Source organism: Echeneis naucrates, chromosome 19, assembly GCF_900963305.1.
Source record: "Echeneis naucrates chromosome 19, fEcheNa1.1, whole genome shotgun sequence".
Classification (NCBI taxonomy): Eukaryota; Metazoa; Chordata; class Actinopteri; order Carangiformes; family Echeneidae; genus Echeneis; species Echeneis naucrates.
The window spans coordinates 12,673,225-12,745,313 of NC_042529.1; the positions used below are offsets into that span (position 1 = coordinate 12,673,225).

The following is a 72,089-nucleotide window of genomic DNA, read 5'->3' on the forward strand; positions in this document are numbered from 1 at the left end:
CAGGAAAGTAAACAGCTGTTGATGCAAACGCCACTCCAAGTAATTGCACAAAAAAAAAAAACAAAACAAAAAAAACAAACAAACGGAAACAAACAAAACAAAAGGATTTTAGATTCCTGTATTTTTGCTAAGTCTCTCCTCTCTGAAGACACAGGCTCAAAATATCCTCTTGTCCAACAGAGAAAGGTGAGAAAAACAGTTGAGGTGAAGGGGGGCTGCAGAGCCACACGAGGCCTTATTCTGGGACAGACAAGCTCCCACATGCAATGTCTCTGCTCACAACATGATATTCTGACAACGCTGAGCAAGTAAGTCTTTCACCTGGCAACAATGCCGGTGCTTTTCACGCACAATATCAACAATAATCCTGTTTCGTTACGCAAGAAACCAAGTCAAAATGATTTGTGGGAAATGTTTATGTCCATAGCTCACGAAGGACGTCTTTCCCCTTATTCCCACAATTCTGAATGGCACGTGCATGTGTGTGCATGTACTTTTGTGCATTCAGTAGAAACATGTTTGATTTGATTTTAGCTTGTTGCTCGCTAAAGTTACCTAGTCAAGTAACACGTGCCTTTGACTGCTCAGCTGAAGTGTGGGCGCTGCAGTCAGCTGCAAAGCAGGCTGTTACCTTATGAAATACAACATGACAGAAATAGACTAGGCTTAAATATGGCACCTTGATGGAGCACAGCTCTGTGGATGCTGGGGCCAGGGAGTCATGGAGTTGTTGTTGGGGAGACGGAGGGGCTCGGACGAAACCTTGATTTAGCGAGACAGAGGGGACAAGGGCTCCTCGACTATGGTGCACACTACCGGTGAACATCAAACAAGCTACCTCAAAAAATGTCAGCGTTTAACAACTAGATTTTTTTCTGACCTGTGCGTTTATATTTGTTCATTACATTAATATATTCACTGACTTTATGTATTTCTTGACTTTACTGTAATTGAATTGTGGATTTGTTTTTACGTTTGTGAAGCACTTTGTAAATATATTTTTTGAAGGGTGCTAAATAAATAAAGCTTATTATTATTATTATTATTATTATTATTATTATTATTATTATTATTGTTGTTATTATTGTTATCATATTATTAGTGCTTAGTGCTTGAAAGAAATTCTTCCAGTGACATCCTCTTCAAATATATTCATACTATGTACAATTAAAAAAACCTATATAATAAAATAGCTATAAAATACTCAAGATTAGAATTAGCAGCGGTTTAATTAGCTAAGTCTGTGAGCTCAGACTGACTCTATTTAATATCATTTACAAGATACAAAGCTGTCGTAACCTCAAAAAACAACTAGACTCACTATTTCTCAAACTCCCCACTTTCTCCTTTTATGGAATCCCATAGGTCATCCTTCGCATGTGACCTCATCCAGTCGACTTCCTGTTACTCACAAAGGCTAAGAAGTCAACAAAATGCCCCCCTCGTTCAATCTCACAGCAGCGACAGCTGCATCTGACCCTAAAACTGGACGCCTCAGTCACACACCACAATCACAACAAAGCCTCAGAAAGGGAGCTGAAGCAGCTTAATGGAATCAGAGACTGTCATACGAATTTGGAGAAGCGTGATGCAATGGGCTATAACAGAGAGCTTGTTTCCCTGGGGGACAAAGGAAAAGCGAGTTCGTAGTTACATTTTGTCCCACAATTTGTGGCAAACAGGTAAGCACCCTCCCCACAGACCTGATTCATTGTCAGCACCAAGAATCGACTGATCGATAACCCTTCGCCGCTCACATGAAGGCCCTTTGTCATCAAAGGTGGCCAACACTAAACACTGAAGGGCCCATGTGGGAACCTATCAGCCCTCACTGCTTGGATACAAAAATAACCAATGACAGTGTCCATTTCATGCTCTGCCTTGCCCTGCCACTCGACACCCACTGGTTATTCCAATGTGGGCTCACTAGCTGCGTACTCTGTTGCTGCTCAGTTTGGCCACACCGATTTGTGCGTCTATTTTGATCTCCTGATCTCCCTTTCAGGAGCCTGACCACACCAGTGTTTGAACATGGATCTTAGGACCTGACTCGCTTTGGTAAGTTTTTTTTTTTTCTTTGTTTCTTCAACTTCATCAGAAAAAAAAAAAAAAAAGGTTTGCGTACCACGAGTGACAACAACTAACTTCACTTTATTTGCAGCAGGGAATACACACGGCACTGGATTCTTGGGTTTTCTATGTTGAGGATTTGTGTTTGATACCAGAGTCAAGATAAGATGCTTCCACTCAGCGCGACAGACTCATCACCAAGGTGAGGTGTGACTATAATGGCATGAAAAGTGTTGATGGCTGGCGCAACTACCATAAGATAAAATTTTAATATGGCGCTCAAATGCTGATGTTCAAACAGACCTGGAACCGAAATGTTTATCTCAAATTATAGGTGTCAAACTGCACAACCAGAGTCATATTGTTTTTAGCATTTACACGCACATTTGTGAATGATAATGAAAAAAAAAACAAAAAAAAAAACAAACAAAAAAAGTGACATTCCATTGATCGAGCCTTTATACAGTATGTTTAACTGGGGTACTTCATTCCTTGGGTATAAATATACGAACAGATGCTGGGAAAGTACCGTGGTTGCTAACTGATCTGGCGTTATGATAGCTGGAAGATGGTTGGCATCCAAAGTCTATTGGAAAGCAAAAGCTTACTGTAAATTAACCTCAACATACAGTGTCACTAGGATCTCACACTTTTAGCTCTTTGGCGATAGTAATAATTATTGACGTGACAATATGACAGCAATTGTTATGATTATTCTAGCTTTGGTTGTTTGTTTTTCTTCGCGTCGTCAGTGGCAGGTGCAGAGAGGAGTGCTTGCCTAGCAAACCAAATCGTCGTTATTCGCACATATTATCAAACACACCACTGAATCATCAAATGTCTAAATTTATATGTGTCTCAATTGACTCCCTCTGCTTATAAGGGGAGTCGTGGTTGTGTGGCTACATGAAGAGCTGAGTTATATGCCAGTAGCTGTGCTCCCAGGTCAGCGCATATAAATGGGTTAATGAGCTATTCTAAGACCTCACCCAGATACCTAAAGTAAGCTACAGTAGAGCAGCTGGTGCTGAGGCGCACAGTGAATGATGTGATGATTTACTTGCATTTCCTGCACTCTGGTGTGAACCCTCAGACGTGCATACGGGTCAACAGCTTTTGCAGATTAGCTGCCTGTATACCGAGTTACCGGCTATCAGTTATTTTACTATCTGAAATTATTCTATGGGGAAAAAAAAACAAAAACAAAGAAGAAGCTCTGATTACATTTAAGGGCGTTTGAGGTGAAATGTGGGGCTTTCTTTTGACGTGCACGACGGAAAAATTTGTCTTTCCTAATATTGTGCCTATATATGGAGCAGCGGTTGTTCTCATGGCTACAAACAGTAAGCTTAGTGCTCACAACTTACAGTGTTAAAAATAACCAAGTGCATGGTATGAAGTGTTTGTCTGCTGCCTGCATAGCGAGAGCATGGCTGAAGCCAGCACAAGTCCTGTGTATGGAGGTCATCAGCGGAGCTCCAGTTCAAACCATTTATAGTAATCACAAATCAGTAAAATTACCTTTTACAAATGTTCAGATTATCATTCATTAAAAAGTGCAGATAAGTTAAAAATCACAACCTTTAAACGCTGTCATTTTCTTTTAGGAAGCTTGCGTATCCCATCCTGACATCGACTTGAGCAGGAAGAAAGCCAAGGGACCCACGGAGCTGCGGTGCAAGTGGCAGAAGCAAGACAGGTGATGCTCAAAACAGAAAGAGATTGGTTCACATCATGAGCTGTGTGGAAAAGCGACACGTGGGCCATCGGACGGGGAGCATGCTCCACCATCGTTTCCCCAATGGCTTCACCGACTTGTTTATGGATGAGACGGATCGGGAGGTCAGCATTCTCACAGATCGAGCCTTCCGAAGTCTCTGCGTTGGAGATGACGCGGTTTACAATGACGAGTTCTTGTATGGATACTCACCTTTCAGCTGCCACAAACCGTTGGTGGGGGATCCCCACAAAAAGACTCATCGTAAGGACTCTAAAAAGCAAGGACAAAACAAAAATGACAAAAACCATGCCCAGCCATGGCAACAGCAGCAACAGAAGAAAATATCCCACATGTCGTCGTTCCTCAAGGCTCTAAGTGCCACAGAGCAAAGCTGTGAGGGGATGTTAATCAAAAATGGAGGCATGGCGGACTCTAATGGGGAATCTTGGGATAAATCGGCACTTCGCAGCATCCAAAGAGAGCTATCGGAGTTCTCCTCTGGTTATCACACCAATCTCACAGATGGACATTACAACAATCATCGACGTCACTCGTCAAACAAAACTGGCAAAGACGGCGCCCTTCCCTCAGGGAAATCCTCAAAGATAAAAAATGGGAAGTCCACCGTTAAATTAAGGAAACTTAACATCAAAAACTTTTTTCTCCATAGTGAGTTTAGCCCTTTTCAAACATGGAGAGATTTTAACCGATTCCCTTTCAGCCAAGAGGAGACCGTCACGTCCATTCTCCCCACAGATAATATCCCTAAATGGTATGACCTGCCGTTTTACAAGGAGCTGACAGAGGCGCACAGAAAAGAGACTCTACACACAGAGGAGACACAGTCATGCCAGAAAGTGGAGCCCCCTCCTCCAACTGCTCCGAAACCCATGCCTCCCCCTCCTCCACCGAAGCTCCTGCCAAAGCCCTCAGCCACTCCAGCTGAGAAGAAAAGCTCGTCGGATGGAGGGGAGGCTGTTGCTGCCCCCTGGAGGCGCAATAGGTCCCGGACAACAAGTGCTGTTCCAGTCAATCAGCCCGGGATACAGAGTCAGGAAAATTATTCAAAGATTGTGGAAGAAAGTCTTTTGTCAGTTAAAAAGGAAGCCAGGTCTGTGGAAGTGAAAGCTATTGAAGAAGTCAGTTCTTTGGCCTCTACTCCATTCAGTATCTGCCAGCTGATGACTCCCCTCATTCCCTCCAGACAACCAACAGAAACATCAGAAATCCTCCAAGGAGTCCTCTCACCCTCTGCTCTTGACTTTCCACTCAGACCACTCTCTGAGACCAAAGTGACCCCTGAACCTCCAGTGAAGCGGGACAGTTACAAATCGCTTGCTTCCAGCATCCTCTTCAACCTTAAAGATAACAGGAAAAGGGTTAAAAGCCGTTACAGTCCACCGAATTTCAAAACTTTAGAATTGCCAGAGTGTGACATCCATTCTCCGCAGTCAGATCATTTCAAAGATTCACAGGCTGGCTCTGAGAGCAATGCGTCAGGTCTAAGCACTCCTGCCATTTTCAAAGATGCTCTAACAGTTTGCAGTCCTAATCAGGACTCTGTTGATACCCCAGTGGCTGCGTTTACAAAGCAGGATACTGGCACGCCACTATCAGATGATTATTTGTTATCTAATCTGCTGCAGACCAAAAGGGAGGCTGCGGGTGGTGAGGATACTCTCATATCTCCCTTCATTAACTCCAAAAAGAATAAGAGTCCCTTGGCTAAAAGGCAAAACTATCCATCTTTGAATTTGTACAAGAAAGCCAGTCCTGTTGACAGCGATATGAAATATCTTCAAGTCCCTCTGAGCAACGGTGGTCCTGTGCACGTAGACCGACCAACTGAGACAAATGAACTTTCCCCACTAACACTGAACAAAGATATCTCCCCAAAACCTCGGCCAACAAACACAGGGCTTTCACCACGTACTTTAACCAGCAACAAAGATGGTTCACCCCCAACTTCACTGCACGCAATTGAGAATGAGAGGTTGTCGTCAAATATATTCGTCGGGGAGAGACATTCGAATTTATCAGACAAAGCAAAACGGCCAGGGAAATCCACAAAGGAAAACGTATCAGGAGTGCAATCTGCCTCTAAACAAAAAGATAGTGGTCAGACTATGAGCACAATGGATGTGATCCGAGCGGCGAGGGAGGCAATTAATGCAGCAAAAACTAAAGCTCTATCTGACGCTCAGTCAGAGAGCAGAGAGAATCCAATTTTAAAAATAGAGGAAATAAATGATAAAGAAACAGCTGAGGTGACCAAGTCAATGGAAACGTTTAATAGCAAAAGAGAGACTGAGTCAACGCCGGTTGCTAAAACTTGTGCTGTCAAGAAAGAGCCTCCCCCAGTTCCCAAGAGAAACTTTGCCAAAGCTGACATTGAATTTTCTCTTGACAAACAGCAAATATATAATCCAGATGAATCCACTAATGTCGAGTCCAGGGATGCTAAACTAGATTTAGAAAACGAATCCGTCTCAAAAGAAGGGAAGAGCAAGCGTATATTCTCGGCCCGACAGAACCATTATATAAAACATCAGAGATATGCAGTGACAGATGATGAACCAAGAGAGGAATGTGAGGAAGGTAACCTGAAAGTGAATATGAGAACGGAGGTGGGTGAGGAGACAATGTCAGTCAGAGAAATAAAAGATAATGACAATATAGTGAATGATTTACCTGCTTTGAAAGAGTTGGAGAGGACCAGCTTTGGTGACCGTACTCTTGAGAATGCGATGAACAAACTGGGGGTTATTAACATAGACGAGGAGGCCAGGGCTAACACTGATTTGATTTCACGGGAGCTTCGGAGTATAAAGAAGGGAATGATGTCTATGAGAGGAAACACATCGGCTAAGAGAGAACTGTTTACAAAGATAGAAAAGGAACAGTCAAAGCAGGGCGTTTTCACAAAACTAGACGGTAATGTCAGAGTAAACAAAGCACTTATAAATGACAACTATGACAAAGCCAAAATGGCACTTGAAGAGATCATCTCAGAGAGGGAGAAAAGAAGGAATACAGTGACAGAGCAGGATGCAAATCCGGCATTAGATGAGAACGCCGGCGATCAAAGTTACGCAACGAGGGCACAGCAATGTAAACAGGCTATAATGGAGGGCAACGAAAAGCACAACGGCGTCACTTCTGCAATAAAACAGAGAGAGCTGAAAGAGAGGTTAGGCGATTTGAGAGATCACAATCAGATGAGGCAGATTCTATCCCAAACTGAACCCAGACTTGGTGAGCCTCACAGGATAGGTGGTAGGACAGCTCTACCAGGCATGGACAAGCTTAGGAACAAGCAAACAACAGCTAAACATGTGGATGACACGCTAAATGATGATTGCAGCCAAGAGTCAGCAGCGTTCAATTTTAGACATGAGGCATTCAAGGACAGCGGAGGAAATCTGATTAATGAAACTGAAAGCAAAACCTTTGATGCACCACCAGTCCCACCTCGAAGCAAAAAGGGGGGCAATATAACAGATGGAAGCGCCACTAAAGAAGTAGATGAAACAGCTGGAGGTCTTTTTAACAAAGATGGGAAATATGAAAACAGTGAGGTGCACTTAAATGCGATGAGGAGCACAGGAAAACAGGAAGCAGACATTCAGCTGCAAAGAACTGAAACCACATCTGACAGAGAGAAGCGGGATGTGGCAGATAATGCACATTTCAGGGGCGATGAAAATGCAATAAATAACTTGAATAAAAACGCAATCTGCATAAGTGACATCCCATGTGAAAACAGTAAAGCTATGGTCCAGGAAACGTGCAAGATAAAGCGAAAGGCACCTTTAAGACCAGACAATTTAGTCAAAACAGATGAAAATATAACTAAGAATCTTGTGACAGAAGCTGAAACGGACAACATAAATGGACCTACTCAGGAAATAAATGTAGAGACAGAGCCCAGAAACATAATATCACCCTTACTACTGGTAAATGGCGTTAACGTCCCTCAGAGCCCACCTGATCAAGCCAGCTTGTCCTCTAAATCCTCCTACTTCTCTGCGGAGAGTGCACTTCATAGGAACACTGAGACCGAGTCAAATGTTTACCACTCTTTGGAGAACTTGGTGGTAGAGGTGGAGCAGGCCGATGAAGAATGTAATGTCTCACGGAACATGAAAAAGGATCTGGACAAAACTGAGGTGGACTACTATTCTTTAAGTGATCATGAATTTGAGCTAGAGGTTGGAAAGAGACCGATAACATCTCCTGAGAAGGAAAAGGAAGTGCCAAGCAATGACAGCGAAGAAAGAGAAAATACCACTGCAGGCAAAAGTGGAGCCGCTGATGAAAATAATCAGACAACCTTATCACCTGCTAACACCTTTTCGCCAACTTTGGGCATTCCTGCCTTATTTAAAGTCAAAGACAACACTTTCAGCGCTAAATTGAAGAAGACTGTACAACCGTGGTCACCCAGAGGGAGTCTGAGTGGTTCAGAAAGGGGAGAAGAGGAGCTGCATCCAAGAAAGGAAGTGCTCCCACCGGCTACTGAAACTATCAGCAACAGTGGCACTTTAATTGCAGCAGAAATCTTTAAACCAAAAGAGATTTTATCCAAACATACTCCTCCCCTGCTGCTCTCTCCTTTAAACGTACAGAATCAATCCGAAAACCTAAAGAAACCCCAAGTTGGACAATTCCTCACTCTCCCACAGGAGGATGACAGATTTTCTGGCGTGAGTCCATCATCTGAAGGCGTGGAGAGCTTAACAACCAGCACAGCTGACACAGCTGACGAGATGGGAATGAAAGCGGGAGTGCCGGCAGAACGGGAACCGTCAAATGTTCCCAGCGAGCACTCGGGATCCAACTGCAGTGGTAATGAACACCAAATGGTGCTTCCCAAACCGCCAGCTGTCTTACCCAAGTCAGAGAAGGCTGTTCTCAAAGCCATAAAGCTGACAAATAGAAGAATAAAGAAGGAGGAGGCCCAGAAGTCTCCTCACAAATCGTCTCAAAGCAGCAGCAAACACAGAACTGACAGACACAAAGGTGAAAAATCGGAGCAAAAAGGCAGCAGCAGCAGTAGGAGCAGTAAGAGCAGAGAAGAAAAGCAAGGTGGTCACCATCAGAGTGAAAATCATCCCAGCAATGAGCTGCTGATCCATGAAAGTAGAGGCCGCACCGGTGAAAACCACCTTCATGAGAGAGCGGAAAAGAACCACAACAGCCGGAGACAGAGCCGGGATTCTGAGGATGGCAAGAACCAGACAGAAGAAGCACCACCTAGCGTGGCGACGGAAAGGCAAGGCCGCAGCGGTGAGAGGCAAACTCGCAACAGGTCACATAAAAGACATTACAGCACGGACAGAGTGATCAGTACCGTTCCTGTGTACAAAGCTCACGTAGGCGAGAGGCCGCTCCAGCGTTCGCAAAGCATCGATAGGTGTTTAGGAGAGAGAGTGGAACGCAGACTTAGTGCCGACACTTCAGAGGGCGACAAGTCCCATCCCAGGACCCAGCGCATCGAAAAATCCATAATGGACGAGCTCCAGCAGAGAGGCCGAGCCAGAGACAAGGCGAGCAGAGACAACCCGCTGAGAAGGAGCCACAGCATTGATGCACCTCACCCCTCCACCTTATCCCGCCAGTCAAGCCACACCAGTCAGCTTTCCCGCCAGTCCAGCCTTGAGCACACCATTGTCACGCAATCCTTCCCTATGACCCAACGCAAGCTCCTGCAGGATCCAGACTCGGGGCAGTACTTCTTTGTCGACATGCCCGTACAAGTGAAGACAAAGACCTTCTTCGATCCGGAAACTGGAAGCTACGTGCAGCTTCCAGTCAAACCGCCAGAGGGTGCAATTCCTCAGGCGTCCCCCATAGACGTCTTGACCCCACCGCTGGTCGTTTACCACGGTTTTGTCCCAGTGCCTCTGTCGCCGATGGCCCAGAAGGCCACAGTCCAAGCTTCTCACATGGAACCAGAAGAGTTTGAGAAGAGATGCTTGGAAAGGTCAAGACAGATGCAAAATAAGGAGGGGCATCCGTATTTGGAGCCCGTCTACGGTCAACACGACCAAATGATAGGGGAGTTCATTGGCACCGAGGAGCTGGACTGTCCGAGCTGATGGGCCCTGAAGTTCAAAAGGAAAAATCCACCCCATGTGCTGTTGTATCGCCCCGGAGATGTGTTTCAAGCAATCAAATATATTCTGCTTATTTATTTCCTACATTTAAGTAAGCAGGCGTGCTTATTCCATCTGCATTTGACTGTTGATGTTGGTACAAGATGGCAACTGAGATAAAAAAAAAAACCAAAATGAAACACACTGAAAGAAACAAAATGGATCCGGAAATGCGAAGTACATCACCAACAGCTGCTTGGTTTTTAACACCGTTAAAGTATTTCTCTCAGTGCAGACATTTGATCCTTGTTTTGCTTTACTTGCCTTAAACGTTCATGAGACACAGGAGCTGTGTGGGCGCTCTGAAGCATATGAGGCCTCCATTGTGTGTAAAAAGAGGAATGAGTTTGATTTGAGTGTGAACTGAGAGGAGATGATGATGAATTTACGAATGAATGATAGTCGCTGTTCTTTTTTTTTTGAATGTGGGTTTGAGAAAAGATAATGTGCAATTTGGGGACATGGATGATCCATGTACATAATGTATTTAAACTGAGGGCAAGCTTGAATGTAAATGTGAAATATTTATTGTAAATGCAGCATTTGTTGTTTTCAACTAAAGCGATATTCAGGTCTCTACTACTTTTCAGGTATTTTGGCTTTTTGTTTGATTACTTGTGGAATATGTTTGCCTTGAGATTCTTGTTTGTACCAGTTTCCAGTCACTTAAGATATAATTGGAAATACATGAAAAAAAAAAAAAAGAATTGAAATAATTCTGTTTATTTACTGATTAGTGATTTCAGCACAATAAAATTTTGGAATATTTTGCATGCTGAAGTTGAAATTGCAATCAGATGAATATGTTTGATACAACACGAAGTTCATTTATACTGTCAAAAAGCTTGAATTGGCTTCTCGGCAGAAGTCGCAAAGAGGAATTGGCTTTGCAAGTGAGTTGCATTGGCATTTTTCTATACTAGAATAAGGCAGGGCTGTATTGTGTCTGTGATCCATTCCAATAAAAATCAACTGTTTTTACAGACTTGAGTTGGAGTTGTGTTACTGATTTTACTTGACTGTTTAAAGCAAACATTCAAACAAATGTAATCTCTTGTTGTTTTTTTTTTTTTTTTTTAAGTTATGATGACCACAATTTGTATAATTGGTTACTCAAAAGTTCAATTGCATCACAGCAAAATATTTTTGAAGATGAAACTTGTTGGTGGGCAATGAAATGGAATTTGGACAGTTCGTCTGTTTTCAACCAGACCATCCTGCCATCTGTTGGTCATATCAGACAACATACACAGGAATGAAGAAGATGACAAAGTCTGTGAGCGCCTCGACCTTACTTCTATCTCTATCCATTGTGTAGTTGCCCCACTTTAGATTTGGAGTGTTTCCTGAATAAAGTGCTCTTCTAATCTACATTTAGATTGTTTAGGGCGTAAAATTAGTTCACATCTTCAATCGTTGTGCTACATTTTCATAAACTGCTGGCAGAGTATTGATTACTGACGACTAAATCTTAACGCCTTTCACAGAGGTCGGAGTTGATGTAAACAAAATATTGAAAATCGATCTAATCAACTCAAATCAAGAGACTTCTACACTTGTCAGCTCACTATATTTGGGTTTTGGTGAGGTCGGGCAGAGAAAAAAAAAAACAAACAAACATTGAAAGACTACTTTGGGCGTGGGGTTGGTGGTGATGGCTATCATTCACCATTTTATCAAACTTCAAAGTCCAAACAATGAAGTTGCTAAAATAAGCATCATAATCAACAGATTAATAAATGGGGAAGTATTATTTTATTGCGGCCGGATGTTTAAATCCAAATACTTACAACCCAGGAAGTTGAATAGCTAAATAGGATCTTGCTTGCTCCGCAGGCAATGTAAATCAATTCCAAGGGGCTTTTGGAAGGCCCTGAATTGGGTACACGAGGCTTAATCTGTGAATTTACATAACTCCTCCTCTCAATCTGTAGCCGTACTGATCAGTGACTCAACACAGAGTCTAATCTGAGGATCATTGAAATCATATCGTATTTTTGGCTTACTATCAATGAAACAGTGGGGCCGCTGATTAACGATTGAGGAATAGTTGTTTTATATCTCAAAATAATACAATATTTAAACATATGCACAAAAATACAGTGTTTTCATTTCATTGTCCCAGTGGTAGAGCGCACAGCCAGTCAGTGGCAGCCGCAGCTTAATGCCACCATGTCGTCGTACTGCTTCAAAACCACGTTCTCTTCATCATCAAAGTATAACAAGCTGATGGACTGGAGTCTGTCGGGCACACAGCAGGGCCCTCCCACTTCATTGCTGGAGAGCTTGAGTGCGTGCATGATGGAGCGCACCGTGGCGTGGTTGGTCGCCCTGAGGCTGCCCCCCAGCGGGAAAGGACAGGAGCCTTTGCAGTGGTAGGCGTTGTATCCCCGGGGAGAGATGATCCACCCCGACCAGCCGATCTCCTCGAAGTCGACGAAGAGGGGAACCCGCTGGCAGGACTGGGGCTGGCCTTGGGGTGAGACACCTGGAGATGCGCGTCGCCTCCTGCCGTGCTGTTCGTGGCCCTCAGCTGCTGCTGCTGCAGGCTGAGCTTGCCCTGAGAAAAGGAGAAAATGATCACACTGGGTTACAAGTTTATCATATTTTTTCTTTTTTTGTTTGTTTTGGCATCTTAAATATTCATAATTGAGCTCAATTAACTGTCTTCAAAAACAATTCAACTTTTAAAAACCTTTAAAACACTAAACAAGGATGCATTTGATGGATGAGTATAATCTGGATTTGGTCAAATTCAAAAGAATTTACAGGTTTTGAGCTGATCCTGCGACTGAATTGCTTTCCACCCTTTTCCTAAATAGAAACATGCTTGTTAATTTTTCCTGACAGCATATTCACATAGATAAAAAAAAAAGCTTTGTGAATGATGTAAAAAAGCAAAAATCAATCAAACAACTAAATTAATAAAACTGAGAGATGACATTAGAACGTTAACACAGTGCAATGTATAAATTGTGTTCAGTGTTCCCTGGTGGACAAAATGTAACTTAACTAATAAGCTGTACTGTAGTTTTGAAGTGAATCCTGCAAATATTTGTGCGAATAAAGTCCAGCAGTGCCAATCCACCGGCCACGACGTGAGCACTGTTGTATATATGTCATATAAATGTATGTATTATGTCGATTCATTGTGATGAAAGCAGCCTTACCGAGGTATGACTGGTTCGATGCTCCTGTCCTCCCATCATCCGAGAATATCACCAGGTAGGAGTTTGTGTCTGTCGGCTCCGGGTTCTGCTTGTATAAGGACTCCATCCAGCTACCAGAGGGAAGAGTGCTCACCACCAGGATGCCGTTGTTCTCCTGGCTGTTACCGATCCACTTGGACACCTGACATCCGAAACAGGATCCAGTGGGTTATACGTCAGAAATATTTCAGAGCTTTTGCTGTTGTGTCACACGAAAGACAAATATCGAGAATGTTACCGTCTGGGTCATGTTGAAGACCTCCCACCCCTGGGTGAAGAGAGGCACCAGTCTGGATGTGATGAGGTTTCCTCGCCAAGGCTTCACTCTGCTGTCCAGCACCTCGTACACGTCCACCTAGACCAGACACACCACCAACCAACATCCAGGTTAAATTATCTCATTTTTAAATGAATCACCAAAACACAGCTGAGAACAATGAGGCAGATCTTCAGTCATTGCTGTTGTTTTGCCTTTTTGCTCAGAGAATGAAAATGAAACCCAGAACAACAACAACAAAAAAAAAATAAAAAAAATAAAATAAACAAAACAAACAAACAAAAAAAACAAAACAAAAAAAAAAAAAAAACTAGTTTAACACACTGAGATTCTTTACCTTGTAGAAATGAGGCCGGTGCGTCTTTCCCAAGTAAAACTTTTGCTTCTTTCTGAACCAACGGAACTCCGCCTTGATCATTCTCTCCTCTCTGCCGAAAGACGACAGGTTGAAGAAGTGAAACCTCTCTCCAGCATGGCCTGCGGGCGGAGGAAATACCAGACACATCTTTGGTGACACGATAAAAATGATCAGTACATGAAGTCTTCATGTCTATCAGTTAAACAGGCCAGTGGCTGCGCGTAATTGCGCGCTCGGATAACATTTACGCGTTCCGATTTCCCGGCATTCACAGCCACTATAGAAAAAAAAAAAAAGGTTTGACCCCTAAATAATTCAATTAACCATATTTTTAAAATTTCAGGGTGCCTTCTCACAGAGGGGTTTGCATCTCTCGATCGATCCTCTCGTCAAAGCTTTTGCTCACCTTTATCCTCAAAGCTCCGCACAATGTTGCCCTCAAGGATCTCCTTCTGGCTTTTTGGGGTCCCGTCCGTGACCGTCACAGAGTTAAAGAGATCCAACATGAACTGAGGAGCCTTCTTGCGAGGGGCCACCGCGGGCCCTCGGGGTGAATCCTTCAAGTGGAACTGCGCGTCCGGCTCCTCGCCCGCGTCCGAAACGTCCCGCGGGACGGCGAGCAGGGCGACGCATCTCAGCTGGAGGGCGAGGCAGAGGCAGAGGCAGAGACTCGGAGCTCCTGCTGTCATTTTTAGCGAGAGCGGACTGAGCTCTGCACCTGTAGGGACGGCGGGTGATAAGGGCGAGCTGGCTGCCTTTGATGACAGGCTGCCCCCCTGTATTCACCTAACACCATAGAGATGATTGGGCCCTGATTGATGGTGGTGGAGAGAAAAAAAACACAAAGGAAAGGTGAAAACGACCCGAGAGTCAGCTGTAAAGATAATAAATAAATAAATTACTATAACCTCCCCTTAGTTTGTCTGAGCATGTTGTAGCGGGGCAGACGTACCAGAGAGAAAACACATTGTGGGTGTTTCTGAGATGTAATTGCAACAAAAGATCATTTCAATAATGATAAAACTCTCTGTCAGTAACCATGGAAACTATACATTGCTCTATAGCTCATCTGACCACATGGTGAAGATGGAGGATGTTGAACAGATATAAAATATATGCAAGCAGTAATATAAGTTCAATAAACTTAAATAAAAAAAATAAAAAAAACTTAAAACTTAAATAATCCGAATATATCTTATCTAATCATTTGTGGCTTTTTCTATGACATTACAGTGGTATTATAGCTGGGGGGGTGGGGAGATCAAAATAAAGTTATTCCATTATGATGCTCCGCGTCACATGTTTCCGGGCCCAGGCGTGTGTTATCAGTATGAGGCCAGTTGCGACAGTGCAAACGAAAACAGTCGAGCGGTGACGCACGCGAAGCGACTGTTAATGCGCACATTTCCACAAAACGCAGCCCGGTCAGCTTGATTCCTCCTCACCATCCACGCGCGCGCGTACACACACCCACCCACATAATGTTTGGAGAGTGACTCAGAGTTAACACCGAAATCAGCGTTGTGTTTATTCCTATAAGGATGAATCCGGGATGATCTCCAATCACCATCACAAAGGGGATCAAATTCCCAAGACCATCAAGCTGATCAATGGCCCAGTCTCTCCCCAATTGTTAATCAAATTCATGGCGATTCCACGGGAATGATGATCCCCTCATTTAGGGGCCATTACTCACGTTTAAGGCCCCACAGTGAATGCCCCCCCCCCCCCATTTTCTTCTGATCTCCTGTATCACTAAGAAGCCACACTGTCAGATAAGCCACAGGATGGATTATAGTAATAAACACTGTCAACAACAGGAAAGCAGGGGATCAAGTGATGATTAGATTTAACCAAACAGAAGGTGAATTATTTCAAGTTCAAAAGCCGAGGAGCTTCAGTTTCCCTTTGCTCTGTGCACAATGCTGTTTTGGACGGTAAACTCAAAGGAGCCACAAACCCAGCGGTCCAGGACAACCACCACCCTCCCTCCATGCGATTGTGTTTGAGCTCCTCCACCCATGCATGGCCTGCTATTTGTGAGACATCTTGGCACGTGAAGTGGTACGCCACAGCTGGATGGTCGTGGGGTGTCCTCAAATGTTTACCCGGACCATGTGCTGATGGCAGATAGACTTACAGGGAAGCCCTCTGACGCAGATGTGTGACGAGCTTCTACGCAGAGCAGAGCAGTGAGCCACATCCAGTCACCTCTGCAACAGCTCTGCGACTCAAACGGTGGAGCGTTCACTGTGGAAAAAAGGGAAGAGATGAAGAGCAGCAAACAAACCAGACCGATAGTCCGCAGCTTTAATATAACTGGTATGTTTGGCATCATTTTGCAGATATTTCCCCATAAACCACAGTAGTTGACCTTCTGATCTGTGCTATCGTCCAAAAGCATTCTGGGAAATGTAAGCAGATGATATACATCTCATGGCGGCGTATTCAGTTCTCACAGAAAGTTGTGCGTCAATTTTACACAGACCAGTAATATCTGAAAACAAAGCAGAAATAATGTCTGACCGCAGTGTGAATGGTTTGATCACATTTTCAATCACGCTCTCCAACAGCAGGGTTTTGATTTCTAGTTCTTTTATGGGAGCGAATGAGTTGTCAGCTTGCTTATATTGTCCAACGGGGGACGATGAAGTATTTTTTTCTTTCCTGGTATGTCACCCAGTTATCTAACTTGACACATCATAAAATTCCTCCAACTAACTCTCAAGCAGGGCCACGTTTTTTTCCACTCAGAGGCAACATCATTAAACTACATGTTAGTACTCGTAAATTTATGACAAGTGGTGAAGCCTGGATCAGGAGTGTGGGCGGTTAAACGCTTACTCCATTTATCCAGATGCGACATAATGAGAAGAGGAGGCTCACGGCAGATGTAATTTCAGCATCTTTCTCTACTGCCGTGTTAAAATGTTTTGTGGTTTCGTTTGAGAAAGGCCAATTCCAGTAATTTGAAGTTCATCACTCACCGTTTTCCCCAGCGTCGGAATGGATGCAGCGCTCTCTGCTGAACAGCAGATAGAGCTGTTGGCTTGGGAATGAATCGCCACTTTTATTGCTAAAAAAAAAAAATATATGACATTTCATACACTACCCCATCTTTCATGCTGATGGTTTCAAAATAACCCCTCATTCGTTTTTCTTGAGACCCTCGTGACTGCAGTTTCCATGGCTGCTATTTGTCATCTAGCTGAAGGATTGGGTTTTCTTAGACCTCATGAAGTTTTCAGTAAAGTTGTATTGGATAAACGTATAAATATACATGGAATTCAACCGAGGACCTAAGCATCTTCGTACATTACGTCTGAAGTAACGTAATAAAAAAGTAATACAGAATCCCCGATGCCATGTCAGTTCAGTCATATTTCTTGTGTAGTGGAATATTCACTGCCTCTGGACTTCTCTGTATTTTCTTCGTCACACTTTGGTGGACGCACTCTGATAAACTTCAGGCATTTGGACGCTTGATTTGAAGCATGTTGGCGAGGAGCTTCGGATTTCTTCTTCTTCTTCTGCTGCTGCTGCTGGAGCTTCAGCTCGCCGGTGTCTGCTCTTTCGCCCACGGCCGCCTGGCTCCACATCTGACAAGTGTGTCCGCGTGCTAATGACTTCACCTTGTGTTAAATACTTCTACTGAGGCAATTAGACACACATGGAAGTTATTTGCTACAAGTGCTGCCCACTGCTGCACCTCTGTTTGAATGAATAATGAAGAGGAATAAAATCACAGCGAAAGTGGAAACATATGACAAGGGTGTCGAGTGAACTCGGCCACAATGTACTGTGGTTTTCCAAAAAAAAAAAAAAAAGTAAATCTATTGCTGTTCTCTTTGACCACAAACAAGCAGGGTCAGCGTGCGAAACGTCCATTTTAGTGGGTCTGCCTTCTGTGTGTGTGTGTGTTGTTACAGCGGCAGCGCACAACAACTGATATTTTCATTTACTGATGATTTGTAATGAGTCAGAACACAAATAACAAACGGTTATCTGCCATATTACAAACTTTATGCTCGAATGAATAACATTTATATGTCGCTCTGGACAAGTCAAAGGTAAATATCACGTGATGTCTGTGTGCTAATTATCCAGCTACAGCTAGCAGGCGGGTAGCTTAGCTGAAATGGACATGGGAATGGCTAAACCGTGTTCGAAAGATTGAAAAACGCAGAGGCTCGCTAATGAACAGCAAGCAACTGCTCCCAGGCAAGAAACAGTTTCAGGTTAAACTTTCAAAAAATGAGCTAAAATGTTAAATCACAACCAGGTTACTGGGGGGCAGAATTGGCTTATTATGGCCGGGGTAATAGCGCAAAGGTAACACTTTCACTGAACCCTGTCGGGAAAAAGGCTAGCAGCAGCTGTTTACGGTGACATATTTATATTTACATTTATTCATTTGACTTCTGTCCAAAGTGATTTTGAGACCGAGCGCCGATACAGGCAAAAGTAGTTTGAGGCGGAAAAAGGCCTCAGGTTTCTTTCAAATCTCATCCACTGACGGATGAAGTAGATCAATATAGAAGTGCCTATAGAAAGATTTATTTATTTTATTTTATTTTATTTTTTTTTAAGAGAGAGCCAGGCCAGTTTTCAGAGCTGATACAGAGAAAGAGCATATCTGATGACAAAGTGCTCTGGAGGAGTTAAACCCTCCGAGGACAGAAGGAGATCCTGCTGAACGAACAGAGATAACTGATGAAGACTTTGGATGGAGACCTCCTGTCTGGCAGCGATGGTAGGGAGAGTGAGAAATAATAATAACTCATTCATCTTCAGATCACGGGGAACAAGAAGGGATTTCAGGCCCCTGGGTGCTGAGCTAGTGGCCACTCTGTAGGAGAGATTTGGAGAATTTGTGTGAGCGTAAGCAGCAGCAGGAGGTCTGTGGGAAGTATCTCAATATGAATGGAGTGACATGAGATCCTGTTCTTTTTGGAAAATCCATCATAAAATTCCTTTACAATTCAGCATTTAACGTCGCCATAATGTGCAGAATTTAAGATTAGAAACTAAAAGTACACATTTTTTTCCACTGTGGGCTTTTCATGAACCTTCACCGACATCTGTCATTTCTTTGCCGCTTCTTTTATCCTACACATATTTCTCTTCCTCCTTCGTCGTCTTTCCTCCCTCTTAGCTCGTTCTAGACATAATACTTTCTCCTAAATCTCTGTTTCATTAAACTATCAAAATCTACATTTGCAAGTAAGGTGAGCCGAAAATGAGAAGGTCAAACGATAGACAAGCTAAATGGAAGAGATGACAAGAGACAAGAGACGACAAAAAAAAAAAAACAAGCGAGACAGAAAACTGAAGATCTGGCTGGAGCAGTCAGGTTTCTGTAAGCCTCCATCTCTGTACTTAAGATTAATACTCACCAGAGAAATTTATGATGACTACAGGATATCCTCCTCAGCTCCAAATGAGCTGATCAGACTGGGTTAATGTGCTGGTCAGGTTGGAAACACAAGATGACTTCCTGCTTCATTTCATTATGTATGATGAAAAAAAAATAATGACGAAAAACTGCATTGATGAAGAAATGACATGCAGTTCAGTGTTGTAAGTGAGAAAACTCACTGCTGCTATGTTAAGTCATTCATATTTTTTGTGATTTGAGTGAACAGACCCTTAAAGACAAAAGTCTTCAACTGATCTTATTCACTTTCTGTCTTGGAAGGGCAGAGGTGGAGTGATGCAGTGAACAGGAAACAAGACAGAAAGTCCCTCACTGCGCATGGATGAGGAATAAACTCAGTAGTCAAATCTCTTCGGTGATGGAACTTCTCAAAGTATATTTTTGAAAAAGGTGTGCAGACAATATGATTGCTGTTGTTGCACAAGAAATAACGAGGAAGAGGAGATTAAAAAACGACTATAAAATTTCAATTCTCAGTTTCTTCGGTGGTGGTTTTGATTATCCAGTATCTGAATTCAATCTTTCATCTCATTCAAATCACAGCTTTAATTTGACGAAACATAGAGAACATTTAGCGTTGGCTCAAACTCCAGAGGCAGTGATGTTGTGTGTGGCTGTAGACTATTTCTTTTTCAAACTTCTACACTGAATTTTCTTGCTCAGCATGGCGACCTCACCTTTCTGTTATTAAGTCAGCCAGACGCTACTTCATCTGGCAAATTATTGTGGTTTAGATGATATTCCTGATCGCTGGACCCTCCAAGCTCTGAGTTCATGAGTCTGATATGTGAAACAGACAAGTACCTGTTCTTGATTATGCTGTTTGTTATCATGGTCAGTCACCTGCGTGTTCTGTCTACGTGTGTGTTCTTTTGTTTCAACATGTTTCTAACTCAATCAACTCAATTTCTTTAAATTACATCTTTTATATATATATATATAAATTGATTCCCTTTAGTCAAATATTCTAGTTTTACCCACATTCGCTATCCAGTGGAAATGCAGTACGTCCCGAGTTTCTGACATTCCCTGTCCTCTAGGGAAAAAACAATATACTGAAGTGTTGACAACAGCAAATGTTTCAGTGCCAATGTGTGCAGGCAACCTAGTCCCAATGTTGAAGGAGCGATGGAGGCCAAGTGTGAGTAAATTGGTGGCAGAAGGATGAAAGCCTTAATAAACTTATTGTGTGTTACCTGCCCAGCCACTGATGTCAGACACACAACGTTCAGGACTGGCTGACAAGCAGAGTTTAACTGAGTTCCTATTGCACTTTTTTTTGTCGGGTGACCATAAACAAAACAGCCGCACGTGTTTGCTGGATGTGTAAACAGGCACCAGTTCACCTTCACCCAGACATCTTAATAATGAGACAGCATGGCAGACTTTAAAAGCGAGGTTGTATTTCCTTCACTGTAAAATGGATGAAGAAGTTTTACAGTAAACTGAGGAATAGAGGAATGGTTTGGGGAGGAGGAAGGAAATTTTTGTACTTCTCTTTCACTGTTTTTCACTGGTCTGCCAGCATCCTGCACATGGAGTGGTTAAAGTGTGTTTGTTAATCCCATTGGGTCTGTACCACTGTGTGTCTGTGCTACATCTCTCTCTCTCCATGTATGTCTGTATGTATGCATATCTGCACATGAAGTCAACATTGATGTTATTTAAACTGGCTCATACATCGCACTACCAGCCCATAATGACTTGCTATCTGAACCACACATCTCGTGCTTTCTTTTTGTCTTCTTTATTTGCATAAACTGGTCACCGGTTCGGGAACAGTTGATCACAAATGGTGCGAGGAAACGCTGGAGCTTTGCCTATCTGCTCCAAATTGTTCTTTCCGTTTTCTTTACTGCACTGCTGCAGTAACTGAGACTTAGAGGTGGGGGAAAAAAACGCAGGAAAAATAAGTCAGCGGCAGTCTTACTGCTACAGTCCAAAACTTGACCAAACTCACATTAAGTAAAACATTCGAGCTGCATAAACTGAATTTTACTAATCCAGCAGAGTAGATATCTGAGCCACAACACACATGGTCTTCAGTCCTATTGGAAAGCTAGAGACAACATTAAAGTAGAATGCCTATCACCATGGCTTGAAAAAAAAAAAAAAAAAAAGACAGTTACTGCAGATTTAAAGTACAGGTGATACAATAAAACTTTATATCGAAAGTTCACTTGGAGTAGAAAACACTGCACTATTTGTAATACTGCCAGGAGAAAAGCCACACCGGATGATGTCCTGTTGCGTTTTAGGAAAAACTGAGGCCGGCTGATGATGTCTGGCTGCATTGAAATGAACGACGGGCCTGCAACTTTAATGCATCTATCGGTCTGTGTGCTGCTTCAGGGAGAGTTATAACCTGTGATGTCAGTCCTGTCATACAGTAAAAGGTAATGTCTTTACATATTTGTCCTCTGCTCCGCTTGCCTCTCAGCATCCACTTTTGTTTTTATGATCTTGCAACTTCATATTAGGGGGGTTGGGGGTGAATATCAATAATTGTATTTTCTGTTATCATTTACACAGGTATGTCATCTCCACTTCACCGCATATGCCTTTTCTACCACAATTAACAGGAGCAAGCAAACTCTTTACCCAATACCACTAAACACCAATGGACTCCTTTACCATCCAACTGCAACACTGTTGGATGGATGACAGGAGAGTGTCTGAGAGATGTTATAGAAGGACAAGAGGCCAAAAAGGGTGCGTTTGCCACGGTGTTGTGTCTTCATCACTGTCAACTGGACCTGGAACTGGTAAATACAAATTATAGACTTTTTCCACTGCAAGCAAAAAGCCAAATGTTAATCTTGACCAGGAAAAGGAGCTTAAGAAACATTGTTTGCAATATGATTACTTCTTTTACATTAGTCTGCTTTAGCAGAATAACTTTGCTCAGGATCCTCACCTGACCAACGGATAAACCATAAACACCATCAGCAGTCACAGTCCGTTACTGTTCTAATATTACGCTCAGCAGCTGACACCTCTGCCTCTCTGAAAGCTTGACATTTGAGCAGTCAGGTGGCACCAGAGACTGATAAGTAGTGCCTAATCTAAATAAGGATCATGATAATTAGCATTAGCACGAACAGCGTATCACCGAGCACCTCTAAAGAGGAACAGATTCAACAAAAGTAAATCCTGAATAGAGTGCAACGACACAGTAGAAGTCATGGGCTACACTATTGTATTTAGTATTGTGCTTTTCTGTATTTGAAACGGGATAAGGTTATGTAACTATATGCTCAGATAATTGCACATAAGTGAATTGATCATATCTTGGGATATGCTGCTGATGCCCCCGTGGTGTCAGAACCACTTACTTGACAGTGCCAAATTTTCCTGAATGTAGGCTACCATTTTTCTTGCATGTCATCATGAATAAAACTTCAAAGACGATGCAAAAATGTAATAAAAAAAGGTCTGATGACAGAGGATAAAGAAACCCAAGACGCTAATTTGTGGTCAGCTTTTCCGCCTTTTCACTGATGGTTTAGGATTGGGATTTGGGATGGGGAACCTGATCCAGGTCCGCTGCTCCCGTCTGCATTTGGAATTCATCCACCACATACATCCATTTTTCATCATCACCCTCCTCTCCTTTCTCCATTGTTGTGCTGAGTTTCTAACGGGACTTTTCTTGACCAGCGGGACCTTTAAATGCCAAATGCTCTGCACTCTTTCATCCTCTTCATTCCCTCCTATCTACGAGGTCTGGGAATGGCTCCTATCTGTTAAAGTGACTTCAAACGAAGAGGAAAATCCCTCTCTTTAAAGTTGGGCTGCGTTGTCTCATTTGTCATCATATTTCTGTCCTACAATTCACAAGAATAGATGCGACGACTTACAGCAGTTCGCTTTGCTCTTGTAAAGCGTGCTGTTATATGTGTGTGGGTCCAAGTTGACTGCTATGTTGCCACCTTTGTTACAAAATCATTTCAACTTTTCATTCTTTTTTTTTTTTTGTATTTATGTAAGTTTCTTTTCTTCAGACAAAGGCTTAAAAAAAAAAAAAAAGAAAAAGAAAAAGAAAAATTGTGGCCAAGGCTCTTTACCTCTCTGGCTTTTCGCTTTGGGCAGATTGTGGTTTTGTTGCTCAGCCTCTATGAATAATCTGAGACAGGCCTCATTTATAAATAAGTGCCTCAATAGCTTGGAGCTTGACGATACCGTACGTGTGTGTGTGTGTGTAGACACTCACTGTTGGATGGATTTATAAAGTGTTTATATAAAGTGCGAGTAGGGCAGATGATGCCAAATGTAGAAAAGGATCTTGAGTTTCAACCAAAATGCTTGTTTGAATAGAAGCTGATAACAGTTCATTTTGACTGCAATTACATTTAATTAATGACCAAAAAAATCTGCTGCCGCTGCCAACCCCCAATTTGCAATAGTAACACACTCACATGCACATGCAGAGACATACATGAGTTGAGCTGAGGTGTGAGGCCTGGCTTTGAAACAAATACTGCTATTTGACTTCTTCATTAATGGGTAATTACAATGTAAGAATGTTTATCAGCGCTCCGTTTGCCAAACACGGTCCCCTTCTGTCAAAACTCCAATGACTGTCCATCACCAAAGTCATTTAAACATTTAGAAAGTGTTCAAACTCACAGTAAGGTCTACACGACGGCTTCAACGGCTGAACGAATGAACTCAGATTTATGTTTTCAGACTTTTTCTCCAAGTTACACCACTGTCAGGTATGAACTGAGGCACGAGGAAGAAACTGTGGCAACCTGAGAATGATTTTTCAACGCAACAAGCTACTATCTCAATATCCTCATTAAATTCACACTCTTGCTGTATGTCATGTTGTGCTACTTATTCGAGGCTTAAACTAAGCTTCCGTCTCTGGCTCATACAAAAATGTGACACTGAGCAAACAGTTGCTGATGTCAACCAACTGGTAACTCTTCAGATAGCATTTTGTATTCGGGTCTATGCCAAATCCTCTATCATTTCTCCTGTACTTTTCTTTGCCAGGAGGTTATAGGATTAAAGATTTTAGACATTTTGGCCACTCGGGGGATAAATGACAAAGCCAATACCTTTTAATCACACCTTCAATGACATGTCAAACACATTTAGCAGCTGTACAACAAGATTATCATTCATTTGTGGTCATGTTTTTGTCCCCTTGTTGAATACAAGTTCAGCATTTATTCTCTTTTGGCTCAGTTTCTGGCCTCCAGTGGCTAGTTTCTGTGGAAAGTTTCTGGCTTTTTTTTTTTTTTTTCTCATTCCAAATGCGCCACTACATGCCTCAGCATGCTGCTCTCTTTTGTGTGCTTCTTGTTTGGTGCTGATATTATATACAATATTTACCACAATCCGCTACTCGACCCCGGATAAGCAAATGAAGGCAGATGGATGGATTCACCACAAAACAAAATGGGCAGTTCATCACTACTATAGATGCCTTCACATTAAAATATTTTTTTCTCCACATTGTAGTCATGATTTTGTTATGAAAATATACACATTTTCTGATGAATTATAGCCAGTTGAAGCTGTAGAAGGGCCAAAAATAACTGCATCATGTGATATGAATTGGCAAAAGGTGCCTACCAGCTGCCACCAGATGCACAACGACGCGCATTGCTGTTGCACTCACTGAGCGGAGAGGACCTCCAACAGAGAAGCACCAGGAAGTGGCTCTTCTCTGATGAAGAAGATATTAATCAGATGTACGTTTGCAAAACCAAACAATTGGTCTTCATCATCTAAGCCTAATTCCATTACAAAACACATTCCCCACTTTTCCAGGCTTGTCTGAAACACGCAGTTAAAAACCAAATGTAAATAATCCAGGCAAAGGTGACTTTTTTTTTTTTTTTTTTTTTTGTACCATGCCCACGAGGATTAAATAGTTACAAGAGCATGATTTCATCACATTGTTGCGAGAATGACGAGAAACCAAACCAGATGAAACTGTCTTTAGTTTGCACTTTGCTCTGTACGGCTGAAACATCTAAATATTTAAAGATTATGTTACGCCTCGCTTGGAAACTTACAGTCAAGTTTTTGAAGTTCAACTTCACGGGCACCGAAAAAATGATGGTGCTTGTTGATGCATTCCTACATCAACGAACTACTTCTAACCTAGAGATGATAGCTGCGACTTGGCAGCATTGCTTGATAATACCTGAGAAAAACTCATTATCCCCTTTATCGACCCCGGCCTCTTTATGTCCAACAGCTGATAACGAGGTACTGATGGATATAAAAAGAGGCTCTGTTGGCCAGCACCCACATCGCATTACTCCTTCCACTTGTGCTGTGGCTTGTTCCAGCTAAATCAGCGGCAGCCGCGGTGTGTAAATCTGGAGCCTGCAGTCAACACCGTCAGCCGGTGTAACACTAAGGTCACTTAATGGCTGGCTGGTCTGCTGCATGCATGAGATGCTTGCTTTAAAAATAAAACAGCACTTTAATCATTTTAATTCTCACAACATGGTGACATTAAAAACCAGCTGTTGATGGGATAAGTCATTTACTGTGTCAAAGTATAACTGTTGAGGGTGGCATGGTGGTCAGCGCTGCTGCCTCACAGCAATGGATAAGACTGTTGGGAAAATAGTTTGGTGGTGTCACATGCTGAACCCCCACTAGCACATGGCAGGCTACTTTTTAATTAAATTAAGGAAATGATCTGCTCAGCAAGGCACAAGGAATCGTTTTCCTTTTCAGAATTTTCTGAGATCCCACAACTTCAGAAAAGGAGGTTAGGAACCCTTTCAGGTTCGTGTTTGTAGTTTGATTCATTCATTAAAAATGTCTCACTGGGTCCTTTCCAGGTGTCACTCTGAAGATGCATTTAATTATTTTTAATTATGAAATCTGAACTTCATGGCAAGATAATCACAAAAGCCTTGTCTGTGCTGACTCTGTATAACTCATGCCAAGAGTGAACACTATACTGAAAATCAGTTGAAGCATGGAAGGACAAGTCTGAGTTACATCATGCTTTTATTGATCTAACAGATCTCATGAATGCTTGACGGCCTGGCACCTGCTGGATTGTTTGGACAGATTTTTTTTTTTTTTTTTGAAAAACCCCCAGATCTGCAAAATGTCAGATCTGTGCTTCGAAACCTCCACAAAATTTCAGATGTGCTCCTGTCTGATGAAGTCACAGTGCAGCGCAGGTCAGATCTAGATGAACATTTTAATGTCTTAATGGGACGTTATTTTACCAAACGCGAATCCAGCAATGTTACATACACCGCGTCTGAGACCGATTTATGGAGGATGATTGTATTTGCTGAAATGAAGCATTCTCATCCAAGTGATGAGATCACTTGGATTTCAGCATAACAAAAAAATGGAACATGATGAGTGTCTGTGTAAAATGTCTTATAAGATGATGATGCAAAAATGAGGGGCAAAAGGCGACAGGGCCAATTGATCATCTGAAGATGAAACCGTCTGTACGGACACTCATAATAACACAGCGTGGCTAAAGAGTGGGATGTGGGCCCATGTGCTGTTGTGGCGGTTTTGCTCTGCTGCTCTGGTTCCCAGGATCAGCAGTAAATCTGACGCAAGCATCTTTCCTCTTTTTGAGATGAATATATTTTGTCCATGATCCTTCATATCGATTAAATGCAGGCTGTGTTTTATATATTGTAATGTCAATGAACTATACTTTATTTATCCACCTTTAAAAGAGTTTAGTGGGGTGACCAGTGTGTTGCTGAAGCTGGTCCAACACAAACAGAGAAGCCAGGGGCCCTAAAGTATGGACGCCACATAGCAGGACAGCGGTCTTGTTATTTTAACATCTACTTCACTTGTGTTTATGACTGTACTTGCGTATTTATGGTATGGAGCTGTGCTTATGTTGGTTCCTCAGAGTGCTGGTCGATCCACTGATACGCCACGGGCGCAGCTTGTGTGATTTGTTCCCAAAAATGCAGCCCGAAGCCAGTTTTCATCACTAGTTCCGTGCGTTTCTTCAAATATCCTGCTCTTTCCAAATCAGTTTTTTTTTTTTTTTTTGCAGGGCCCGGCACACAGATTCACCATTCAGCAAACTATATTCACGTCCTGCCCTAGTTTGAAACATAGGATTGAAGACATATAAACATTTACACAAGACCACAATCTATATGCTGGAGCGAAACCTTAAAGCTGAACTAAAATATATTATTATATCAACATGAGACCAAATGATGAGAATTAATGACTCCACTGACAATCATGATTCCCCCCACGTTCTGCTAAGCTTCTTTGCCCACGTTGGATGGTTATCGTTGTGTATGGCTCAAAAACTCTGCAAAGCTGCTTTCCTGCAGCAGCAGGCAGCAGTTTTTATTGAAGAAGCTCAAACCCTACGTGCACGACCACCTGGTGATCATCCGAAGAGGCAACCGCTTCACTCAGACTGCCAGAAAAATCCGTTTGCTCTCGTGAATTAATGCGATGTGGAAATGTAATTTATTTCTTCATGCCTTTCCATACGTAGAGCATACTACATTTTTGGCAGGGGGTGTTAGTCTGAAACGTTACTTGTGCGTTTTGGTCGAGATGCATGATTGCAGCAAGTTGTCTGAAGTTTAAGGAAGCGGCATCTTCAGAAATAATGACTTTCTGGCAGTCTAAGTGTTGGAATTAAAATGTTATGGAAGATGATGTTTTTGAAGGCACTTTCTGTCATTCCCATTTTTCACCATCTCTATATAATAAATTTAAGGCAGTACTTTACAGTCTTTAAACATCCTTCACAACACATTTTCCACAACCCACTCAGACCTCAAACCGAGATTGTTTGATAAAGTCATAAAAATGAAGAACAAAAAGAAATTCTGTCAAATATAATCAGCTGATTTTATCTCTCTATGTATAATTTGGCAAACAGAGGAACAGCTTGTGTGTGTGTGTGTGAGCCTAGAGCCTGGGTAGGACTGATTCCCCTTAGAATAACCAACATTTGATTTTCCAAAGGTTGAAAATGCCAGGTTTTATCCAAATGATATCCTATTACTCTGTTGGCTTCAACATCCAAGCTTGGCTGGAACTACAGAGCGCCTGCCCACCCCTAATTCCTGGTTTTGCTAAAAGGCAAAAAAGTGCCAAGAACAATATAAACAAACTGCACAAGTTTCTTGAATTCATTTTTACAGTCATGTATCTCAGTGTATGTGTGCGTTTTCCTTTTCTACCAAAACTGTCTTGAACGCCGTTGTGCAAATTCTGAATTCTCATTGTCATATTTATATAACAGCATCACTTTACCCAGCAGTTGATGCAGCATAACGGAATCAATAAATAAGTGCAATTTAATACCAATAACAAGCGCCAGTGTTTAATACGTCAAAATAATAGCGTTCACCAGTAATTCACCGTTTTACTGTTTTTGTTGATGATTCACCGGCACAACACGGGGGTATAATGTCATCTGCTTTACATTTGTGCTGGAGCAGGTGATTTTAGTAGCACTGCAAGCTGCTTTACTACCAGCGCAGGAGAAATGTTGCAGGGTCAACATCAAACAAACACCACGTTAACCTTTGCTTTTATCACATCTTTTCTTCTGCTGAGATTAGCATGCTAACCAACTAGCCATGGCTCATTTAGTCAGTTTCTAGTAGTGAACAAAATCTGCACAGAGGACGTATTATAGAAAAAGAAAAACTTCCAAATAGCCCATTTACAAGCTAATTTAACTGTTGAAATGCTCAATAACCATTAGCATGACCACAACTAGTCCCTATGATATGTGGGGAGACTGAAATTCAGCCACTCCCCCCCTACCCATGGACGACGGGCCGCTATGTGGAGGACTAAACACCAAGCAAGTGTAGTGCATGATGGTATGTATTGCTTGCATAGTCACCATTGTGATTCATTCAGATGATTCCACATAGTATGATAACTCTCACTATACGTTCAGAGAGCACCTCAAACCAGCAGCAGAGCAGCGAGTGATTTCTGTCCATGTAACTTTGGAAGTAACACTTGTTTTATCTTTTGAATAACACGTTGACTCACAGCAAGACGGATTCCAACTCTGGGCTTCCTGTGAGGAATTTGGACATTTACACTGACCTCTTTGTTTTGAAACACTTTATTCTGGCCCAGAAATGTCATTATGTCACATGCGGCGTAGAACTTAACGACTTAACAACCAGTAGCTCTTGACGGCTAATGTTAGATAGTCTCGGTCCACTTCTGGTTGATTTGCTAACTGTATCATTTTGCTCTAGTTTGCTAAATATGCCACTTTCTTGAAGGAGTTAAAAAGTAGTGAACACATTGTACAAGGAGACAGACAGGTTGGGAGTCTTGGTTTAACTGGCAAAGGTTCACCTTCCACATTGGAGAATTGAAAATAAAGTCATTTCCAGCTAAATTTATCTACTGTTAGATGACATCCTTAATATCATTAACTTATCTAGTAGCACCCTGAAGTGTCTCCACACTGGCTGCAGCTGCAAGCCGTGCTGGCTGATAATAGTTCCTCTTTTGAGAGACAGCTCGACGCTCAACGCTCAACTCCACTCTTGTTGGCGGGCTTCTGCTACATCATTTTCTCTCTCAGTCTCACTCTCCATTTCAAAATTTCTGGCATCCTTTGTCGTCTGTCAGTGTGAAATTCCCTGAAGGTTCGGCCGAATTCGTGAAATTTCTCCCATCAGACATCTGCTCCAGGGCTCCTCTACAGTTTTGCCTGGCAGGAGATTTGAGCACTGCTACAGCTTTGTTCCAACTACTGGGAGAGGGAAAAAAAAAAAAAAAAAAAACTCAGGCTGTTCAGTTTTCTGATTGCTCTTATCCACAACGATTTACAATGAGTGTAATGGCACTAAATGCTCCAGTTTATTTTTTTGAACATGGTTCACGGTGAAACTTCAATACAAGCTGAGAGAGCAGCTGTACGTGCTTTCTTTATCCCTTAATATACCAATTACAATTAAATATCATTTCCTTTAGAGAGAACATATGATATATTAAAGTGATGATACATAGAATTAATGATCCAATTACAGTGCCCCATAATATATTTATACAAGAGTGACTCATTGGGAGGACATCATTCAGAGTAAAAGGGTTGAAGAAACTGCAACTCACTTGACATTCTCTCCAACAATGTCAATGTGCAAAAGCCATGAATAGTTAATACATTTGTGGATAAACACTGGTAGTCATGGATCAACACACACACAAATCATCTAATGCTCACTTTCTCCCTGCAGGTGAGGTTGTTGAGCATTAACTATCCTGAGGGCGAATCATCATCATCGAGAGTTTTCCACTAAACTCAAAGTATTGCGCAAGATGTGAGACATGTTTTCAGTTTGTTTGGAATAAACAGAAGTTGAATTCGGCGTGAGCAGTTTCAAGGGAGCAACAGGAGTCCTTTTCCAAATGAAAGGATATTCTGGGTGAGTTAAAAACCAGTCAGCAGGCAGTGAATCACTCCAAAATGAATGGAGTGGATTTTGGGCACCGGATAGCCTACTGACTCAGTGGGCACCGGTGCACTGATGAGTAAGTCACATATTTCCAAAGCGGTAAATGATTCTGATGGGGCCCGGAAAATAGAGCTAATCCAGAGCAGACCATAAAAATTCAGCCAGAGCACTGACGTCCAGTTTGTGTTTGCTAGAGACACGTTTGTCCAACAACATCTCACAATTGTACTCGCAAAGGTAAGCAAATCTGTTTGTATCATTGTTTGCTATTAAAGATTAGTTCCTTTATGTAGCCGTCTCTGAGCGATGAGCTGAAAATGCAAAGGATGCAAAAACAAAGGAGAAAATGTATTATATCCCATCAGTACTCACCTAAAACTCAAGACCATTTTCATAAAAGCTGGCACCTGTAGCACTCATTCCACATAGGGAGACATTTAGCCTACAAATAAAATATAAATAATTCCAGTGTGCAGCAAAAGTGCACCACATTGCAAATTTTTTTAGAATGTAGGCATAAACAAACAAAAAAAAAAAAAAAACAAAACAAGAAAAAAAAAAGACTTGTGGTTTACTTTGCATTTTCCGGCCTGCAGAAAGTGCTCTGTCTGTTCTGGGCCGGACCTCGATCACTGTCCCTCTCATCACCCTCAGCAGTGTGCGACCATCGGTGCTACGGGTGCTGAAGCAAGTCGTGCAGGAAAGACATCAGTAAGTTTTGCTCGTCTGGCAACATCTGCCTGCAGGGCTTGTTTGTTTTAGGTCTGCAATTTCTCCACACTCTCCTCGCGTTCTGTCTCATCCAATTTGGCTCTTTGTTAGTTTTATGAGCAGGTCAGACAAAAGAAAAAAAAAAGGGGGTGGGTGGGTGGGTGGGGGGGTCTGCCAGATGTCCAGTCCAGCTCTGCATTGTGTTGAGTTGTGACTGTTGTGTACATCTGCAGGCTGTATGGTCTCTGCTGTCATCGCCATGTGGCCTCAGGGAGTTTAGATTTTAGCTTTGCTTCTATCTTTGTTGTATCACATCTTGAATCACTGCTGCGAATGTGGCAAATGTTACATAATCGCATAGCCTCTTGGCGTCATAGGACTGTTAAGGTATGCACTGATTTAAAAAAAAAAAAAAAAAAAAAAAAAAAAGACCACAGCCAAGCAATGTGCGGGACAGTGGTAATGAGAAATACTGACAACCCAGTCATGTTGGCTCTCAAGCAGCTTTCTGTTATTCAAGAAAGGCTTTTTTTTTTCTCCTGAGGTTTTGCTATATTCTGCTCAGGTAGAAACGACAATTAATACATAAGCAAAAATCACGAGACCCAAAATGCAGTTGAATGACTGTACAGTTGGTATTTTTGCGGGTATGTTGGCACTGGTGCATGAAATGCAGGACAACACCCAGATTCCTGCACACTTAATGCTGGCTACTGATGTGTGCTAGAGAAAAACCAGCAACCCAAAAGCAGTACACAGAGTCGAGAGTCGGTGAAAAGGGGATTTATTTCAGGGAACAGAGAAATAGGGTTGGAGGAGAACAAGCTGAGCTGAGCCAGGTAGGGCGAGGGGGGGCGTAGGGAGGGGGATTCAAGTGAAGCGAAGGAGACGGGCAGAGCAGGTGGACTGCATTCAAGGACAGGAGTCAGGCAATGGTCTCAAATAGCGCAGGCCGGACCGTGACTAACTGGTATAACAGAGTCTCAGATCTGGCAATGTGGCGGAGTCTGGACCGGGTCTATCTACTGAGGCTGAGCAGGATATGAGTGGCCGCTGCATCCTGGCTCCTGCACACTGGGCTCCAATCCTGCAATTTCACACATAAGGGAAGCGCGAGAGGCTGTCCAAGGACGAAGAGGCTGCCGAACTGGAGGACATGACGATGTGAATTAGACTGCCGAAAACACCACAGGGAGCTATTTGTTGAGAAAGAAATGGTCTTTGATAAATTTAGACGTATTCATTTTCATGTTACGTTGACATTTGGGAGTTTCAAAAATCTGAAAATTATACCTCAGCACATAATGATTTTATTTGGATATAAATTACATCTACAATAAACTGATATCAGGTAAAATATCAGCCCAGCCAATTTACTGGCCGAGATCAAAATCAAGACCAAACAGAAAGACACTAAATGGACAATAATCTGCTGTAGATTTCCTGAAGATACTGATTACTGATTTCTCAGAGCCATGTGCAATTCTACTTCCCTTCAGTCGATTAAAACTCCAAAAAGCTTCCACTCCTAAAGCACGGAAACCTGAATGTCCTGTGAGGCGAAGCTATGGCCAAAAAACAAAACAAAACAAAAAAAAAAAACAAAACAAAAACAACGCACTGTGAATTAAAAATTTTAAAAATAAAGAGGGACCTATTTCTGTTCCCACATTTGGTTATACTTGAGCTGTTGATGTAAGATCTCCAAACTGAATTATTTCACTCTTTGTTTTTCCTTTTTGCTTTGTCTCCCTGTTTACTTTGAGTTTCCATCTGCTCCCTATCATCATGATTTCTTTTTGTCAGTATTTCTATTGTGCACGAAAATGATTATGAATGTTTTTTCCTATTCTTTCCCCTCCATAATCAAAATGGGCCAAAGCTGTGTCAGGTTATTCAGCTTCCATGGGCTTTATAGGATATAGATTTTACATGATTCAGGTTTATATTGCATTAAAATGATTGATAGGTGATTCTTCCTTTAAATTGCAAAAATTGCAAAGATTACTTATGTACTACACTAAAAATACAAATAGATACAGCAGCTTTCGAGGGGAACCAGTGTCTTCATGCTGTTTGAACTTTACTAAAGGACTCCAGAGACATCGACGCCGTGGAGTGATAACAGACTGTACTTTATAAGTTTTATAAATGTCACAGCCACAGTGTCAAACTGTATTTCCCAATTCGACCTGATGGAGGCAATAAAGGACCACGTAAAAGCCCACAGTTACCTCTCAGCAATCAGAGATGTGTGCCCCAGCACGTCCGATACAGGAAGGAGACAATTACAGGCAATAAATAAAAAAAGTATCGACACCATGTGCTCTCTTCTTTTCTGGTGCCCTTTTTATTTTTTTTTGCGTTCCGCATTTTGAAGAATTTCACCTCTTAGGTAATGTGCAGCATGTACTGACATCAAGCCCTTGCAAGAAGACATGGCCTCAGAGGGACTCGAATCCTGCAGTTGTCATGCTAGGCCTCCAAACACCTTTCTCCATATTAACAGCTGAGTGGGATGGGACGAAATTCTCCAGGCATCTGATTGTCTCTGCTTTTGTTTATCAGCTCATCATTTGGTTTATTTACCGAAGAACAGGCGAGCGCTGGAAAGTGAGATGTGTGTGAATATCAGCCAACAGCTCCAAGATAAAATCCCCCTCATCGCATAAAGTTTGTGTACCATCTAAATGAGACGAGCGTTGACCGGAAAGCTCAGAGCTGCCATATGTTCAGGCAATATAGATGGTAAAAAAAAAATTTGAATCAAACATCAAGTGAGAACCTTATAAAGCAGTTGTGAACTCTTCTCTATGCAGAAAACAGATGTGGGGAACTAAACACAAACTTTAGTGTCATGATACCCACATGTTAGAGAAGTAGTTGAAGGAATTAGCTCCTGAAAGTTATAACAAGCTTTTACAGAGAGGATGAGATCACTTGGCATAGCAGTGCTTTGGCTTTATATGGGAGATAGCAGCTCATTCACTGACATTACAGCTGCATTTTAAATACTACTAGATGATGTTACTGTTTTGCTAGTAAAGAAAGATCCTTTTAGCCCTTCCTAGAAAAACTACCATGACAGTGACATAATAATGACAGGTATGTGTGCACTGGCCTATCACTTTCCACGATCTCCGGGCCGTTCTGTCCATTACAACGCTGTTTGGACATGACTTGTCATTCTTTCGGGCTTTGCACAAGCTTTCCATCCAGTCTTGCCAGCAAATTCATGGTTCAGTTCTTTTCAGATCTAATGTCAGATGAATGAGAGTTCTAGCTGAGAGAGTGGCACTTTTTGTTTTTTAGCTCTGTTTGTCCTTTGTCCTTTGGTTCCTCTTTTTGTCACTGGCACGTTTGAGCGCCGATCGTTGCTCTACGGATGGCAGTGTTTATCGGTTAGCTCAGCAAATGTTGGAGCAGATGGCACACAAGTGCAGTGGTTAGTGGTTATTCACGGTGCCCTGAGAACTAATTAGGATCTGTGTCTTGTGTCTCGACGAAGTCTGGATATATTGGCATAAAAGATCTTATGCAACATCTTTTAGAGCTTGTTGACATTAAGCCATCATTCCATATTTGCTGCAGTTTCAGTTCTAATGAGCAGTTGTTAGTAAAAGTTCTTGCATTGTGTCTACACAACCGAGGCAGCAACAGTAGCTCTGGTGCTGTTCAGGTACAGTACTGATTTTTAGGCCACCCATGTTTTAGAGGGAGTCAGAGGCCAAAACATAGTCAATGCCGTTGTGGAAAACTTGAAGTCTCTATAAAACAGGCTATATTTTGGGTTGCGCTGTGCTATTTTAATGAATAGGTATTAACGTTGGATAGCGGTACGAAGGAATTGTAACATCAGTTTATAAAAGTTTGTCTAAGAAACCAGAAACCCTCGAACCGTCATTAAAGATACAGCTGATTGTTCACTATCAACCGTTTTCAAAGAGGCTATTTGTTCGGTAAAAGGTCCTTCCAATGAGAACTGTTCAAAATGAGGTTTGGAGGTAATAGTCCAAACTAACAGGAACATGGCTTCTCTGAACTGCAGAAACTGTACTGTTGCCTCCGTGTCCTTCTCTCCATCTCTGTCCTCTGCTCTCACACTCACGCCCACTGTCAGGATTCTGCCATCATCTGTTACAGTGTATGATCTCAGGAATTATCAGCCAGCAACACTTGGCGCTTGTTAATGATGTCATCATTACTCCCCATGGGGACGCTGAGGTCAGCTGAGGAATGATAAAGGACACTAAGTTAAACACCAGAATCGTGTTGTTAACCCCCAAATTGGTCGTACAAACAAGATTAGTGTGTTTTGGAGGAAGTCAGGAAGTCGGTCTTTGGAGACTTGGCTGTGGTACTGAGTGCTGTTCCAAGAATCTGGGTTTCTGTGGGTGGGAATAGGAAGATGGGCACAGTGTGGGAGATTCAAACAAAATACTGTCTGAGGAGAAGTGAGACAGTGAGACTGCATGTTGCGCTACAGACTCTGAATTTTGTCAAACATTGCAGTTGTGTTTTCTGCCTTCGGTTTTCTGTTAATGCTGGGAACACGCGGCCTGCCTTGCATGCGGCTGCCATCACTGACCTGCTGCGGAAAAACATACAAGCTTGCAAGTTAATTGAATTTTGCATTTATTTTAAATATAAATTCTTGTGTGATTTATTTTCAACGGATAACGTCTCAAAAAGGGCGGCTGTCTCCATGCGCTAATCATACCCACCAAAAATGTTTTCAGAGAGCACTCAAAAGACTAAAAACAAGGACGACTATATGACATTGACATCCAGGCAGAACATTTAGATTTTCCAACTTTGTGCCACCCGTCTTACTTTGTTCATGTTGAATAGGAAAATCATTTCTGGACCAAAGTCGGCTATACAGTGTAGGCTGCCCTCTGTTTGTCGACTTCAAAGATTCTTACTGTAAATACTTTATTTTAAAGAGTAGGGTAACTTCATGGTGGCTCCACAGGATAATAAAATTACTTAATTGTAAAAAGTAGTCAGGTTTCCCCAGTGGGGACACCTGAAATTTATCTGTTTCTGCTTCACATCTTTTTTTTATTCATTAAATAGTAATTTCGCGAAACCTAATGTCACCCTGACTGAATAATTAAAGCAAGGCAAACATGATCCATCGATCATGATCATGATCTACTGATTTGCTCGGCGTGCCTACGATCCTTGTATGCTGGACATCAGACACAGCGTCCTCTTTCATGTGGCACTTTCTGAAGTTGTGGGCCAAAGGTCAGAGGTCAATCTGGCAGCAGGAGTGAGCGTGGTGGTGGTAGGTGCTAAACAAAGACAGCTAGGCTAACCTAGGCTGGAGTCTTTCTGATCATTTTGCTGTCACGGGGGACGCGAAGCAGCCTTTGTGCTAAACTAAGCTGGGTCCTCATCCATATGTCTGCCTGCACGTCTACAGCTCATTAGCTAACAACCTCTTCGTTGTTTGCTCTCTTCACAAAAGACGGAAAGGAAGTTGCAAAAAATAGATACAGCCTTTGGTTCTTCTGAATGCTTTCATGGCTATTTGATGAGGAACAGTTCTTTGCCATGGTCCTTTAAGTGCTGTGTTAAGTTATGGTTTTGTGCAGCTTTCTTTCGTTGCGTTCGGATATAACCTGGTTAGCGGTGGGCTTTTTAGCTTTGGACAGTCTGTTTTTTCAGTTATGCTCTGCTTGGCTGACCAACTTCTGGTTCCAGTTGCGTTCTTCAGACACAGATAAGAGGCTGCTATCAACGTTTTCATCTGACTCTCAGTGAAATGTGAAACTGCGAAACACACATGCTCAAAGCACTGGGGAGTTCCTTCATATTTCATTTGCAGACCTCACTGTCCAAGGATTATTGTAACCTTCGACCACTTTTCAGAAATGATATTTAAAGGCTTCAAGCACTTTCACTGTAGTTATGGTGAGGTCATTGCAAAGCTTTGCGAGTTACAGGTGTCCTGCTTTTCTTGCGTCTATGCAGGCAACGAGTGGGGAAGTCCCAGTCTGAGCTAATAACTGCTGTTGATCAGCTGTTCGCCTGAGTCAGCGCGTAATCTCCCTCAGCGAGAGTAGATGATTGACTTCTCAGCAGCCTCCCTCCGACCCCCACACTGCACACCCACTACTCCAGCCCCTCCAGGTGTGTAACATAGCTTTAATTTAATACTGTGTGTGTGTGTGTGTGTGTGTGTGCGCGCGGACATAGATGACCCTCACAGCTGCAGTGTCACTGACATCAGCACTGCAGTTTTTGGAAGACCTCTCTAATTAGACCTGGGTGCCCTGTCATCACATGCTGCTGTTATCCCCCAAGCAGCTGTCTCTCTCTCTCTCTCTCTCTCACACACACACACACACAGGTGTCCCCACCGACCCAGGTGTCCAGAGCTGAGGCAAATATCCTAGCAACCTTTGGGGAAGCAGAACAAGACAAAAACAAGACAATTAAAAGTAGCAACCAAGCAGTTTTTCGACAAATCTGCTTCCTACAACTGAGTCAAAAGTGAAGCAGCCTACTGTATAAATACCATCAAAGGTGTTCGTGCCCACACATCAGGATCAGTCGGTTATAAGTAATTCTGTTTGATCAATGTAAACCCCCAACATCAAATCTCAACATGTTAAAGCAAACAATGCTGCTGGTGGCTGGTCGGCACACGTTAGTCCTGTTGCAGAGAATCAGATCTGGTCAGTCTGAGAAATCATCATTAAATTCCTTCAGTGTTTGACACCAATTTTTGCAGCATTTCAGCAACAGAATAACACAAAGCACTTGGAAGCAGAATGGCCTTAAAGCGCAAACACACACTGCAGAGGGGGCAAGTTTTTGGGAGCCAGGAATCAAACCTTTGTGAACAACAAACAGGCAGAGTTACCTTTTTGTCGCCTTTTCGATCAGCCGATAGCAACGGGCCACTTGGAGTGATGGTTTTCTCCGTGTAAAGGTGATGGTTGATGCTGTTTATTTGGATTTTCCTATCATTTCTGCATCTAAACAAGCCTTAACCGCACACGGAGCGGCAGCCAGCTGCTAACACATCAGTGGGTGAGTAACCTGGCACGATGCTGGCCGTGGCAGCTGGGAGTGATTCAGCAACACACGTTGTTTAAAAAAAAAAAAAAAAAAAAAAAAAGGGGGGTCTGAGCTTTTCTGAAACCACACGGACCAAATGTCTTAACTGTGTTCTGGGCAGCGGGCTCTGCTCGGGCCAAATGGCTTCAAGATTACAAGCGTCACAGCACAATTCTTCAGACATCTTCAAAGGAGAGAAATTGGCAGTTTTGCTCAAGCCCAACAAAAGGTTTATTGCTGAACAGCGTTTTACAGTCACAAGGTAACTTGGAAGGAAGTGAGACAATGCGAGGATGCAGGAATCCATGGACAAATTCATTTTGTCTTACCTGGATTAAATCTGACTGCATTCTGTAATATGAAATGCAATAAAGAAAACTAATTTTATCCATAATGGATGGCAATTTAAATGTTTCAGGATTATTATGAAGTAGATTTAACATCCTTGCCATTCCAACCCTTGTAACTTGCACACTTTTTGCACAAACTGTTTTGAGCCCACCCGCCCACCTTGTCAAACCCAGGCTGTATATAGACACAAATTACTGCCTATTGCTAATTTCCCTTGTAATTACAGGTTCGGCTCCGCTCTAGAATTCACTGATTATCTTGAGCAACACAAACCAGAGCTGTCAGGGCGTCAGGAGAGGGAATTTCCCGGATTGAATTCCACCGAAAAAGTTTCAACTTCAGAGTTAGACCCAGAAAGAGACTGACAGAAAAAAATAGGTAAAAGCGGATTTTTTTTTTTTTTTTTCTTTTTTCTCTCACTGGATGACTTTTAGTCTGCACTCTAGGATGTAACATGAGTGTTTGACCAGTGTGAGCTGACAATGACATGAAAAAGATGTCATGTCGGTGTTTTTATACCTGCACTTTGTCCGGCTGTACCATTAAATTTCATTGGATCCAGACTGGAACTGGGCTTGAGAAATAAAATAATTTGATTCTGTGCAGTCTGATGTTGCTCATGGTGACAAGAAATCGGCAGAAAACTGTTATGTTTCCTGTGCCGTGTAAAAATGCTTACACTTATAGAAAAAAGGGGCGTCTCCTCTGACACTGTTGCCCTTGCTCTCGCTGCTGTTTTGACTTATCTTAAAGGTGAGTTGTGAAATTGAGAAGTGTCCTTTGACATCCATCTGGAGCTGCTTGCCCCGACATGCAGCCACCTGTGACCTGTGCGAACCTGCACCAGCCTTAGCTGGAGACAGAGGGCCGACTCACACAGGGGCAGCCGCTGAAGAAGCCTTAAATACTCATACATAGGTAAGTTGGACTCTTGGTGTGTGGCTATAACTTTGGCTTTATTACTCAGCACCACTTTGCTTCACAATTTATTATGATTAGTGATTATTTTTTTCAGAAAGTCTTTTTCATCCGTTTCATTTTGAGACGTTATGTGGTTCCATAACGGGGGGTCATCATCACAGTAGCCGCTTGCTTTCTGGTCTACTTGGGACCATCATTAAAAATGAACATTATGCTGCATTGAAGAAGACTTGAATCTAGTTTTCTCCTATGGTTGTAAAAAATAATTAAGATTATACGGAAATGTCCCTGCTCCTCACTTGATTTACTAGCTCATTAAATGTTTTCCTAATAAGTTTATGGTCTCGGTCTCTAGTTTCACCATGATGTGCATTTTATAGTCCAGAGCAGGTCAGATCCAGCAGCCAGTCCTCCTCAGCTCCATCCTCTCCTCGAAATACGGTTTCTACCGGTGGAAAAAGGGTTAGCAGCTCACAAACCAATGGGTGACGTTGTGGTGGGATGACACTAGATAATTCATTTAAGTGCTGTCTTTACCGCATTAAGGTCCGTTAAGGTCCTTGCACCTTGTTACCCTCTGCAGCTGAGATAAACCTCTGTACCTGCTCATTAATGCTTTTCGCCAACATATGCTCCCGCAGCGGTGGAGCCAAATCTTTTCCTTTTTGGCCATTAAAAATAGCTCTTTTTACGTGTGAGTCCAGCGTTTGTTGTTTTTTTTTTCCTGTGGGATTTGGATCTCGAGCCACAATAAAGCAATATCCATGCTCATCTTGCACTACATTATTTCGCTTGGACAACATGTACAGTACATTGGCCTGAAGCCCAGACTGAGTGACAGTAAATTCACCTGAGATGTTGACAGGGTGACTCCTCCGGTGCGTTCATTTGAATGTGCGCCACAGTGGCATATCAGCCACTTGTAAATCTGCAATCTGCTCGAAAGAAACAAAAGTGATCTGAAATGCAGTCTGTGCCTTTTTCTCTCTCGCTTGTTTATGAAGAAATTAGTCTAATTACGCATAAATAGAAAATGGCTTTGGTGAATTTACCTCATTTTGTTTGTCTAAATGGGCCTTGTTATAGCTTTACGTAAGCAGCCCAGACCAGGGCCTGATCCGTAACTCAAATGATGTTATCAAACACATGTGTTGCACAGGTTTCTGCTGTAGCTCAGAGAGCCTGGATGGAGGAAAAGAGATGAAAAAAAAAAAAAAAAAAAAGGAAAGGCACATAGAGAGGAAAGTAAGGAGACTAAAAATGGGAAGGAGCCATATCTCCATGGATTTTAGTACAACTTCATTTGGCAACCATCCGCATGTCCTGATGAAGCACGGCTAGCTGTGCTTCATGGGAATTATCACCACCGCCTGACTGCGCCGTTGTCCAATCAGATTGCTTGGCTAAAACGACCCACTGTATAATTGCTTTTACATTCTGACCATTGGCGGGTCAGTCTTTGCCCAGCCTGGGCCTGCATACTCCAGCTCCATGCTCTGTGGGCAGACATGTAGATAGTCCAGATAGACGGATATGACATTTATGCAGTCAGTGGGTCTCAAGCCATTACAAATAAAATTATGTCACGGTCAAGTACGCGATATCTGATTCTGAGTAATGGCAAAAAATCCCCTCCCACGTATGCTAATGCTGTTTTTGCAGCCCCTGTTGGGAGAGACACGGCAGACATGCCAAGAAGTTCAGAGCTTGAGAAAAGCGAGTGGGCGAGGCAAGTGGTTGATGTTTTTGCTGTAAAATATTAGAGGATTGACTGAAAAGGCACTTAAAATTCATACGGGCTACATATTTTAATGTTTCATTTTTAGCACTATGGGACCGCTGGCTCGGGATATTCGTTAATTGTAGGGCTGGTGTCCTGCTGGCTGTTCCTCCTGTCCACATGTCCAAATGCCAAAACAATGTGACCCAAACTGACCTACTCAGGTTGAGAAGCTCCGCATAAATGCAACAGATTTAAAAGCAGAGAGAAAAGCAAAGTTTCACTTTGTCTTCTTTTGGGCGGCTGGATTGGGTCACAAGTGCGCTTTGTATTATCTGTAACTGCACCCACACACAGTGATGTAAAAGGATCCTGGAGTTCACATATTAATCACTCCTGCACAGTGGACCAAAACAAGCTTTTGCCAGAGAGAGTACTGATGGTCTTTACATTTCTGGACCTGCTTTGTCTTTGGCACTGCAAACAGCAAAATCTGAATACTGTATCTAAATCTTACCAACGCTTTCAGCAGTCGTTGATGGTACACTTCAATAAACCTCAAACACGCAAGAGTTTGTGTAGAATATGTCTACAGAGTACGTGAGAGGGAGGATATCGGTCACAACAGAAAGATATCATGCCCACCTTCAAGGGCCTCGACTAACAGCTACTATTTCTATAACCAACTTTAAAAAGAAAAGTTGAAAATTATAACAAGGAATAGAAAAACAGGGTCTTGCAGAAATGGTGGTAAATGGACCTGAGTGCTGTCCACCTGGCTGAGCATCAGCTTTTGAGTTGACACGATAGAAACCAGTTGTATATTCACCCATTATGTAGAAATGACTATTTATTGATGCAACTGTGATGAAAGTAGCTTTTTAGTCTACAAAGTACATTTTGGTCATTCCAGCAGACGCTGAGAAAGTTGTTGTTTCTGTCCAAGTGATGAGTGTGAGTCCAGTATTAACTCTGCTTTTGGTCTCTACTGACCCACAGGGAAATGCCTGACTCTTTAATCGCTTGGTGTGTCGGTTGGACAATTTGTTGGTCCATCACTTTGGTCCATGTGTGTACAACTACTGAACAGTTTACCATGAAATCAGGTCCTGGTTTTTATTTACAGGTCTATGGTTGAATCAACAACAAAAGCGTAACAGCAACTTAAGAATTAACTACGACAGCATGATGATGGAGACAAAACAAAGTGATTTCCAACAATCACAAGAAAAACGGTCCTGTCTATTAATAAAAAAGTATTGGATGGGGAGCCGTCCTCTGAAAATGGGACTTAAGCAGACTATCATTTGAGGACAATGGCTAGACAGAAAGCAGAGGCTGATGGTACAACTGCATTTTTGTTTTTAAGCCATGAAGTCAGACAGTTGGCCTTGGCCACGCTTGCTAACATCTGAAAGGTACCACAACAGATTCAGACATTCTCTGACCAAGTCTGAGCAAATAGACCTGCAAGACGACAATATTTGTCTTCCAGCTGCAGATATCAATAAAATAACACAGTCAACATACCTCTGGCTTCAGCAGCGGCCAACGATGGCTCCATCCGTGACACACTTACATACACACAGGTGAACCGAGCTGCCAAGAGACGGGACAACAGGGGATGTGACTTGTCTTCTCTAAACAGACACAGAGACAGATGTTCCCGGGTTGTGAGACACCGCCGGAGAGATGGGGGTCAGTTAAGAGGGACCATAAATCGAAAACATTTCTCATCTTCTATTTTAGGCCAGCAAAGTGAGCAGTCTAACCGCTGCAGATGAAAATATTTCTTTTAGCATGGCACAGATCCCGAGGTGGAGGGAAGTGAGCCATCCCAGGACATGCCAACTTGAAGACATCACTTTAAAGTTTAAATAACATTTTACAAAATATAATTAAAGCCCCCCCCACCACCACCAACACCAACAAAATTTTTTCTTGTTAATATGGTTTTTTCTTGATAATGTTGATGAAATAAAGAAAAAACTCTATAACGGGCTGAGAGAGGCACAAGGGTTTTCATTAGATTTTGACAAGATCTCTGTAGAAATCGAACAAAAATCCTAGTTGGTGCGCAGACATACATGACATCATCTTTGTCCACAGAGTCCTGCCCACTCAAAAAAAAAAAAAACAAACTGTCATGAACAATTTAAACCAGAAATGATGTAAGTTTTCATATTGTGCGTTTTGAATTTAATACTCAGTTATGATCATTATCATTGTTAATATTATTTTCTATAATAATATTGCAGCATAGCACAGTAAGAAAGATAATGATCGACAGTTGTGAGGGCTGGTGTGAAGACATGGGACACTTCCAGTGTTTTTGATTGCATGATTTCTATGATTTGTATTTTGTGTTCGTTGCCAGCTGTAATTTGACAGTAACTTAATTTTAACTGTAACTTAAAACTGCAATACTCAATGTCTTTATGTGAACAGTTGATCAAATGAGTGAAAGGTGAAGTTTGAACTGATGAAGCGGAGAGGAGTAAATTCCCCGACTCTGCATTTACAGAATTAAATTTACATATTGTGATTGTCCAATCACCAAGTGTCTGATCTCATTGCTGGGTCAGCAGGGCTGAAAGAAAAGGAAAGGGTTTAAAGGAAAAGCAACATGAAAAGGAGCAACCCAACATTCCTGGAGGTGTTTCACACATGTCATCAATTGAAAGACGCTTTAATGAGATTCAGTTTGTGATAATGCTCGTCTGCAGTAGCTAAACTCTTCAGTGATCTAATACCAAATGCAACACATGCACTTGGGTTTTCTTGTGATGAATCAAGTATGATGAATTTAACCCCTAAAAAATATCCACATATCAAAAAAAAAAAAAAAAAAAACGTCTTGAAACCACAGAAAATAACGATTACAAGGTCACAATGTGGGAATACTGTGTTCATTTTGTGTCTGGGTTGTTGCCCAGTCCACAGCTGGTTGTGAGCAGAGGTGAATGATAGCGTAGTATTATTTAATGTTCTTTAATATGCAAAAGTCCAGCAGAGGGAAGATTATTATTATTTGAATAAGTTTACTACTCTGTTGCTCCCCTCTTCAACAGTGGACAGCCTGTGAGCGAACGTGTTTATTTTCAGCCGCCGAAGGTCTAAAGGGGCCTTTTCCAAATGCCACTTCTCTTATATTTTAACACTCTGCTTTCCTGTAGGAATACAGTCGCGCACCAATCATTCCCACACAAGTCAAGCCAACGGGAAAAGCAAAGCCAGCAACAAAAATACAAGCATGTCTGTTTTATGTTTTACACTTTAGCACATTGGTAATTGTATGCGAGTATGACTGAAAAACTGAATAATTAGTGTCCATATGGCATGAACACAAAATCACAGGGGTAGGAAGTGGGGGAGCATGTATTTCCTCACAAAAGGCCGCAATTATCCCAATTCAACAATATATAAAGAAGATTTATTAAATGATGAAACAAACTACATCAATGTCAAAGCGGCTTAGAAGGAATCTCCCACAGTGTGCCTGTTTTTGTTCAGCGCAGGGTCACTCAGTATTCCTGGAGTTTATCATTCTCGTTGTTGTTTCATCCATTATCGTATTTTTGGAGTGTCAAGTGTCTCTAAAGCCTCGACTTCATCAGTCACCGATCACGTGATCTTGCGAAAGAGAAATTTTCATTTATCCCCGCTTTATTTCACATCCAACAGCTTTGTCATCCCAGCTGGCCTCACGCTGCGCTGGGTGATCCGCTGACAGAACGACAACAGGCCAACAACACACTAATAACTCCTCAACAACACACACTGGCAACACACCGACAACCAGTTACCAATACAGTTGCACGGGCTAAAACTACAACAGCAACAGAACACACCACACCTGCAGTGTGTCCTCCTGTGCGGTCACTTTGATGTTGTGTGTGTGTGTGTGTGTGTGATTGTATTTGGGTCCGTTTAACTTTGTAGTATCCCGATTCCATAATATATAAAAGAAGATTTATTAAAAGATGAAACAAACTTTATCAATGTCAAAGCAGCTTATGAGGGATCTCCCACAGTGCACCTGTTTTTGTTCAGCGCAGGGTCGCTCAGTATTCCTGGAGTTTATCATTCCTGCTGTTTTTTCAGCCATCACCATATTTTGGAGAGTCGAGTGTCTCCAAAGCCTAAACCTCATCGGTCACTGATCAGTCGATCTTGTGAGAGTGAAATTCTCATTTATCCCCTCTTTATTTCTCATCCAACAGCTTCGTCATCCCAGCTGGCCTCACGCTGTACTGGGTGATCCATGGTCTCCGAGACCGGGAGAGACTTGTTCTTCCAACAAATTCTCCCACATGAAATCTGACTTAATTAGTCATTTTCAACATGCAAAAAATTTGATTTTCTTTTTGATGTTTTATATTTTACTGCCACAGTTTAACCATCTATAAACAAAACCAGCGGGGCATAGAGCATGTTTCCCTGGCGATCGTCCATCTTGGGCTGAACCATCAGATCCAGGACTGTGACGCTTGTGTCACTGGGTCGGTCTTGATTGGTGGTGGAGCCGACCGCAGGCTTGGCCCCGGTATCTCATTATTTCTGAACGGGGAAGCCAACTGCGGGCTCCAGCTACAGCAGAGGAACAATTAAAGGACTGCAAAAGCACAGAAGTAAAAGTGAAAATTTACTTTGGGCAGGACTTTACTGCCGCACAGTGCAAGAACTTGTTGCTCACTTGTAGCTATAATTTTTTTTACCGTGAAAAATTCATGTCCAGTCATAATTGGTATTTCCTCTCCTGATTTTGCATGGTTTTACTGAGATGATGGGAAAGCATGAACTGTAGCAGACATAATCTCAATTAAATGACATCATGGCATTAACTTCACCCATGACAGCGACCGTATTATTCCCTTCAGGTAAAACTTACAATTTAACAATAAAATTTTACATCTGCTATGGTGCGTTTTGTTTTTTCGAAGGGTTCAATTTTCCCGATGTACTTATAAACAGCCAATTATAAACTTGGTCAGCCCTCTACATGGCAGATAAATCTCTGCTCTCCTGATTTTACCCGGGGAATTCAGATTCATCTAACCACACACCTGAAAAACCAGGTTTCCTGTTTTTATGACAAAAAAACTGTATATGTAAGTCCCAATCTAGTTTGTAATCTAACTGTTGTAATCTTGTTTCGCTTTGTTTGTTTTTTTATCAGGAGAATCCATTTCTATGGCTTTCAATGCAATTACTCCTGTGCTTTCAGTATTTCAGAAATGTATTTTCTAACCACGATAGCATGGTGGAATAGTGGTTAGCGCTGTAGCCCCACGGCAAAAAGGTTGCAGGTTCGGTTCCCAGTCTTTGGACTTTCTGTGTGGAGTTTCTCCAGTTTCCACCATCCAAAGACATCATGTTTGAGTTAACTGGTGACTCTAAATTGTCTGTAGGTCTGAGTGTGAGTGGTTGTTGGCCCTGTGATGGACTGGTGACCTGTCCTCGCCCAGAGTGAGCTGGGATTGGCACCAGCATCCCCCAAGACACGGAAATAAGCGGTAGAAGATGAATGAATGAATGAATATTCTAACCAACTGGCAACTCATCACGTCACCTTATTGGTTTGTGAGCTGCCGCTTGTGAAGCCCTCAGTTTGTGTTTTGGATGTCGTCATTTTGGTCTTTTTGAAACTGGAGGAAAATGTATTTGGAGGAGATAGAGCTGAAGAGGAGGGAAGCTGGCTCTGATCTGCTCCATACTCTATTATTATCTCTGGCTATTTTCCACTAAATGGGATGACTTAAAAGAAAAATAACAATATGATGTATTGAGGAAGACTTGAAACTAAAGACTGAAGTATGAAGTCATTAGGGAATTATTTACTGAGCTAATAAATCGCATGAGAAGTAAGGGGCCTTTTCCCATACACTTCAATACACTCGTTTTGTGTAATAATGTTCATTGTACAGCATTCAGAGGCTCTTCAGCCCCAGAGTACCTGACATTTTTCATGTACAGCCACGTCAGAGAGGGGAAATATCTTATGATTGGAGACTGGGCTATCTAATTTTACAATAATTTACTGTTCATAATTTCACAATTCCTCAGCGTACTGCCTCACTGAAGTTCAGAGTGAAAGATTTTCTCCTAAAGTATTTGGTAAAGTAGGTTGTTTGAAGGTTTGGCTGTCAGGTGGGATGTTTGACTGAGTGTCTGTTTGACTTTCCGTTCTAACTTCAGCGACGAATTCAGCTCATTTCATGAATCTAGTGCGACAAAAGTGGAGCAAAGACGCTGCAAGAAACTAAAAAACTTTTACCAAAGCGTTGGCTCTCCGTGTTTATGTGCACTCTGACTCTGAAACTGAAGATCTCCAGAGAATTGCATTTATTGAATCCGAAAATCCCCCTTGAGTATTCAGAGGGGTGTAAATTAGAGTTCAAAGTGAAAAAACCCAAAAAAACAAAAAAACTGAAAAAGGAGAAATGAGCCACTCCCGCCCCGAAGCGCTGTGGCTGTGTGGCTCTCATTAAATCCACACACACTCTCAAATACACATGCATGCACAGAATTTACATTTCCCTAAAGCAGTATCTGAGTTTGGCTCCTCACATGTTTGTCACTAACAAAAAGACAAACAGTAACGCCAGAGGATCTGCTTTTCCCTCAGGGAGGTGTGTGGATGTGTGTGTCCTGCTGAGTGACCTTCTTAATAAAGATCCGGTGTTAGAGAGGAACCACGACGGGACTGTCAGAGCAGTGCAAGTCTCAGCAGAACAGACTTGGCTGGGATTCAACACACCACAAAAGGCCCGATGGCTGAGCGAGCAGAGACACTGAGTCTGTGTTGCTGTGCGTGAGAAAAATACATTCAATAAACTTATTGTCTTGGTAATAACCATAAAATTGTCTTTTTAACCAAATGTGAGTAAGTGTCAACAACAGAAATATTAACCACAGCTGCATTAACCAGGATTATTTTTGATCAACAAATGACTGTGTCTAATGGGAATGCTGAATCGAAAGCCGGCTCTTCACTCCCCTCAGTCGTACAGAGCTGTTCATCCTCTGATAGCTTCGTTTTTTTTTTTTTTTTTAATTGCTTGTACATGCTCCAAATTGTGGCAAGCAACTTCCACCATATAGACAGATGTTTTCATTCATCCAGCGGTAAACAAAAACAACAGCTAAAGAATTAGGATTTATTTAACAATCCCAAAAGTCTGAACACAGCCAGCTTTTTGGCTCTGCAAATTACCCCGTCATTTACACCAACAAAATAAAGTTAGCAGCTAGCTGTCAGCCTTCAGTAAGTGGTAGAGACCAAAACAGAGGTGGGGGGTGAGGACTCAGACGCAGAGGGAGGTTGAGGTGGAAAAAAACAAGAACTTAAAAGTGTCTCTGAGGATGTGACAAAGACCAGGCTGTGGACGAGGATGACGCAAAAGACAAGGCATAGACGACGACGGCGATGAGAATCCGTCGAAGACGACAACAAAAACAACGAAACGAAAAAGACAAAAGCAAAAACAAAACAAGACTTAAATACACAGTGACTAAACAAGACAAAGGCGAACCACATTAGGGCAGGGAAGGCAATCACAAGGGAAGAGGAACCAGAACAAGACTTTCAAAATAAAACAGGACGTGAACAACACAAACAGAAAACTCAGTCCTTGACAGATAAAAACCTTTGTCAACACATTCTGTTAGCAAAATAACGTCAATAAATTTTACCATGATGGCTTAAATGTCTATTTTGTCTTACAAAAGTTATGCTGGAATTAAATACATTTTTAACTATTTCCCATTTTAATGCAGAAACTATTGAGGCATAGCTACAAAGAACACCAGTTGAGGTATGCACGCCTTTTCATTGCTGTGACAGCTGATGAATTCACCATCTCTCTTTTTTTTTTTTTTTTTTTGTTCACAATTGCTCCAGGGAAACGGCCTCATTTTTCATGTTGCTGAAACAAGTTTGAAGATGAGACCTCGAAACGATCAAAAAGGAAAGCAAGAAAGCTGAGGAAAAAAATGAACTGTGCCTGACACCTTGATGATCCTTGCCTGAACCTTCATAGTATAGAGGGACTGCGGTCTGTATAAGCAGTGCATATATACTCAGTCTGTCTGGCTCCGAGGACTCCGGAGAATAGTTATCTTTTTATAAGAACATGTTAAAGTGCTTTGGTCTGGCTGAGTATGAGCTCATCCTGCAGATCTGAGTGCCGGAGAAGAGTCAACGGCCTGGATGCAGTGAATGTGCTTAGACAGGGTAAATTAATAGCTGTGACAGCAGTAATGTCTGTGTGTGGCCCTGCTTTCATACTCCATAAGTGACATCTAAAGAAGAGTTCATTTCCTACAGAAGCTAAAGTTCCATGGGAACTTGCCAAAAAGGTTTGCTTGACTTAAATTTTGTCCCTAAGAGAATGACAAAATATTTTTCTACGCCATGTTTTTCATGTTCCTCATCACATCACAGATAAACGCGGAGTGTTGAGAAACATGATGACGCTAAAATCCTCGAGTTCTGAATCCTGTGCTGAGATGTCTCCTAAACAAGACGGGGAAATACATTCTTTACCAAGTGTAAGATCTACACAATAACGAGAAATCACCAATGTGGCAGTTGATTTAGATGCTATATCTATGTAACGGTATCGCACTATCAAAGAAATGAAACACCTTATGTGCCGGTAAGAACAACACAAATGTTGAAATAGAATATCTCACACCAGAGAGTCAGCCAAAAGGGGACCACCCATCGGTTAAGCGATTTACAATGTGAAAGTTAAGGTTGTGAGAGAGAAAAGATTGTTCAACAAAACAAGAGTCTGTCTTTCCCTGTTTGAATATTTTGGCATTGAAATCGTTCATTTGAAATTATTTTAGAAGGCCCTTTTTAGAACTAGTTATCCAGCATTGCTAGTTGTAAGATTTACTCCCACCACCTAATATTAGCAATAACTGAGTAATTGACCAGTCTAGAAGAAAAGTTCAGCATCAAGCTCCGACTCCTTAACTTACCCAGAGCGATGCAAAGAAAAATCTTGTTTCTGTCAGCTCTTTTCTGCTTGTGAAGTTCAAATGCTAACCAGCTGGCCCAGACTTGTTTCCAATAGTAACTCTCTGTAGCATCCAATTCATCCCGGAGTTGTAGCCCAGCTCAGAGGGCATATTATAACCTCATGTATAAAGACAATTAAGGCTGAAGCTGTCATCAAATGAGACAGAACTCAGAGAGTACAGTTTTTGAATAGAATTTCATCACCATACACACACTGTACAAATCAGAAAGTTACGAGCATTTAAAAAGAGATGCAAAAAAGAAAAAAGAAAGAAAGAATGAACGAAAAGAAAAACATGCTCTGAAATGGATTTTGACATCATGTCTACATCATGCAGATGAAAGGGATCTTGGAGTGCCACCAAATGTCTTCCGATTGGGAAACTGTAGATTATTTTCAGATTGAGGAACCAGTGCACTCTACAGCTGGGCATTAAAAGCAGGAGGCTGGTCAGCGCCAAGAGAATAAAACTCACATAATAACCAGAATCATTAACAAAAGTGAAGATTTTAAAAAAGAAAAAAAAAATAATAATATTGAGCATTCAGCCAAAAAACATTGTGACTGAACTTTCATTAGTGTTTTCAGAAGTATCTTCACTCTAAAAAAAAAATAAAAAAAAAATCATTTTCAGGAACATAAAAGTAACAAACTGCATGACTTCTATTTACGCCGCAGTGTACTCATGTTACTTTTCCTGTATGTAGCAATAATCTGGGATGGATTCATGGGTAATGCATGAACTGCGGCTATAACAATGGCCACCACTGTATAATATGTGTGTGTGGCGTCGATGTGGTTTGAGACAGATATATATCCCTGGCAAGCCCAGTGCTTCCTCTTAATGCCAAGACCTTACAAGCACATAAAACAAAAGCTTCCATGTTTGGCCTCAGTGCAGCGGGTCAGCAGGGGAATATCACGGCAGAGCAGCAGGGATTTTTAATTATTTCCTTGGGAAAAGAGAAGAGGCGAGCTGGAAAGAGGATCAGGGAGGAAGTGTAGATATTTAGTGGGAGAACGTATGTGCGCTTCATGTTTGTATTTGAAACTGAGTTCAGTAAAAGCAGGCAGGGCAGAAATCACCAAGGGGTGAATGAATCCTAAGAAGTGTGTGGCTTTGTGCGTCTTATCACGAATCTAACGACATGTATTCAGCAAAGGTTGCAAGCAAATGAGCGTTAAAATGTACAAGCTTCATGGACAGGAAGTTTTTCGGAGGTATGTTACATCGCTTTCATGATAAAACCACAAGGGAACAATAACAAAGTCAGTCAATTAAGAAGGAGTCACGTGGTTTCAAATAAGTTGTGGATCTAATTCACTTAATTGTATTAACAAACAAACAAAGGCTCCCAACTGTAGGGGAGGAAAGACTGCAGGGGGTGTGCGGAATAAATGACTCAACTCTGTCCGGGAAAGGAAAGAAGAGAAACAAGGACCGGCTACATTCTCTAAAGCCAAACTTCAAGAATACGTGCACAAGAGGAGGCATTATCCCACAACCTACCATAACAGACATCAAAATAACCTACGAGAGTGAAAAATATTGAAGGCATCCTGATCTTACGTCAGCCCTGGAATATTTCCTTTACAATATTTTAAGTTACTTAAAAGTGTTCTCAAAATCCATTTCACTGGAATTTGCGCAAAGCAGATTTTGGAGCTTGGAGGCAGTGTGAGGCTGTACATTTACAACGCTGGCATATGAATACTTTCAGTTTCGGTGCTAACATGTTTGGAGGCAGCTGGCTATTTAGCACATGTGACGCTATCTCAGTTTTGGTCTCCACCAACTCCAGAGGGAAACATCTGGCTCCTTCTCCTTCCCTGCCCTCCGCTGCTATTGCTCCAGATTTCTCCGTCCGATTTCTTTGTTCTATATAACAGAACAAAAATTGCCCACCTCATTACTAATGTTAGGATTATTATACATCTTTGAGTAGATGAAACAACATTAGCCATTAGCCTCCCTAAACGGAGCTACAGAACCATTTTAAACACTAGAATATGCTTTGCACTGAAGTTAGTGTGGAACATAATCGCTCCTGAGATCTGCCACTGCGTTATCAGGTCTGTGGACTAATACTAACCCAGTTGCTGCGGATGAAAATAAATAATAACTAAAAATTTCACCTTTGAGTGTGGTTTCCCGCACAGATTTGTGGATATTGAAATGTGTATTTAATGTGTTGCGTTATGAGGACGAGGTTGCCTGCGCTACGACTCGTGGGGCAGAATAATTGCCCTGGTATGGGAGACAGTGATCATTACACCGACCTCTGGATGGGGATGAGAGGAGGAAGAGCGCGAGCGGGTGAGAGTTGAGTCAGACAGAGGCTCTGATGTCTGCTGGAGTGATTTGCATGATAAGGGCACAGGGAGGGGGGGAACAATAAATTCCCACTTCGGGGGCAGAAAATATGTATGTATTCAGATGCACGTGTGACCGCCTATAAATCGACACCATTGCAAGCCCACACCAGGCAGGCACATGTTTATGTGCCCTCCGACAGATGTAACACCTGTAGAAGTCCAAGATTTTGCCACATCTACCGCGCATTAATCTCTTCTCTCTCCTGTTCCATCTCTCCACGCTCCGATGGTGTCAGGGCGCTTTTTTTTTTTTTTTCCTTTCCCAGAAACTAGTTTTATTGTTTAAAGTTTTAGCGATTTATATCTACTACTGTACATTGCACAGTATGAGCAGGGTAAATGCGTTTTTGTCCTTTCTATAAGGGCGACTGCGTAAACACAAAAGCCCAATGTAATTATTTATATCCACGATTTAAACTTTCCTCATGGACGGACGGTTAAGCGAAAAAAATAAAAAGGACATTTTGAATTTGCCTTTGGGGTTTTTGACTGAATTGCAGATTCCCATGTGTGCGTGGTCCAAAAGTCCAAAGCCACACACAAACACTGAAACACATTAATACTTTGAGAGATTAGGCACTCCAACTCCAGCGACAGTCACAGAGGAGCAAACCTATTTGGGCTCATTTGTCACTGTAGTTGCTCCCTAAAGGGCCCCAATATTGTTCTTAAATGTGTTGGGGCCACGTAAAGTTTGAATTAGACCAGGCGCCCGACTAAAACCACTGGGGTAAAATTAGACACGATGGCAAGCTTTCTCTCACTGCCTCTTTTAGGGGATTAGATGACGTTTAAAGTTATTGGAGGACTAATATGCATGATTAAAACGGCTGATTATTGCGCAAAATGGAGGTGTATTTTATTGGGTAGAAGGGCAGTTAAGAGGGTGGTGGGCTTGTTCAAGAGGCTTACTCAAGGTCCACAGTGAGATTGTAATGCCTTATTTAACACTCGATCTGTGGATAGCAGGCAGTGAACTGCTAGTGAACCTTTGGGGCCTGCATTAGAACAATGTGTGTTCGGGGTAGCTGGCCATTTAGATGCTTTTTGTAGTTTCGGTGGTGTGTTTTCTTAATATAACCTCTGGGGCAGTAAAACAAGAGGTCCTTTAAAGAGTGGTTTGCCGAGGTATCAAATGACACCCTCAGATGCTCAAATTAGATGGGGATATCTCCAGACTGTTGGCCATTCTCCATCGAGGTCAACGGGGACTCCTTTGTAAAGATAGTAACGCTGGCTGGTTTTCCCTGGTCTTTTTATTTTTTGTGTTTTGTTTTTTTTTTTTCAAACTCCCAAGACGCGTTCAAATTCAAGTGTGATTAAAAGCAGTGCTAGGAGTCAGAGAGAGGCGGGCTTTGCTCCATGTTCCTGCTAGCCATCAAAAAACAACTGCTGAAGAGAATTCCTTGTTGTCTTGTTGGTGGCCCATAATAATAATAATACTAATAATCATAAAAAAGAGAAAACAGGCAAGGAAAACACTTCTGTTTACTAATTGGACCAGTAGCCGTGGTAACTGCATGACATCATCATTAACAGGTGCCTCATCCGGTTGGCTATCCATGGGAAAGTTTTAATTACAGGTTCCCGTCACCCCCTCCACACCAGCGCAGGCCAGCGATTAGTTGCTATAAAGGCTGTTGTCAATGTTTATGAGGTGTCAGAGGGACGGGAGACAGGCCCGTTGTTACTCCTCTGGGTCAAAGTCAGAGGTCAGAGAGAGGGAAGGAGAGAGTGGGGGTCTGACCAGAGTACAGGCCAATAAACCAGAGGAAATGATGCTGACCACTGTAATTGCACTCACTGTTTGCCTGTTTGTTACCTCGTGGTTTCAGTCTTGTTTGTCTGGCAGTTGTCAGGACATCTCAGACACCACTTGACAGATTTCAGTAAAGGTGAGACCAGAAGCCAAAAAGGAAGTGAATAGTTCCCATTATGGGGCCATCCATAAATAACACTCCAGGTCATATTCCACATTCAAAGATGAAGAAAATAGTTCTTTGCTTTACTTGATCCAACATATATGTCATTATAGGTATAGTTTAGACCGCACCTACTCCAGAGTTTCCACCGCTTCGCTTGAGCCAGGACTGGGGTGGTTCAGAGGATGATATGTCAGACTTGTTGAAAACAAATGAAATATCTCAGCCACTCTTGATGGACTGCTGATGAATGAATGAATTTTAATTTTAATTTTATTTTTTTTTTTACAGACATCTGTGTTCTCCAGAGGACACAGATGAAGCCAACTGACATCCCCAGCTGGGGGAAAAATGTTTTACTGCTCAGTAATGTTTCTGAACGTCGATGAGTAAATGACAGAATGTGAATATCGACTGAATGCGCTGGAAGAAAATGGTGGACGAGCATTCATTAGTGAGGATGCGCTGGAAGACATTTCACCAGAGCTCTGTCTCCAGGGAGGGCTTCGGAGGCTGCAGTGAGCTGCTATTGGAGAGCGATGCTGGCTGATATGCTAACATTGGATACAAATAGGTCCTTTAATATGCATGCGGTCGTTATCAAACTATAAGCATTACCATGACGTGTGGCACAGTAATACAGACACATTTTCCTGACATCATGCTTCGGGGCACATGCTTCAACACGTGCTAACTTCCTCTACAAGTTATTAAGGACAGATGCAGAGGAAATGCACTAAATGCCCCTAATATGGCATACATCTCTGCTAACGATGCTCCCGATTTCAGGTCTTTCTCCTCTTTTTGTCCTCTCTTAGATACCTCTCACCCATTATGTGCTTAGTGCTACACCACATTGCCCAAAACACCTGCCTCAGACCGCCGCAATCCTTAAATTTACAGTTTTCTAGAGACACATTTGTTTCCCTCACAGGATGCCTGTGGCTAAACAAGCAAATGCACAAATATCTCACATTCATCACTGGGACAGATGTGCGTGTCTCCTGTGTGTTGGTGTGGAGGTGAGAGGGGACGGCAGGATATGTACAGATTCCACAACGGCACTGAGCAGGATGGAGCAGCACAAGAGAGGGAGCGGTTCTTGCTATATTTCTCGTTCTCTCTCAGAGGAGGTCCAATCTATCAGGGTCGGAGGAGGAGAGGCAGCATCCATCATAGCCAAACCCTGGCTCTCCGCTCCGTTTGTGAGACAGTGAGAGGCCTCCTTTCCGATGACTTGCAACAATCCAATCACCCAATGACATGCGGCAATGATGTGACTAATAAAGAATACAGAGATGAATAATCTATCAACACCCAATGTGCTTCTGACTAATCCCGATTGCATCACTCCAGCTCTGTTTGTTTACAGTCTGAGGTTTTAACTGTAGGAGGAGGAAGAGTTGCTCAGAAGGAAGAGCAGTCTCCATGGTTTGTCCACAGAGACCCAACAGATCAAAATTAATCATTTATTTGCTTTCCTTTAGACACGGTGATACTTATTTTGGTCAATGGACCACTCTCTAAGCCTGCTCTTGTTTTTTGCAGGTGCCAAAAGTGGCGAAGATGAATGAAAGTTTGGCCAAATGAATCAAACCTGCGATCGCCGTTGTCTCGTTCCGTCTCGTTTTACCAATTGATAAGCCACATTAAAAACGATCATTTCATAATCATCATCACTTTGAAAACAGAAGTTAGGAGAGCCACACAATTTAACAATTTCTTTGCTTTTTCCCAAATATTATCTTAAGATCGGGGACAGCCCAACCCATTACAGACCAGGGCACAATACCATAAATTCTGGTATGGTAGCATCCATGATCCAGATCTGTTGAGAGATCTGTTGGTCTCGAGTAGTTACCTAACAACACGCTAACTCTTGATTTCATCATCTGACTGCAGACTCCCATGACTCACTGCTCCCATGAGTTCATTACAGAGGATGTCTTGAAAGTAATTCTAGGTTACTCCTGTAAGCAACAATCTCATACTTTCACACAAGTTTCATCAGTTTTATCCACTAAAAAGGACAAACCTCTGCAGTATGTGGAGATGTCCCAGGTTTAACTGAACTTTTTCTGGCTGTTGATGGTTGTTAAATAATGACTGGCGCTATCAGTGTGTGAGCCAACACTCAACTTCTTTGCAAGTCACTCTTTTATCTACCTACTCTCATCATTGCCAATCTACATGATTTATATTTTAATAATTGGATGATCCAACCAGGTTGAAACTGAAATTTCTTTGCACCTCCAATGTAAAAACTTTTTGGGGATACAACAGGTTACTGGGGATACAGGGGGAGGATGTCATCACGTAAGGCCAGTTGCCATGCAAAATCAGCAAAGCATAATCTGCTGAAAGGCTTTTCAAGAGCCTCAGTGAGCAGCACACCAGTTTAAACCATCTATGGAGAATGGAGCATCCATTGGGATCTATTTGGCAAACTTGCTTGGCCGCAAAGAGGCTGAGCAGAAAGCATAGTTTCTCTGTCTGCCTTTATTTCTTTCTGCATTTTGCTTTACCTTGTGCTCTCTTTGCTGCCGTCTAGACAGAGAGAGGAACAGAGGAGGAAGAGATGCTGATGCCAAGTCATGTGCTGTCGAGAGTGTAGGTGACACACACACACACATGCACGCAGCTGGTGAGGTCTGGTCAAGAAGTTCAAACAAACAAAGGTGGATTATGACAATTAGTGGCCTGGTCTGAACCCCAGTGTTTCTAGAGTGTATTGGATAGGACCAATTAATCAGAGCTCTGAGTGACACACACACACCACGCATACATACACACAGACACACGCACACGGCTAATGAACTAAGTAATATTCAAACATGTGGGAACCATTTCTGCAACCGAACTCCTGGTCTTTATGATAACAGAGAGGAACACAGTAACGTTTTCAAAAAGAAAAGCCACCGAAGTGACTAAGATTTGAAAGCAATTCGTTAGTAAGGACCAGGTGCATTACTGATAGGAAGAATAACGTCAGTCCAGTGTCACAAAGTATGTGTTTATTTGTCTGACAGCTACAAAGCTGAATGTTCAACAGTTTTAATGCCCCTGTTATGTAAAAACACGAAAACCTTTTTGTCTTTTGTCCTTTCATGCTCACATTTCAATCTTCCAGTCACAAAGGACTCATAATCCTGAATAATGTCAGAATTAATGACCACCATGTGGCCATTTTTATTTATTTGTAGAAATATTTTCTTGGAATAGTTGGAGAGCTTTTGCTCAAGTCAGCAACTACTTTGTGCTCACATTAAAAAGGTAGCCTGTGGAGTTTAAGCCAAGGAATGCAGTAATGCACCAACAAAGGCGCAGCACCGCCAAAGAAGAAAACTGCTTTAAACTACATGGATGAAATTTGGCCTCAAGAAACAGGCTGTGCAAAAGCATCAAGGATCTCTTCTTGTGTTCGGGCTCTTTTTCAGGTCAGCTGCTGCGAAGCCACAAAACTAATGTCTTTAAGATTCTTTTCAGTACATTTTTAAATGAGTATTTCTGCTGGTATTCTTATTTTTTTACCAGAAGTACAAAAGCAGTAATAGCACCGGAGTGAACAGATTTCTTGGTTTTATTAAGAAGTAACTAACTGCAGCCAAAGCCACAAGAGCCTGAGTAACATTGAGCAACACATAATCGTGCTTGAAAAGTGAAAGAGCTACAGAGGGAGGGAGAGAAAGTGATTTGTTTGCTCGTCTTAGACCATCCGCCCATGCCGCAAAATGAAAACAGAATTTTAATGATGATGTTTTACACGCAGCAAATGTACAGAAATGTGTAATAGTTTTTAATTTGCCGGCATTTGTTGTAAATGTGGTGATTTAAAATAAAAAAACTGAGGAGCAGGTCTGTTTTTGAGGGGTCAAGCCAATTTATTTCCTAAAACGTGCTCGGCCTGACTTCATGATTGCTCCGCTAACACAGTGATCCATAATTCAAAAGCTTGAGGGAATGACTACAACAGTTGCATATTCAAACACTCAGAAAGGTACCCCCGCATGTACGCATGACTGATTTGTTTTAGTGCAGATAAAGCCTGCTGGGAAGGTTTTGCAGTCCCTGCGATTGCAAATAGATGAACATGTGAGTGTGTTGGTTGTGTAAACACCTTGTAGCCAAGGAAACGGAGGGTCAGCTGGTTTTGCTAACCTTTCCCTGTGCAGGCGAGAAAATACCCAGCCCAAGTTTTGAAAGCAAGAAGGCCATTCATATGCACGGCCATGTGTTTGCGGAGTTGGTGGAGCCTTGAAATTTACCAGTCGGTGGAACAGCTCACCCAAAACAACCCCTGTCCTCCTGTGACCTGCGCTTTAAAATTTGGGCCTCTGATTTTAAAGAGACACAATAGTCAAAATTCACCTTCACAGTTGTGTTGTACATTAAACACAGCTCATATGACGTCTCCGTGTCTTTGTTAGTCATATTTGTAGCGCCGGTTCCTGTAATTCCATCCATCCGACTCACCTCATATATCTTCCTCTGCGCTGCTGTCTCCCTCTGTTTCCGAGGTTATATCTTCAATATCACCAATCATTGTCATTGACTCTCAGAAGGCACGAAACAGCCTCCTCTCTTGGAGCCGTGTCTTTATGAATATGAGTTACAGGTGCACAGATATGCGCATAAAGTCAAGCGCATGTTGAAATGAGCACTGACAAGATGTGATGACAGAAACAGGCGATCGCATGATGGTGTGAGTGAAAACAGCCTTTGCCCATCCCTTTGTCTTTCTGGGGCTTTAGTCAGATCTCCATCCCAAATGGCCCCAGTTCACTGGTCCTCCAACCAAACTCAAATACAGGCTAATGTTTCCTTATTGGCTGAGCAAGTTATGTGCCATGAAAGTAAATGAAACATCTAATAACTTATAAAGAAAGAATAGAATAAAGTCAAAATAGTGATAATATTTAATAGCAACGAAATAAAAGAAAAAATCCCTTTACAAGTTTAAAGCTGCACAAATGCAATGGTTTTATAGCCAGAGTCAAATTACTATGATTTTTTTTTTTGTTTGTTTTGTTTTGTTTTACAGTCAGAGACTCTCTTTTGATCCGCTGTTGGATATTTTAAGCAGCAGTCCAGTTTCTGCTGAACAGCCCTGAGAGATTAACACACCACAACCTGGAGAAATATGCAAATTCAGAAAACATCTGAATCAGTCCATCTACGTACGTGCAGGAAACACTCGCACATATGCACACAACACAACGGAGATGAAGAGCCCAGCTGGGATGCACTTGCTACAATGCTGTGTAACTTTTCAATTAGAAGCATTGTGTGTGCTTTGGTTGTGTTGTGAATACGGGCTGCAAATTTGTTGTACTTTGTTGTTCTTAACAAATTAAGACCAGATGCAACATACGGCTTGTCATCTAATCGAGGCTCTGAGGGAGAACTGTCAGAGGAGGAGGGGGATCCAGGGTTAGGACTAGATTCAGCTGATGGTGCATTGCCACTAAATCCTGTATTTCTCAGCCTTTCTCAGCAGAAAGAAAAATGAAAATTTAAAGAAAACAACTCAAACCTTTGAATGGCTGGCAATCATAGCAAATGAAGAGCCAGATATTTCCCTCAGGAGCTGGTGGAAACCAGAACGAAGCCAGATGACAGGGGAATGAGATTTCTAAAAGTGGACGGTATGCTAATGTTGTCCCATCTCTGTTACGATGTTGTCCGTTTATTGCATGAAATTCAGATTCGGTTTGTTCATGGGGGAACATACATGTTTAAAAAAAAACAAAAACAAAAACAAAAACAAATAGAAACACTTTGGTGGCTTTGGTGGATTAACACCAACAAAGTTTGGAGACCGAATGTGCAGTTTGGCCGGAGGTCAGCATGAATCTGCAGATGTGTTTCCTGCTGGATCTGTCCACTCAAGCCAAGCAGAAGCCCACTGATATTCAAACCATGTGTGACATAATGTCCCAAACCACAAACATGACATCACCATGCACCCCCCCCCCCCCCCCCAACCCCACCTCCAGCCCTGCCCCCCCACCCCTTTTCTTCTCTTTTCAATCTCACTGCTGTGGTTGTTGTTATTTTCCCCTGTTTTACAGTAACACAACTTCACACCTGGTAACAGGCCAACAAAGCTATATGCGTCACACAAAACCCAAAATTACCTCCAGTTCGGTGAGGAACAAGCGTTGCTCATCAATTTTCCAGCTCCAAACTTTCGAAGCTTTTCCTGGAACCAGGAGACTTACGGAAACAAGTTGGCTTGGTTACAATCTTGCATTATCTCAGGGCCAAAAATGGATATCTCCCAGCAAGTCATCAGCCAAGGTCCTCCATCATTACTGCACATTTCGCATCATGCCCCTTGCAAGCATGCTATTATCAATATCCATTGTGATTCCAGCATAAAAAATTGTTTCATGTGTAACTGAAATGGAATCAATTGTTGTTGATTAACAGATGTTCAGAAGTACAGAAAAGTACTAGTTGGCTATAGGCTCTCTGAATAATTAGAAAAATGGTCTTTGATCATTCTTTTATTTATTTTATTTTGGATTAATGTGAACTTTAAAGCCATTATGTGCGGAGTTTGAAACTTTCCAGTTTTGTGTAATGACACAGTGAAACACTGAACACAACTAAACTGACGCAGTGTATTCATTATCTTTAGAAAACAACGGAAGAAAAACAACTTTTGAAGATTAACGTTCCTCAAATTGATAGCAGGAGTCTGATATAATGTGCTGACAACAATGCAGTCTTTTTTTTTTAGCATGTGCAAGTTATTGAGTGGCCTCAGAAGAGTCCTTTAAAAACACCATTGCGCTCAAACTGGACTGTCTAAAGAAGACAAAAAGGAGATGAACGCCTTTTTTACTACACATATTCTCCCTTTACAAAAAGCTTCATCTGGATAACCGACAATGCTGCTCAGTCAGTGACAGTTTGATCACAGATTCAGGTTTGCATTGGTCATAACACTGTAGATTTGAGCTTCAAGTGCAGATCTGAAGGGCTAAAGTCAGCCGATCCCAGCTGACTTTGGATGAGGGCGGGCCTCATGTTAGACAGGTCAGTGCCATCGCACAGAGACAACCAGAAACACTCACACCTCCAGGAAACCGTGGAGTCCCCAGCTATCCAAAACCTGCATCTGCCAGGACCGTGGGAGGAAGCTGGAGAATCTACACAGAAAGGCACCAGACCAGGGCGTCTGAACCCAGAACCTCCCTGCTGCACCACGGTCCTCATATCACATCATCTCAAGCTGTTTATCAGCACTGCTGCTTCGTTATTTGACTTTTTCCACAAATGTAGCAAGAGATCCAACCCAAACCGCAACACAGGCCAGGAAGCAACCAGAAGCCACCCATCCAAACACTCACCTGATCAAAAAGTGTAACGGAGGAGGAGGCATGGGTATATATACATAATCAGATAATCAGAACAGGCATTGAAAACAGTGCTTACAATGCTTTACAGTAAAAAATGTAGCTGAGCACAAACAGACTGGAAGCACAAAAACAGATTGCGGAGGAGATGTTACACGACCGTTGCTGCACTGATATCAAACCGTTCCGGCAGACAAGCGCACAGCTGCATATTCCAACACGCAAGTGTCTGTTCACCATCACGATGTCCTCCGCAGACAATGCAAGACCATGCAACACCTGAAAGGCCTTATTAGCTGGCGCCATGACAACAGCATCATCCAGCATCGAGTCAAACGGTGGACAAGCTGTGGCTACTTACTGTCCTGCCTCAGATGTCCCCCCCCCCCCCCCCCCAGCTGACAGAGGTGGTGGTGCTCCACATGGAGGCTGAGTTAAGGCTTTATAGGAGCTTTTTCAAGGCCAAGGGTTGAGCCAGTAAGCTAAACAGATGTTCTCATAAAGCAAATACAATAGCAAGATGTCCAACCTCCATGTCAGGGAGGAGGTGGAGATAGATTGATGGATTGTAGAGGGAAAGGAAAAGATGGGAGCAGATAAGTCAGCGCAGACATTGTCCAACACACCTACGCTTTGTTTTATGTCATTTTTTTTTTTTTTTTTTCTCTGCCCCTATTTTTTCTTTGGGATCTTTATTTCCCAGGGCTCTCCTCTCTTACCCCCGCACACATACAATCACACACACTCAAACCAATAGGCTCTGTTGAACTTTCTGCCGCAGGTCAAGCGGTGAGTGAGGACAAAGTGGTATCTATGCTCTGCTGTTCATATTTGGGTTGGAGGCGCCCCGCAGCCTGAGCTCCATGTTAGCCTGAGGTAATTACACCTATACACTACCAATATCCCCTCCCATTACTGCGCACTAATGGGCCTTGCTGCTCACACACACACACACACACACACACACACACGCATTAATACAAATATGATCGCAGTCACACACACCACTTTGTGCGGGCAGAATAGAGCCAGTGACAACATCACTTAACATCGATCCGTCACGTCAACGTTGCCCGTGTTTTTCTTTGGTCAAGCTCAAATCTACCCCCACCACCGCACACCTCTAGGTTTCTTATAGTGTGTGTGTGTGTGTGTGACAGGTAAATGAGGGAATTCTGCGTGTCACTGTTCAGAGAAGTTAATTATTGTGCTTTGACGTCCTTGTGAAATAATTTTACCTGACCCCAGCAGGCGGCCAGCAGAGAGGGGACAAAGCTCTGAGTAACATAGATTCTACTGTCCAGAAATGACTAGAGTCGTGCATATACATTATTCCAAATGTTGTTTCTAGCAAAGTCAAGCTCAAACTGAGAGAAAGTTGTGATTTTTATTATGGTAATGGCCGATTTCGTCATCTGTCAGTGGTTTCAGTTCCTCTATCCACATGTGGTGGTGATGTAGTTGCCTGCCAGTTTCTAATTCACGTTTTTAAGATATACCTTGTACACCTTGGTTCTTTCCAGCCGTCTATTTTCAACCAGATGAAGGATCTTTGTTATTGGCTGGAAGTTATGAGAGAAGAAAAGTGAATAAATGTACAGCAGCTCAGTTCCTATCCCCCTTGAGCGGCCTTGCACTTTGATTTACGCCAGTGATTTTTAACATGAATTTGCTTTATTCAGTTTTTCGAGTGGTTTTATTCCCCCAGCGTATTAGCTGTGGGAAACTTGATGGAGAATTCGATGGAGAATTCGGCTCCTGTTCAAAACCTCTTGACCAAAGATGAGCAGCAATCTCAGCTCCCAGCCTCTCTTTGGCGTCCTAAGTCCTCCATTGTCGACGCGACACTGACCTTAAATATGAAACTGTCTGTTTGCTTTGGAAAAGAGAGAATATCTGTGGATCATGCTCTTTTTTTTTTTTTGGGGTAAAAAGCTCTTGAACGACTGACACTGAAGGGATCCAAACCTGGAGAGGCAAGGAAATACATTTTAATATATACGAATTATTGGAGTATTATTCCAAGATGCTACCCTCAATGTAAGCTCAGCAGCCACACCACATCAAAAGGCTAAATTGGTTGTGGAGCCATGAACAGTTTAAATTCCTTTATAATGCAGATGAATGGATTATATTAGATTTAATACTGGAGGGTAGCTGAAAATACACGTGTCGTTCTTTCAGTACAACAAGTCAGGAAATAAATCTTTAAGAATTCATTTGTCATCGAGAGAAAGAGGCTGGAACAAGTTGTGTCTCCTTCTTCCATTTGCCCGGAAATAAACTCATTTGACGACTTTATGAACTTTTTGCTTTGTGCTTTATGACATTGTGGTAATAAATAACTGAGGATTTACGCACTTCTGCGGCTCCTGCACAAAGCGTGGATCAAACCCAGGTATGTGCCGGGGTCAGCCGCTTCTTTGTCCCCAAACACACACAAATACACAGATTTTAATATTTGTATGTTTCTGTCTCTGGGATCTTGCTTGATTTGTCCCGGTTAATCCATAGTAATAAATCATGAGTATATGATACTCCCTGAGCACACATTGTCTGCTCTGATAATATTTGAGATTTTCAAAACACAGTGAAGCTCAGTTCAGCATATCTGAGGGAGCCGATGTAGCCAGTTCAGTTTTCCAGAGGTTTTCAGAAACCAGAGTGGCAGATAAAATGCTTTTGTGATTTCTACTCACTCTGTATGCAAAAAAATGAACCATATCTGTGTCGCCTGCACCAAAGACACCTTATCGCTCCCTGTTTTGACTAAGTGGCCCCTCACACCCAGACACAATGTGAACGCATTTGCTCTCACAGATGGAAATGAAGCTCTGACGCTCTAAAACGTGAAAACAGGTTGGAGGCAGTTGGGTCAGATTTTAAATGCAAATCCAGGTGACTGCCTAAGCGATCCACGGCACATAAACAGTGAAGCACACCACACACGCCTGCATAGACCACAGATAGTCCATACGTGTGTGGCTTCTAAATGACTGACATAAAGAAAATAATACACCGGTGACATGATGACAGACATCAGAAGTTATGAGCTCTATCATGGAAAATGTGTTAAACCCAGAGCTGGTGCTGTGATGTCAGCTACAAAGAGCGTACACATATACACACAGGTACACAAACAGGCATATGGTGGTGTCTGCAGCAAACGTTGGAGTGTACATGTGACTGGCCTTTAGCCAGCTCTGTGCACTAAATATAACAGAGTGGCGGCTCGGCACTGAAAGATCTGAGCCAGGATGTAACTTAGCGCCTCTTTGAGCAAGCACAAGAAAAGGCCGACACACGCGGCCCGATCCTTAATTGCACTCACGTGTAAATAAATCACGCACATTAGCAACAAACCGGCGAGGTTTTGGCTCCCCTCTGTTTAGTTGTGCACCTCCACTGTGAGCTCTGGCTAAAGTCAAGTAAGAGATGGTGAGGGACATTCAGATGGCAGTAATAATAATAATAATAAAGCATAATGGTGGAAAGTGCATAAATACAACACATATTTGCGGCAAAAATAGTCTCAAAGAGCCCTGCGGTCATATTCAGGAAAATGTGATTATATCTGTGAAAGTGTTGCTTTAAACAATTTAACATTAGAAGCAACTATGCACTGAGAAGGTTTCTTATAAACTTATTTTGTTTGTAAGGACCTAAAAATGTGGAGCTGATTCGAGAGGAGCTCCTTTTGGTGTTGCATTTTTATGGTGTTTGAGGCTATTGGTTTTTTCTTTGATGATGAATGTGTTGTTGCAGTACAGTACTACAGTAGCTGGTTAGCAATGCTAACTTCTGCAGAGGAAAAAAAAAGCTTTCCTCTGCCGGGAACAGTGGAAGGTTAAAGGCCCAACTTTTCCTCTAAGATGGACAGCAAACAGCCGTAAATTCTAACATTAGCTACGTACAAACATTGAAACTTACAAATATTCCTTTTAAAGATTATACGACCTTACAGAGCTAGGGAAAACAAAAATTACATTTCTGTACATACCGTAAGTAGTATTCACATGTCTATTGTCTTATAACAAAGTCTATTCTTGAAAAGCTAAAAAGTTTACACACCACTGAAGAAAGAAAGAAGATACTGAAATGCTTTAACAGTCATATTGATATCCTGCAGTCCAAACTACTGAAGCAAACAAACCGGGAACCAGTCCGTTCATCTAAAGTCTCTAAATCCAGTTTTGTCTCCTTCGCTTTCCCTCTTCTTGCCCGTGCCATGCATGCAGCATGGGCTCCAGCAGGACCTGGTATCGATGGCTTGCTTTTCAAGACACCTTCTGTCTATTTTGTGAATGAAGTTAGCTCATGGAAGCCATGGCCTCAGCTCTGACGGTGAGTAATCGGGGTTATTATCATGGTGTTGCCTCACGGTGAGATGGCCCTGGGTTCCAGTCCACTGCCTCTCTGTGTGGACCCAATGTTGAAAATAATGACAAACGCTGCCAGTTGCGTTGGTTGGAACACACGAGCGAGCCGGAGGTACTGCTGGGATACGGTCACACCACATCCAAAAATAATAATACTTAATAAGCTAAGACTTCAGTCAAACAATAAAACCGAGCAGTGTTTTCCTTTTTTTTTTTTCCCCCTCGGTCTGCTTCACATCCTTAACCGCTCTCACGCTTCCTCCCTCCTTCCTTCCATCCCTTTCTCTTATTAATGTCTTCCTACTAGATCTTTGAGCGAGCACCCTCTTGCCGTTACCCTCGATATCTCTGCAGTTACTCTTTTCTTGTAATTTCGTGGTCTCCACTGAGGCGGTTTATGTTTCCAGAGGAAGTTAAGCGGCATTTTCACAAGATGATGACGTTTGTTTTATTTCATTCATCTCAATCACAAAATCACAATCACTCCTGCCAAGGAGGCAACATGCTCAGGCCATCAGTTCAAAAAGAAATACCGGACCAATTCCAAAGACCAAAAATAGACATTATTTTGTACACATAAAAGCACAACAGAGAAGATTCTTCAGCTTTAGTTTGTTTTGTTTCCAGATTAGGCATATCTTTTATCACATAATATGAAAAATGTTTATTAAAATTGAAATTTGCATGGATTCTAAAAATACATTTTTGTACTCCCCTGATTATTAGCCTGATTACCAGCCTGATTATTTTTTTTTTTAAATCTTTTATTAAAATTACAGAAGCAGATGTTGATGGTTGCAGAAGGTTGATAGTTGTTTATGTTTTAAGTAATCTGTCATCTGCCATGAATTTTAGCACTTTGCTTTGATTGCAGTTTAATAATTTTGAATGTTTTCGCTATAAATACTGTGGCCGGACTTAACAATGTAAAATAAAAATAAGATCTCTTCATAGGATATGCTGGATGAGTGATCGGTATGATGGACGGATTTCTTCTGTCCGGTGGAAGGTGGAGGTGGCCACATTATCGTCTAAAAATGTTAATATTCAGAAGTGTAGTTTTAAAAGCAAGCAAGCTATCGTGGAGGTAGAAAAGCTGTTGGATTTGAGAAGCTATAACGCATGATATGCTGAACACAAACAATCTGGATGAAGACAGTAGTCACAACCTGCAGCTAAACTGGAGAGAGAAGCCAAAGTGACCAACTGGGGGAAGTCGGTCTGAAGTTGGAAGTAACCATCAAAGCAATGTTTCATTTTTCTCTTCATTCACATACTAACTAAGCTCCTGCTGGACTTTACTTTAACATCTGCTGTGTTTGTTGTACCTGGGAAGTCACTGCTAATTCCTGAAATGTATTGAACCACTTTGAATGATTCCTGTCCTTGTTTTTGTAGCCCCGGCCTCATTTTGCCTTATTATTTTCAATGGCAATACTGTTCTGTTACAGCCGGCTCCTGCCAAGAGCTAGCAGTTAAAATCCTTTAATGTTTAACACACACACAAAAAAAAAACCTGCACTTTAAGTAAGTTTTTCAATGGTTGCATGGTAACATCAGCAATGACAGACACTGCCAGAGCTTTAAACCTTGTTTCTTTTAAGCCAAAGGAACGAAGCGGCGGGGGAGACTGAGGCTAACACTTCCTGTCGGTGAAGGACGTTATATGAGGTGGAAATCCAGGTTCTGAGGGAAGTGGAGTGGAGGGCACACACCCATACACATTTATCATGAACCGTAAATATATCATGGCGGATGCGATCATCAGATTGATTGTAGGTTCTTCCAAATGTAAGTAATTCAATATTCCCTCATCATATCCATTTTTAATAATAGCTTGATGTCTCAAATCAGGTGTCCTCCCTAAATCCACAGGTCAAACAACGCCTGGTAGCCATAAAACATGGTTTCCACGTGACACGGTCATCTCCTCCTTTCACTTTAATCCCTGCTTTCCTTTCCCTCTTATCCCTACAGCATGCTGGGAGTTGTGTTTCATGCCGCAGGGGGCTGGCGTTCATTTTGCGGCAGACGTCAAGATTTCCCCTTAGATTTTTAGTTTTTTGTGCAGCGACTGACTCACAAGGTGACCAAAGCAGGGGGGATAAAGTGCGTATGTGTGCTTTATAGTAAGTATAGGTTTGTTCACTGGAGTGCACACGCAACTGTGGAACACAATCTGCCAGGATAACACTCCGTATTAAAGAGGATCCAGACAACCGACCACCCGTTATGTAGCCCGAAACCTGAGCAGGTCATGGAAGCTCTTCAGTGGGATCTGCTGTTTCCAGCGGCTGCGTTCACACTGTAGTGGAAAACGTCTCGCCTCTGATTTCTTTATTTATGTAGCGCTTATTATTAAATTATTCCAAACAGCAGAAATCAAATCATTTTATTTCTGATCAGCAAAAAAAAAAGAAATGGAAATCTCGACTGTATAAATTTGTGGTATAATAAGTGTTTTTTTTTTCTAAACTATAAAATGTTGTGACAGGTACATTTGAAACCAACTATTTTTTATTTATTTATCTTGTCATATTCTGAATGCGTAAGCAAAAAAAAAAAAAAAAAAAAATCATCAATTTATACACTCAGCACATAAAAATGAGCTTTAAACCAACAAGAAATATCTGAGTCTTCAACTGCTTTATGCTCCCATTTCCTCAACAGTTATGAGTGAGTAGCTTCATGTGGGGAAACGAAATGTTAAATAAAACAGACTTTACCTCAAACTGTAAGATATTAAAAAGCATTGAGATCTGCTGGGGGGGCAATCAGCCTCAGTCTACCCCCCCCCCAATAGTCATTTGATCTTTTGCTGGTGTAAAGAATTGATTGGTCCAGCTTGCAGGTCTGTGGTCTCCTTCGCCTCTATAACGTAGCTGATGATTGGGTGAAAAGAAAACAAATAAAGCTGGCTACTTCCTCCATGTCAACTCAAGTTCACTGTAAATATGTAGCGCTTTTATAGACTGATTCGTCACACACGGCCAAAGCAGCATACGCACACATGCACACGCAGAAGTAATAGCTCCCTCTCTTGCCGGACTGGTTAACACAGTAGCCCTTTAAAAACCTCTCTCCAAAATTATAGACACATTAAGTTCACTATCTGCTTCTGGTGGTATAAAGCAATCTTAGTTTATGCTCTGAGTCAAAAGAGGATGTTTATTTTCATCCTAGCCTTGGCACGTGGCGGAAAGAGAAGCGAGTGCTGGCGGGCTGTGAGCACCCAGACTGGATGGTGGATTGAATGGTGTCAGTGAAACTGGACCTCCGCGTAATAACAGGTAATCACTGCGCTAACGCGGTAGATTACACGATTCACAGACGCCAGCGGAGGATAACGACGGAACCCAGACCCCAGGCCGGACCCGACACACACACACACACACACACCAAATATATACGAATGCACATAAATCTAAATGTATGCGCAACCATCCCATACGTCCAGCGTAATGGACGGAACAAATGCGTACGGTTTGTTTGACCTTCAACCTATCCACGGCTCCAACCCCATGCTTTCAGTAAATGGGCCTCCTCTTCCAGTAAATTCTCTCCTTTTCCTTCCCGTAATGGCTACTTTGTGTATACATGGACTTCAAACCACAGAACGGCACGTGACGGAAAATGATGAAAAAAGAAAATTGAAGATGGAGTGACTAGTCATGTATTAGGTGGAAAAAAAAAATTGACATGTGAAACATTTTGTCCAGGTCTTAAAATACAATAGTTAGACATGGTGAACATGCTGAATCGATTATCACCAAGTGTAGTTCTGCTATAAAAGGAAACCGTGCCATATTCCTGCCTCCACTCTAATTTTTTTTTTTTTTTACTGGGAAAGCAATTGAAACTAGTCAGGATTTGTTTCACTGGCTTACCTGAAAACTGACAAAAAAAAAAACAACCTGTAAATCCCATCCCCTTCTAATCCAGCGCCGAATAAATGCTCGCCATCGGGCTGTGGTGTGACCTTGGTGGTCGGGTCATTTGTAAGCAGCGCGGCTATTGGCTGCCTGTTGCGGCGGCCGAGGTTTATGGCTCCTGCTAAATCTCCGGGGAGGGTTGTAACAGTGCAGAACAACAATAGGGCTGATGCTGTGTTTAGTCTGCGTCTGCGGGGGCTTACAGCAGATTCTGCACTTTGAAACAAGAGCCCGGCTTTCGACCAAAGACTTTAAGACTCTCTCGCAGCTAGCTTATTACATCTTAGTTGACTTTTCATCTGTTTCCAAGGCACACACAAACACACACATCGCACATCATCACACCCAGACTAAAACCAGAAGCACAAGTTGATATTCACTGCCTTTCAATCTGTCCTGGCCATCTCTTAATACTGCCTCACTTTTTTTTTTTTTTGAGGGACTGTGTGAAAGTTATTTTGAGGGAGGTGAATTTAATCTTTCCCTTTTCTGAATCGCTCCCCTCCCTCCACAACTTTCTTACTGTCCCTTAACCCTCCTACTTTGAGAAAGCGTGACGTAACTAGTCAGGTATGTGGGTTAGTTTAGACCTACTGGGTTTTAATATTTGCCTGTCAGACCAAACACACACACACACATTTAATACTTGTCTCTGTCAGACATCTCCTGGTTTCTGTGGCTTCTCAGGCGTCCTGAAGGAGCCTTGTCTAAATAAATGTCAACTTGTGACCAGGGTTTTAAAAATTCTGAAGCAATATACTGAGGGAGAATCAGAGTTGTCAATCACATCATGCATCCGCCTGCCCCAGGGTTACGAGCGACAACTCCGGTGGGCCCCCCCTCCACCTCCCACTCCGTCCTCCTGCCATAACAATGGGGAAGGATGTGGAAGTCCAAAACACACACACACGATCAGGTGCTGAACATTTAGAGCGCTTGTGTCTTACAGCTTGGCCCCGGAGTCTAGCTGGGTAAAAGCCAACCTGCTCCTTTAAAGCAGTTTTATTTTTCTGAGACAGTGTTCGGTCCTCGGCAGATTATTTTTAAGGCTGGGGGAGTTAAGGCTTCCGTCTGGCTTGTGGTGGAAGCTATAATAAAGCTTACCTTTACCCCACAGTTGAACCAGACCAAGTAAGGATGCTGAATAACATTTCTAAGTTAATAAAGCTCAAATGAAAGTGCAATAAGATAATTATAGGTCACTGTGACCATTCAGATTCACTATTTGTCTTTTTGTATGCAATTGGTTAATTTATTATTATGTTCAAATATCACTGAATCCTTAACGAACCCCAACTTTCAAACTAATGTGTGCAGCCTATACTGTCCCTCTGTGATGTCACCGATTCCCAGTTTCTGAAGAACAGCCATCTTTGTAGTTATCCATCTATACCTACTTCTAAGAGACCAAAATGTCAATTTCTTCTGGAAAGTTTTAACATGACGGTTTTTGGGGATTTACTTGGTTTTTCATCCAGCCTCAAGAGGCCTCTCAAGGACCCGTAATTTTTGGCCTGTCATTGTACGGACCTGATTTTTTTCATCCCCGGAGATGGGCTCTCGCAGTGAAATCAAGAAAGCTGCATACTGGGTCATCTGGACAGGGAGACGCTGGGATTGAACCACCTACACCTTTTACACTG

At 42.2% G+C, this 72,089-nt stretch overlaps 2 protein-coding genes across 3 annotated transcripts; one reads left to right on the top strand and one right to left on the bottom strand.

Annotated features, from left to right (window-relative positions):
• Window positions 1-1,948: 1,948 nt before the first annotated feature.
• On the top strand, window positions 1,949-10,888 carry LOC115060321 (cardiac-enriched FHL2-interacting protein). Of its 2 annotated transcripts, none has more exons than XM_029528208.1 (3): window positions 1,949-2,058; window positions 2,162-2,272; window positions 3,678-10,888. In XM_029528208.1, exon 3 carries the CDS (start codon window positions 3,805-3,807, stop codon window positions 9,889-9,891), a length of 6,087 nt encoding a protein of 2,028 aa, XP_029384068.1. In that variant the 5' UTR covers window positions 1,949-2,058; window positions 2,162-2,272; window positions 3,678-3,804; the 3' UTR covers window positions 9,892-10,888. The 2 variants fall into 2 exon arrangements, with proteins under 2 accessions (XP_029384068.1, XP_029384069.1); XM_029528209.1 differs by having other exon boundaries at window positions 3,682-10,888.
• Window positions 10,889-12,092: 1,204 nt separating this feature from the next.
• Window positions 12,093-14,481, bottom strand: LOC115060478 (bone morphogenetic protein 2). The gene is made up of 5 exons (XM_029528402.1): window positions 14,199-14,481; window positions 13,772-13,911; window positions 13,396-13,512; window positions 13,119-13,299; window positions 12,093-12,508 (listed from the first exon to the last, which is right to left on the bottom strand). The coding sequence occupies exons 1-5, from the start codon at window positions 14,479-14,481 to the stop codon at window positions 12,093-12,095; spliced, it is 1,137 nt and encodes a 378-aa protein (XP_029384262.1).
• Between the last annotated feature and the right edge of the window lie 57,608 nt (window positions 14,482-72,089).

Coding starts and splice junctions, on each gene's coding strand:
- LOC115060321 (XM_029528208.1), top strand. CDS start 3,805: ATGAGCTGTGTGGAAAAGCGACACGTGGGCCATCGGACGGGGAGCATG.
- LOC115060478 (XM_029528402.1), bottom strand. CDS start 14,481: ATGACAGCAGGAGCTCCGAGTCTCTGCCTCTGCCTCTGCCTCGCCCTC. Junction 13,912..14,198: donor GCGGAGCTTTGAGGATAAAG/GTGAGCAAAAGC, acceptor CTCCGCCCGCAG/GCCATGCTGGAGAGAGGTTT. Junction 13,513..13,771: donor ACCGGCCTCATTTCTACAAG/GTAAAGAATCTC, acceptor TGTCTGGTCTAG/GTGGACGTGTACGAGGTGCT.